General features: G+C 39.0%; 2 protein-coding genes across 2 annotated transcripts; both read left to right on the top strand.

The window, feature by feature from the left end:
- The first annotated feature begins 560 nt into the window (after positions 1–560).
- Positions 561–29,027, top strand: LOC138906108 (uncharacterized). The gene is made up of 3 exons (XM_070194629.1): positions 561–630; positions 1,052–1,527; positions 28,908–29,027. The coding sequence occupies exons 1-3, from the start codon at positions 561–563 to the stop codon at positions 29,025–29,027; spliced, it is 666 nt and encodes a 221-aa protein (XP_070050730.1).
- Positions 29,028–29,382: 355 nt separating this feature from the next.
- LOC138906109 (uncharacterized) lies at positions 29,383–29,691 on the top strand. Its single transcript, XM_070194630.1, has one exon. It carries the CDS (start codon positions 29,383–29,385, stop codon positions 29,689–29,691), a length of 309 nt encoding a protein of 102 aa, XP_070050731.1.
- The last annotated feature ends 42,398 nt before the right edge of the window (positions 29,692–72,089 follow it).

The following is a 72,089-nucleotide window of genomic DNA, read 5'->3' on the forward strand; positions in this document are numbered from 1 at the left end:
TCACATTGAGAGAGGATTACCGCAAGCAATTTGAGCGTCTACAGCAGAGCAGTATGACTATTACTCAGTATGAGTCCCGTTTTGTGGATTTAGCTCGTCATGCTCTCCTTTTACTACCTACTGAGGGAGAGAGAGTGAGGAGGTTTATTGAGGGACTCACTCACCCTATCAGGCTTCAGATGGCCAAGGAGACCGGAAGTGAGATTTCCTTTCAGGTGGCTGCTAATGTTGCGATGAGGATCGAGATGGTTCTTGCACAGAAGAGAGGGCAGGGGTCTGATAAGAGGCCTCATCAGTTCGGTGGGTTCAGTGGTACCTCGTCTGGAGGCAGGGGAAATTTTGGTAGGGGTCATCCTCCCAGGGCATTTCATTCAGCGCTCCAGGCATCCTACAGTGCACCACCATCTCCTATCAGTGCACCTCCGATCCAGAGTTTTTAGGGTGGTTACTCAAGTCGACAGGGATAATTTCAAGGTTAGCAGTCACAGCAGCTGAGGTCCTGTTATACTTGTGGTGATCCGAGGTACATTGCTAGATTCTGCCCCAATTCTCAGGGCAGCATGCAGCAGCAGGGTTCTCGTGCTATGATTCCAGCACCGGTTGCTTCAACGCCTGCTCAGCCAGCTAGAGGTAGGGGTTAGGCAGCTAGAGATGGAGGTTAGACCATTAGAGGTAAATGTGATGCCGTTAGAGGTGGAGGCCAGTCAGTTAGAGGCCGTCCCAGGGATGTAGTTCAGAGTGATAGGGCCCAACCCCGATTTTATGCTTTTCCAGCTAGGCCTGAGGCCGAGTTATCAGATGCCATGATTACAGGTATTGTTCTAGATTTCCATAGAGATGCTTCAGTTCTATTTGATTCGGGATCTACTTATTCCTATGTGTCATCTTAATTTTCTTCATATCTGGTGGTGCCTCGTGATTCTTTGAGTGCTCCTATGTGTGTCCACTCCGATGGGAGATTCTATCATGGTATATCATGTCTATCGTTTGTGTGTGGTTACAATTGGGAGTCTTGAGACTATTGTGGATCTTATACTTCTTTATATGGTAGATTTTGATGTCATCTTGGGTATGGATTGGTTGTCACCTTATCGTGCTATATTGGATTGTCATGCCAAGATGGTGAACCTAGCCATACCGGGGTTACCTCGATTAGAGTGGAAAGGAACTCCTGATTATTCTACCAACAGGGTTATTTCTTATATGAAGGATCGACGTATGGTCGAGAAAGGGCATCTAGCCTATTTGGCTTATATTCGCCATCCCAGTGCGAATGTTCCTTCTATGGACTCAGTACCAGTTGTTCATGAATTTCAAGAAGTATTTCCTGCAGATTTGCCGGGGATGCCACCCGACAGAGATATAGACTTCTGTATTGATTTGTCTTCGGGCACTCAGCTAGTTTCTATTCCACCGTACCGTATGGCCCTGCCGGAACTAAAAGAACTGAAGGACCAGTTACAAGACTTGCTTGATCAGGGATTTATTAGGCCTAGTGTCTCACCTTGGCGTGCACCAGTGTTATTTGTAAAGAAGAAGGATGGTTCAATACGAGTGTATAGATTATCGGCAGTTGAACAAGGCTACTATCAAGAATAAGTATCCAATACCAAGAATTGATGACTTATTCGATCATCTTCAGGGTGCCAAGGTATTTTCAAAGATCGACTTGAGGTCTGGTTATCATCAGTTGAATATTAGGGCATCTGATGTCCCTAAGACAGCTTTTCGGTCTCGGTATGGGCATTACAAATTCCTAGTGATGTCATTTGGGCTAACAAATGCCCCAGCAACATTTATGGATTTGATGAATCGGGTGTTCAAGCCCTATTTGGATTCTTTTGTGGTTGTATTCGTTGATGATATATTGATTTACTCCAGCAGTCGAGAGGAGCATGTGCATCATCTTCGGAGTGTCATTCAGACTTTGAAGAATAATCAGTTATATGCCAAATTTTCAAAATATAAATTTTGGTTAGACTCAGTTGCCTTTTTGGGGCATGTTGTATCGACAGAAGGCATAAAAGTGGATCCTAAGAAGATTGAGGTTGTTCAGAATTGGCCTAGACCTACTTCAATTACAGAGATCCTGAGTTTCCTGGGTTTGGCAGGTTATTATCGTCGGTTCGTGGACGGATTTCATCTATAGCAAGCCCATTGACCAGACTGACCCAGAAAAGTGCTATATTTGGATGGTCAGACGAGTGTGAGTTGAGATTTCAGAAGCTCAAGGCTGCTTTGACTACGACACCAGTGTTGGTATTACCCACAGGTTCAGGATCTTATACATTGTATTGTGATACATCTCGCGTTGGGCTTGGTACAGTATTGATGCAAGATGGCAGGGTGATTGCATATGCGTCGTGGCAATTGAAAGTTCATGAGATTAATTATCCTGTTCATGACTTAGAATTGGCAGCCATTGTCCATGCTTTGAAGATTTGGAGGCATTACTTTACGGTGTCTCGTGTGAGGTATTTACTTATCATCGTAGCCTGCATTATCTATTCAGGAAAAAAGATCTCAATTTAAGGCTGAGAAGATGGTTGGAGTTGTTTAGAGATTATGACATCACTATTTTGTATCACCCAGGAAAGGCCAATGTGGTGGGTGATGCTTTGAGTAGAAAGTTTGTGAGTATGGGCAGTCTTACGTATATACCGGTTGGTGAGGGACTGTTAGCTGCAAATGTTCAGACTTTGGCTAATCAGTTCGTGAGGTTAGATGTTTCAGAACCCAGTCGGGTTCTAGCTTGTACAGTCGCTCGGTCTTCTTTATATGAGCTCATCAGAGAGCGGTAGTATGATGATCCTCATTTGCTTGTCCTTAAGGACACGGTGCGGCACAGTGATGCCAAACAGATTGATGTGGGGGAAGATGGAGTTCTACGGATGTAGGGTCATATTTGTGTGCCTAATGTGGATGGGCTTCGTGTATTAATTCTGGAAGAGGCCCACAGTTCCAGGTATTCTATTCATCCAGGTGCTGCCAAAATGTATAAAGATTTATGGTGTCTGAATTGTCAGTAAGTTAAGTACGAGCATCAGAGACCTGGTGGTTTGCTACAAAAATTAGAAATTCCTGAGTGGAAATGGGAGCATATCACTATGGATTTTGTTGTTGGGCTTCCATGGACTTAGAGAAAATTCGATGCAGTTTGGGTCATTGTGGACAGGATGACCAAGTTAGCACAATTCATTCCAGTGGCAGTTACCTATTCTTCAGAGCGGTTAGCTGAAATTTACATTCGTGAGATTGTCTGCCTTCATGGTATTCCCGTGTCTATCATTTCCGATCGAGGTACACAGTTCACTTCGTACTTCTGGAGGGATGTACATCATGAGTTAGGCACGCGGGTTGAGTTGAGTACAACATTTCATCCACAGACAGTCGGACAGTCAGAACACCTTATTCAGATATTGGAAGATATGCTTCGCGCTTGTGTTATAGACTTTGGAGGTTGTTGGGATCAATTGTTTCCACTTACGGAGTTTGCCTATAATAATAGCTATTGGTCGAGCATCTAGATGGCTCCGTATGAAGCATTATATGGAAGACGGTGTTGTTCGCCAGTTGGCTGGTTTGAACCGAGAGAGGCTCGGTTATTGGGTACCGATTTGGTACAGGATGCCTTGGATAAAATCAAAATTATTCAGGATCGACTTTGCACTGCTAAGTCTAGGCAAAAGAGTTATGCCGACTGTAAAGTTCGTGATATTGCATTCATGGTTGGAGAGAGAGAGTATTGCTCCGGGTTTCACCTATGATGGGTGTAATGAAATTCGGAAAGAAGGGCAAGTTGAGAGCTAGGTATATTGGACCCTTTAAATTTTTTGAAAGGGTGGGTGAAGTAGCATACAGGCTTACACTACCACCTAATTTATCAGAAGTTCATCCAGTGTTCCATGTATGCTCCGAAAATATCATGGTGATCCGTCCCATTTATTAGATTTCAGCTCAATCCAATTGGACAAAAATTTGACTTATGAAGAGGAGTCGGTAGCTATTCTAGCCCGATAGTTCGAGTGCAATGGAGAGGTCAATCAATTGAGACAACTACCTGGGAATCTAATTCGTACATGCGGAGTAAATATCCATACCTTTTTAATAGCTCAGGTATTTTTCTAATTCCGTTCGAGGGCGAACGTTTATTTTAGAGGTGGAGAATGTGATGACCCAAAAGGTCATCTTTAAATTTAATAATTAATTTTGTGTTCTAAGACCACGAAAAGCACAATTTATCATTCCTCGACTTGCATGCGCAATCTGTATAATTTTCCGAAAAGTTTTTATAAGAAAAATTGATTAAAATGTGAAATATATCCTTAAAACTCAACTGAGTTGACTTTGGTCAACATTTTGAGCAAACGGACCTGGATCAGTATTTTGACAGTTCCGGTAGGTCCGTATCTTGATTTGGGACTAAGGCGTATGCCCGGAATTTAATTTGGAGGTCCCTAGCAAGTTATGGCCATTTAACGGAAAGTAAAAATTTAAAGGCTAAAGATTTTCAAGTTTGACCATAGAGTTGACCTTTTGATATCGGGGCCAGAATCCAATTTTGGAAATTGGAATAGCTCCGTTATGTCATTTATGACTTGTGTGCCAAATTTGAAGTCATTCCGGATTCAATTAACATGTTTCGGCACAAGTTTTGTAAATTGAAAAGTTTGAAACTCAAAAGTTCGAATCGAGGTGTGAATTGTAAATTTGATGTTGTTTGATGTGAATTGAAACCACGAGTAAGTCCGTATTATATTTTTTGACTTGTTGGAATATTCGGACGAGGTCCTGAGTGGCTCGGATGAGTTTCGGACGAGCCACAGAGCAATTGGAACCTGCTGCCCAGTGATGGTTCTGGTGTGTCGCACCTGCGACATTTTGTGTGTAGGCGCGTGGTTGCTTCTGTGGAGAAATGAGCACAGGTGTGCAACCGCATCCGCGATGAAAAACCCGATTCTGCGAGGAAGACCGCTTCTGCGGTCACTAGGGCGCTTCTACGATGTCGCAGGTGCGATATTTCTGGGCGCAGCTGCGGCCACTGGACAAGCTGCCCAGTTCCTCAAATGCGAGCTTTGTCACGCAAATGCGAGGCCGCAGGTGCAAAAATATAGCACGCAGGTGCGAAGATGCTGGGCAGAATACATAAAATCGGGTTTTAGCCATTTTCATTCATTTTTGAGTTTTGAGTCTCGAATTTTGGCGATTCCAAAGGGTTTTTCACGACTTTGAATTGGTTAAGTGTTCTATGACCAAAAGTTATTATATTTCATAAATCCATGTCTATATGCATCCTTTATTTCGGATTTGGATGGAAGAAATTGAAATTTTTGTAAAACATTCCAAAAATAAAAAATTAAGATTTGAAAGTCCATTTGACATCGGAATTTGATAATTTTTATATGGTTGGACTCGTCTCGAAATGGGTGTTCGAATTTTGTAAGTTTTTTCGAGATTCAAGATGTGGGCCCCACTGTTAACTTTTGAGATAAATTTCGGATTTTAATCGGAAAAATTAGCAAATTCATATGTAATTAATTCCTACGATTTGTATTGAGTATATTGAATTGTTTATGACTAGATTTGAGGATTTCGGACACGAATTCGCGAGGCAAAGATTTTTTGGATTCTTGAATTTGGTTACAAAGCTAGGTAAGTGTCGTGGTTAACTTTGACTTGAGGGAGTATGACTTATTTGTCTATTTACTACGTGATTTAATATGCGGGTACAACGTATATGTGAGTTGACAAGTACTTATGCGTTGTGGTTGAGTCAAAGCATGCGGGTGAAATTTGTTTATTGTGGAAAATTGCGTATTTAATTAAGATATTCCTGCTTAAGTTTATTATTGATTATTTGATCATTATTCGAGAAATTATTATTCATTTAATTATTATTGAATATTGTAGAAGGTGAAGTCGGTATTATGTTATTGAATTGATTGATAAGTATATATCCCCGCATTTAAATACTCTTCCAAAATTATATTATTGTTTTCATGGTAAGAAAGAGTGTAAAAGAACGAAGGGTGATGCCGTGCCATTTTTATTATTTATAATATCATTGTCATGGTACGAAAGAGTGTAAAAGCACGAAGGGTGTTGCCGTGCCATTTGTGAGTGTAAAAGCATGAAGGGTGTTGCCATGCCATTTGTGAGTGTAAAAGCACGAAGGTTGATGTCGTGTCATTTTCAGAGAGTGTAAAAGCACGAAGGGTGGTGCCGTGCTATTTTCATATCATCAATTGCTCATTTTATTGTTGAGAAACTATTTGGCTGCTAAGTGATAATTCTCATGCTGAAATTATTATATCAACCCCCTTCGCATGTTCCCTCCCAAATTTATAAAGTGTTATTTATTGTTTTATGGTTGCTTCATATTTGTATAGACTTGTACATGTTGTTTAAGTACGTGTCCTGTCATAGCCTCGTTACTACTTCGATGAGGTTAGGCTCGACACTTATGGAGTACATGGAGTCGGTTGTACTCATACTACACTGCACTTCTTGTGCAGATTTTGGAGTTGATTCCAGTAGCGTACCATAGACGTGCTAGGATTTAGCTACTCAGAGAAAACTTGAGGTATAACTGCACATCCTTCGCAGTTCTGAAGCCCCCTTCTATATTATCTCAGATGTGTATTTTCTTTCAAACAACTTGAATTTTATTCAGACCTTTATATTTATTATTCTAGTAGCTCATCCACTTGTGACGCCAGATTCGGGGATGTATTTTGATAATTCGGTATTTATGATTTTCCGCACTTTATTTCAGTAATTGACTTCTATTTAATTAAATTTACTTAAAAATAGTTAAGATTATTTTAACGTTGGCTTGCCTAGCAAGTGAAATGTTAGGCGCCATCACGATCTTGAAGGTGAAATATTCGGGTCGTAACACCTAGTTTCCCCTTCGCGATCGCGAAGCACAATACAACAGACACGAGAACTAGTTGTTGCACAAGTTTAAAAAGATCTGAAACTCACCCGTGCCCCTCGGGCTCCAAACCAAACATGCACACAAGTGTAATAATATCTTACAAAGTCGCTCGCGCAACCAAAACACCTAGCATCTTGAAACACAAATCGGACATCAAAACAAATGAAATTCAAAAGAAAACTCAAAAACCTCTAAAATCATAACCCAGCGTTTGAATCCTATCAAACCAACTCCGAATTGCACCAAATGTTGAAGACAATTTTTTAATAGCAAAACGGACCTATACTAAGTCCCAAAACCAAAAGCCATGCCCGATAGCCATGAAGTCAACATATGGTCAAACCTAGGAATTTTACATACATTCAAATTGTTAACTTTCAGCCAAACAAGTCAAATTAACCTATGGACCTCCGAATTCAACTACGGGCATACGTCTAGGTCCAAAATTACGATACAGACCTACCGAAATCGTCAAAACACTACCGTAGACAATTTAAGTTATTTTTAAACCCAAAAATAACCTATCGGGTTGTCATAATTATAAGTCATAATAATTTATAATTAAAACTATTTATGAAATTTTGTCATGCCCCAAAATCCAACTAGTCATGATGGCACCTAGCCCAACCCGCTTGGTAATCCTATTAGCAGTAATCCAATTCAAATGAGAATTACAGAGAGAAATAATGATAATATACTGAACTTTTATACAAAGAATTCCCAAGGACCGGTAGTACAAATCATGAGCTTCTAGGATTTAGAGTTTACAAAGATAGTATGAAATAAATACATCATCTGTTCAACATGTACATAAGCCGATTTTCATAAGTCTAAAGTTACCATGAACAAGAGACAGTTATAATCGGAATGCAAGTACGTCTTCAATGCTAGCTCCCGCTATACACAACAACATCAGCATCCAAAATCTACACGCAAGGTGCAGAAGTGTAGTATGAGTACAACCGACCCCATGTACTCAATAAGTAACAAATCTAACCTTAGGTTGAAAGTAGTGACGAGTTGGGACAAAGGCCGGAGTCCAACACCAATACCCAACCACAGTTCATAACAATATAATAAAAGTGATAAAAGAAATAACTCAGATATATGATGCTCAACTCATTCACAGTTACGGAAAATAGTCATGCTTTTCAGGTGTAATAGTAAAACCCAAATCCTTCACTAAAATCACCAAATTATGAGTAAGTCAGAAACCTTTGATTTTCTCCAAAAACTTTCAACAATAAATAAGATGTTTCATTATCAAATAGCATGAGGAAAGTACTTCTCTATGCCTACATATCAGTATACACGTGAAATCATGAATGTCACCAAAATCACGTAACATGAGGAAATGCATCTCTATGCATGTATGTAAAGTATGCATGTCAAATGCAATACATCACGGTGATGAACTCATAAACTCACACTCTCAGAGTACTCAATCTCACGGTCTCACACTTTCCGATCATCACGCTCAATCACTCAACACACTCAGTCACTCAGCACAGACCAAGGAAGATCCAGCCCTCAACACACTCAGTTACTCAGCATTGTACATGGCAGATCCAGCCCAAATGAATCAATAGCAATTGCGCTCACTGTGGGTGTACAGACTCCGGGGGGAGAGGGGGATCCAGCCCAAGCTCCATAATAAGCCAATCATGGTATGAATCAATAAAGCCCGTTGCGGCCCGATCACATCATGAGTCAATAATACCTGCTACGCGTGCAACCCGATCCCATCATGAATTAATAATACCTGATGCGACATGTGGATCGATCCCATTATGAATCAATAATACCTGTTGCGGCATGCAACCCGATCCCATCAATATCACTCATAATCTGGCTCTCAGACCTCAAATCAATCATCAATCTCTCTAGTCTTTTGGGCTCACAATGCTATGAAAATTGGACCAAAAATGATGATATAATGTGTCAATAAATGGCAACAGAGACTGAGATATGATATGCAAATGAATAAGTATGACTGAGTATGAAATTGCAATGTAAGCAAATAACTTAACTGCAGAAATGACCTCAGTGGGTCTCAACAGGATAGACATATAACCTAGACATGATTTCTAACATGGATCACAACTCAATTACTCTAGCACATAGAAATTTCATGAATAGAAACAAGATTAGGCCACTACAAAGTACCACATAATCAATCGAGTCATAATTCATATGGTGCATACCGACATGTCGTCACCTAGCATGTGTGTCCCCTCAACACCAACACATATCACGTAGATTTAGGGGTTCATACCCTCAACACCAAGTTTACAAGTGTTACTTACCTCGAACAATCCAAATCCAATACTGAGCAAGCCAAATGATACTCCAAAAATTCCATCGCGAGCGTACCGACCTCCGAAAGGATCGAAACTAGCCAAAAGAAACTCAAATACATCAAATAATGCCTAAGAAAATAATTCCAAATGATAAAGATCGAATCTTTAATCAAAAGCCCAAAGTCAACCAAAAAGTCAAACGCGGGTCCGCACCTCTGAACCTGACAAAACTTACAAAATCTAATAACACATTCGATTACGAGTCCAACCATATTAGTTTCACTCAAATCCGACTCCACATCGATGCTCAAAACTCAAAAATTCATTCTATGAAACTTTAGACAAAAATCCTGAATTTCTCTCTTGAAATTCGCAATCAAATACCAAAACTGAAGATAGATTCATGAAATAGAATCGAAATCGGGTAGAGAACACTTACCCCAATTCATATGGTGAAAATCGATTCAAAAATCTTCTCAATCCGAACTCCATAACTCCAAATATGCAAAAATGGTCGAAACCCCCAAAATTAGAGTACTTATAATCACTAGGCGAATCAATGAATCGCGATCGTAGAAATACCATCGTGATCGTGAAGAAGAAAAAAGCACTGCTCCTGAAAATGCACAACGCGATCGCAGCAAAAGACTCGCGAATGCGATCTAGTAGATTGACAGAACTTCGGGTTTGTGGAAACAACCACGTGAATGCGAAGAGATAACCAGCATTCTTCCCAACTTAGACCCAAACGCTACGCGAACGTGATGAAGATTATCCCAACTCTACGCGAACGCAACCATCAAATCGCGATCGCGATGAAGAAAATGCCCAACTCTAGATTTCCTCTACGCGATCGCATACCAATCTTCGCGATCGCGAAGGACAGTCAAGGCATCAGAAACTAGCAGCAACCAACAATAAAAACATGAAGAAAAATGGTCCGAAATCAATTTGAAACACGCCCGAACCCCTCGGGACCCCGTCCGAATATACCAACAAGTCCCATAACCTAACACGAACCTACTCGAGGTCTCAAATCACGCATAACAACATCAAAACGATGAGTCGCGCCTCAAATCAAACTTAATGAACTTTTGAACTTTCAAATTCCAAAAACTCGCACCGAAACATATCAAATCAACTCGGAATGAACTCAAATTTTGCACACAAGCCCCAAATGACATAACGAAGTTATTCCAACTCCCGCAACCATAATCCGAACCCGACTTCTTCAAAGTCAACTCCCGGTCAAACATTTGAACTTTCCAAACCTTCGAAGCTTTTGAAATTTAGATGAGATAGTTCAAAACCTTCAAAGTACTTAGAACCTAATACTCCCTCCGTTTCAATTTAGAGGAGATAGTTTGACTCGGCAAGAAATTTAAGAGAAAATAAGAAAACTTTTAAAACTTGTGGTCTTAAAAGTTTAAAAGGTAAAGCTTTATGCAACCATGACATTTGTGTGGTTTTGAAAGCTTCTTATTAAGGATAAAATAAAAAGTTTAAAGTTGAATTATTTTCAATTATAGAAATGTGTCATTATTTTTAGAACTGACTAATAAAAAAAATATGTCATCTAAATTGAAACAGAGGGAGCACGTACAATTGCACTAGTAATATCTCTTAGCATGCCTCAGTTCTGTAGGATTATGCAAAGAAAAAGGAGGCGCTTGGGCTTATCAATTCATAGTTCTGACTGATTTGGAAATAATAATTCTATTAGGCGATGGCGTAGCTACATTATGGGCTATGGCAAGGGTGGTCAAGCAAAACATTTTGCCCAATAATCTTATCGTGTGTATAGATCAAATATTACTTTACATAGTTATATATTATATTTTCAACATTCTTAATATAATTGAACTCGTGAACACCCTAGACTACTCGAATGCCTCACTCAACTATATTGAAGGTGTTTAATATATTGCACGGTATAATTTTTCGGCGAACAATTCTTGCTTGATCACCCTTGCCATAATGTAGCTACGCCACTGTGCTAAACTAGTACACCCTTATGTCCAAATTATCGTTTTTACAAGTCATTTCAGCATTGCTAAAAAAGATATTTAATATTATTAATAATAATACAATTTTCTTATAATACTTTTTAGTTTTCTCTTATTTTTCTAAAACATCAAATATTTTAAAACAAATTTAATTTTAAACAACTAATATTTGGTACCAGGGGAAGTAATACAATTGAAATCCACATAAAACTTAACATTATTTATACATTATTTTGTTCCTAATGTTCTTTTTCGCATAACTAATTCTGTTGAGATGGAATGTGAATAAAATATGGACATTAATAATACATGAATTGAAACAAGTAAAATGACAAGATTAGACCCTATATTGCACGGTATAATTTTTCGGCGAACAATTCTTGCTTGATCACCCTTGCCATAATGTAGCTACGCCACTGTGCTAAACTAGTACACCCTTATGTCCAAATTATCGTTTTTACAAGTCATTTCAGCATTGCTAAAAAAGATATTTAATATTATTAATAATAATACAATTTTCTTATAATACTTTTTAGTTTTCTCTTATTTTTCTAAAACATCAAATATTTTAAAACAAATTTAATTTTAAACAACTAATATTTGGTACCAGGGGAAGTAATACAATTGAAATCCACATAAAACTTAACATTATTTATACATTATTTTGTTCCTAATGTTCTTTTTCGCATAACTAATTCTGTTGAGATGGAATGTGAATAAAATATGGACATTAATAATACATGAATTGAAACAAGTAAAATGACAAGATTAGACCCTATATCGTAAACAATCTTTTATCTTATTTAGAAAGTAAACATCCTATTTAAATTTATATTATATACTACTCCACCCGTTCACGACCCAAAAATAATATTTGTGGTCAAAGCAAATAAAAGAATAATTTGAGTTTTTAATAACTAATTTTAGTTCATTTTTCCTAATATAGATGAATAGAAAATAATAGAAAACAATATTGAGAGTATAAGAAAAAAGAAATTTTATTGATAATCAGAGTTGTTTTCCAATAGGAGAGAATAAAATCTTCTAACAACAGAAAATAGTAAGAATATTGACAATTGATAGTATTACTTTGTAAATTTCTCGATGTTGGTACAGGAATATTCTCGATGTGAATTATGTTGATTTATTTTCATATTCGTGGGTATTAATGAACCTTCCATTTTCGTGGGTTTTAGTATCCTTAATTATCCTCTCCGCACCCATTTCCTCTTTTCCAGTTGATGTTGGGCATATTCTTATATGTTTTAATGTTACTTTACCCATGTTTTAACTATTTTTTGGTGCTATTTGGTTTTTAAAATACCCAACATGCGTTAACTATTGGTTTTATGACTAATTAAGTTGTATGTGATGATTAAGGATGTTTGGAGTGCACAAATATGAAGAAACGATGCTCCAGCTATATAAGAAGAGGGTGGATGCGTCGCATCCAACCTTGCAAAAAAGGCTAGTTGGTTCACCCTTAGCAGTAAAGTCGGGAGAAGACATTCACCTTAGCATCCGCACCTGAGCACAACAAGGTTGAGGGAACAAAGGGTGGACGCGAAGAATCCACCCCAGCATCCGATGCTGAGAAGTTCAAGCTGAAGCGGACGCGAAGCATCCACCGCAGCATCAATCCCCGAAGCTAATTAGGAAAAGGAAAAGGGAAACTTTGGCCCACGACTTTTGTACGCAATATATAAACAAAAGATGCCTCTTTTAGGTCACAAAGCACATTTTTTGAAGGAGATTCGACCTAGGTAGAGCAAGGAGCCGCCGTGGAGGTTGGATATCATCTTCATCTGCCAAATTTTAGTAATTTTTATGTTTCTTTGTATGATTTGTTGTTTGTCTACCATGTCTATGTGGAGATAAACTTCATGTTCTAGGGTTGTGGTTCTTTCATGACTATTGTTATTCAGATATTGATTTTGCTTTCTTGATTTATCATATTAGTTTATTTATTCAATCTTACGCTTAATTATTTGATTGCTTGATCACCAATTGAATACTATCTACGAATCTAGAATTGAACTCGAAAGTGAGAATTCTAGATTGGACATAGGATTGAGTACACCAAGTTGTTGAACTCGGGCATCGGGGAACGGATTTGCAGTTAGGATAGACATATACCTAATTGCCTTGCTTGGTTGATGTACATGAATTATAAATGTGTTCCTATTAGTTCTAATTCCATAGACATATAGGCGTTAGGTTAGCTTGAATAGCGCGAGTAGGAACTCGACAGATTCTTATGAGCAATATTAACCTTGTCAACCAATAAACTAGATAAATTAGTTAGTCACTTCAATTGAAGAATACAATAGGTATGTTAGATAGCCCATAACCCAAGATCGTTTTCATTACATTGATAACATAAAAATTTGCGCTTCCTTTGTTCAAGACTTCCTTATTTATTTCCTTTTTAGTTTAATTACTTTAGCATCACTACTTTTGGATTTAATCCTTATTTAGATAATTAAGATAGTGTGATCTAGTTAATAGTTGGTAACAAGTACTCGTGGGTTTGACACTTTATCTTATCACTTTATTACTTGACGACCGCGTATACTTGCGTGTGCGTTTGGACGCAACGGTATCTTTGTAGGCTATCCCGTGGGTGTTTTACTTATGCCTTCTATGATCTTCATTCTTATTTAATGCTTCAATTTTTATGCCACCTGTCATCATATCATTAGACCACGTGACGAGTCTATTTTTTTCCCAATAAAAAGAATCACAGTTTTCCAAATTTGAAAAAAGTAACTTAAACTTCACATTTATCATTAATGAAAAAAAAACTTATAACCACACATATATATTGGTATATTTAAGACAACAAGTTTCACATATCTTCTTTTTTAATTTCGTAAGCTCTATGTTTAATCAAAATATGTCACATAAATTGAAGCAGGGAAGTTATTTTAAGATAACAAACCAAACATCTAACAGGAAATAATTTTTGAATTGTAATTTATGCATTACAATTTCGAAATTTTCACATAACGTCATTTTGTTTTAACCAAAGTCTACATGTGTGAGCATGTTCATATTGCTGGTTTCAAACTGGAATAAAGAATGGACTTGTTTATATTGCTGGTTTCAAACTCGAATAAAGAATGAGAATTGAGAGATCTAACATAAAATTTTCCATTTCGTGGTAAATATCATATTAGAATCAGAGAGCTCAAGCACAAAGCCACCAATGGACGATACTTGTTATACTCCTTGCATGTTTCCTATAAACCACCCACAACATGAGATGATCGAGAACTAAGTTGTTTTGTCAACTTTATAATTATTGTTTGGTTGGAGCTCCTATTATTACAGGGCTGGAAATAATAGACCTATGAATCTCTAGATGGTCCGAGTCTAATTGACTTTGTAACATAATTTCCTACTAGTTCATGGCGGTCCAAAATCAGTACAATAGGTCGTCCATCCTTTTTTTCTCTTAATGCTAAAGAAGAAGAAAGTGACATTTCTCCTACCTCAAATATATGTTATAGGACAGTTCAGTAGGTAAAGAGTCACAAGTCGAATTATATGAACTTCATGACCACTGCAACGCATTTAGGCTTTTCTTACTCTCCGTTAATAACGTGGAACGAAAAGTTATTACTCCGTCCATTTTAAGGTATTCCCTCGGTTCATTTTTACTTATTCATTTTTTTACTTTACTCTCCCTTATTACCTCAGTTCATTTTTAACTGTCCATTTTTTACTTTACTCTCCCTTTAGGAAACAAATAAATAAAGTATGTATTTGTGACGATCCGATGGGTGGTTTTGAGTAGTAGCCTTTATTTCTGTGTTCCAAGATTTCTCATAGCTTCAATTAAGATTTATCGACTTGCGTGTTTAGTCCGTATCGTTTTTTAGAAAGCTTTAACGTGAATTTTGAAGAAAATATGATTTTTGACTTATAATAAGCCTTAGGTGGACCACGATCAATCGGTATTTTGACGATTCCGCTAGGTTTGCATGATGTTATTGGGCTTGTACGCATGTTCGATTGGGGTGTCGAGTGACCCGAGAGCATTTCGGCGTATTATGTGAAAGTTCGCAAAATTGAGTTTTAAGTTGAAATCTTGAGTTTTGACGATCGATTCTTGTTATTTGATATTATTTTGATGATTTGAGGTAGTGAGCGAGTTTATATGATTTTGTTACACTTGTGTGCATGTTCAATTTGGAACCCGAGGGGCTCAAGTGAGTTTCTGATGTATTGCAGACTAATTCATAACAGCTGATGCATAGCTGTTGCTGGTGTAAAATTGTAGGTCTCGCAATTGCGAAGACCTATTGCAATTGCGAGCCTCGCATTTGCAATGTTAGGCTCGCAAATTAAATGCAAACGTGGGTTAGGGGCAGAGATTTCGCAATTGCGAAGTAAAGTTCACTTTTGCGAAAAGCGTTGGGACCCGTTTGCTATCATATTATCGCATTTTCGACATAGTGCCTAGGGATCACATTTGCTGAGCAATACCGGCATTTGCGATTGGGGGGATATTCGCGAATGCGATGTTTATATTGTAGACACGTAATTTTTTATCCTTCTTGAAATTTTACACCTTTTAGTGCTTAGATGTCGGCTTTAGGTCTAATATTGTTATTGTCGCGACCCAAAATTCACTATAGGTCGTGATGGCGCCTAACTCCGCCGTCAGGCAAGTCAATGGTGATCGATCAACTTGATTACTCATTTTTATTACTTTTGAAACCATAACTTCCATTAACTAAATAGTATAAAATAGAATTTAGAGGGTAAAATAATAATATTTACGTGGACTACATTAATGAACAACCAATAAGAACCCCCAAAACCCGGTGTCACAAGTGCATGAGCATATACTAAGGATTACAATAAAAATACAACATACGTCTAGAATACAAGTTAGAAAGGAGAATATAAATAACTCTGATGGAGACTCTGTATACTGCAGATCGTAACATGGAATACAACTCACCGTGAAATCCCCGCAATAGCCGTGCCTCTGCACCTAGAGGACCACCGAAAACATATATAGACCTACACAATAAGTGCAACAACTGCAGTATGAGTACCTAAATCAATACGTACCCAGTAAGTATCTAGCCTAACCCTAGAGAAGTAGTGACGATGGGTCGACATCGACACTTACTAGTAGTCCAATAAATCAAACACAGTAGGAAGTAAACAGATGTGAGGTAGAGTAAACAAACGAAATAAACAAGTATAAATACGTGGTACAGTACTCCTCTTAACAATAAACTCGAGCTCTCAATTAGTAGTTACCTCCTCAACCGGAGTGTATATACAATGGACCTCACCAGATAAGTCGTCATAATTCAAATTAGAAAAAACTCACAGATACACTGGCTTCTTGTCAAATATTACACACGATTTCATAAGTGTATTTTATAGAAATGTCGAGGCGTACGACCCGATCCCATCATACTGTGTGCATTGTCGATGGTCGAATGGAACGAACCATAGATGCATCTATTATACTGCCAAAACGAATGACCCGCTCCCATTAGAGTGTGGTACATAATCCTGCTGAGGCGAACGGCCAAATCCCATTAGAATAAGAAGTATTAACGGGTTATTGACCCCACTCACAAATGAACGTGTGATTTATGGATTTATAAGGAAAACCTTTCGATGGAAATGCATAGTGCAGGTAAAATTCATAAGAGGAGCACATTTATTCCGCGACAAATCATAAAGCTCCCCAAATCTCTACAATAGCACGTCTATCACTAAACGCAAGTCTAGCATCAAGTCGTAACGTAAAATAAAGGAATTTAATAGTCAAGGGACAACTCAAATAGTACAGTTATAGCATGGCGGGAACCTAAGTCTACCCGTACATAACATGTATCTACCTACGTACGGAGTCTCGCCATAGGACAAAGTTAGCAGGAGACTTATCCCGCTCCGAAGTTTCATAATCGGCTCCAACAACACTTAAACACCTCAAACCGATGCATGTCTATTCAAAACTAGTCAAACAATGTGCAAATCCATAAATATATACTATATTACCCATAATTAATCAATTCATAACAATTCTCAACTCCGCTCAAAAAGTCAATAAAGTCAACCCTTTCCCCCTAATGCCTGGATTCCGAAAATTTTCGAAGATAAATATTACAAACTCAAATCTAATTCCATTTCCAAAAACATGGTCAAAAACAAATATTACCAACTTTTAGGTTTCTTCAAAATTCCCACAATCACTACAATTTTTCATATTTAAATCCACATGTAAATCATGTATTTAACTCACAATGGTAGGAATCACTTACATCATGAGGGATGACAAAAATGACTCTCCAAAATCGCCCCGAAGGTCGGCTCCATTGAGAGAAAAGAGGTGAAATGAGCCAAAACCCGATTTGACTAACATATACATTCTGCCCAGGCGAGATTCGCATCTATGAAGACAATGGCCTCTTCTGCGGCAACAAATTCGCTTATGCGGAAAGCACTGGAGGCCTTCCCTTTGCACATGCGGACAATGTCCCACTCCTACGATATCGCATGTGAGACAATCTTCCTCACTCCTGCACTCCACTACGTTCCTGCGCTCCTGGAAGCCGCATCTGCACCATCGCCGATGCGGAAATTATCTCACACCTGCGGCCACTGCCCAGCTCCTAGAACCACTTATACGACCCTCTTGGCCGCTACTGCGGCTTCGCACCTATGGAAAAATCCTCGCAGGTGCAGTTACACCAGACGTGTTGCCACCAGAAATTGCATAAGGCCAAATTCTCACTCCGATTTCAATCCGAATCAAACCCGAGGCCTCCGGGACCCCATCCAAACATACCAACGAATCCCAAAAAATGACACAAACCTAGTCGAAACCTCAAATCATGCCAAACAACATCAAAACTATGGATCGACGATCGAAACCTTCCTTAAGAATTTCAAATATCCAAACTTCACCGAATGCGTCCGAATTATACTTAAACATCCCGGAACGACACCAATATATTTGTATAGGTAACAAATCATTATACGAACCTATTCCAATGCTCGGAATCCCGAACGGACATCGATAACAGCAAAGTCCACCCCAAACCAACATAAAAAATTCTTAAACTTTCAAAATTGCCAACTTTAAACGACCGGTCGGGTCATTACATTCTTCTCCACTTAAGTATACGCTCCTCCTCGAACGTGCTAAGTACTGCTCTGGAGTTGCCACAAAATCACTGCTGAACACCTCGTGCACCTACTTATGCCACTACAACCCAGGTGAATACGTTAGCTCGAGCCATACTGATGATCCTCCCTTTTATTTAGTCAATAAGCCTTAGAACCAAATCCCAACTTCCAAATTTCTTTACCCGACCCAATTCTAACATACGAACACCGTATCAATCTCTACATGCTGAACCCACACATGATCATGCACCCATGCTGACATCACACAATGCACCGGATAACTCATTTGCATAAGGCAACTTCCTCCAAGAAAAACAGCTGCAAATTCACTGACCCGACGCCCGTAGCATACCTGATAACATATATAAGCCCAATTTCAATCCTCACAATACTACAACGATGAAAAAGATGCGTAGGAACTCATAACTATTGGTCAAATCAATAACTCACAGAGTTTCTCCACTTGACAAAAACTGTTACCTTATTCTGAATCAAATAGTGCCACTCTCTCTTTAATACACTTTTCATAAATCCAATCGTACAGATTTCACGTACAATAACCTCGTCTCACCCAATACAGGTTGCTAAGGCAACAAGACACCTCAAACACTGACCAAGATCTCATATGACGCCATCAATGCGCCAATAAGCTACCACTAGAATATGACACATAAGGAAGAACAAATTCTTTAAAAGAACTACCCAGTCGCGTAACGAATAAAACAACCGAAAAGATGTTATGAACCCTTCTCAGAGAATGAGAAACAACATACTCAAGAATAGATATAGGGTATTGTAATCAACATCTGACTATTGCGGCGTGCAACCCGATCCACACATGATACCGTTGCGCCGTGCAACCTGATCCAAACAACATACCCGTGGTGGTGTGCCACCCGATCCACACATAACAATATATAAGGAAATACCCATCAAGCCAAAATGCTTATACTTATGAAATACCGAATACTGACCACAATCACGCCAAGTGTAAAAATATAACCCTAGGGAGACGGATAGCACCATATGCTACAAAAGTCAAGTACAACTAAGGTGCGATAAATGACATGCATCTCGAGAGCCATCCTGCTTATTTAACAACACAAGATACACGGAACCATAACACATGTGCGAATAATCAAGCCGTCTCACAACCCACATGGCATAATAGAGTATGAACCTCCAATTCCCTACGACTCCTCCGTAAGCAACACTATGCTGAATGAACACATTCGGCCTGATATAGAGCACACATTAACATTAGACCCATCAACGGACCCCAAGCCAATTCCGATCATCCCATACTGTGCCAACAACCTTTCAAGGATCCACAATTTCCCTATTCATGACACACACGCGCAGTCGCCCAATCCGGAACAAACTCCCACATTCCACAACCAAAGGAATAGAGCGCCTTCTAGGCATAAACCCTCATATTAGCAGTAGTACCATCGCCTCCATACTTGGTTTCAATCTTAACAATCAAGTGACTAACATGTCACACTTAAACGATCTTCCCGTGGGTTATACTCCCACAACCTTCCTCACCAGGTATCAAAGTCTGCACATCCACACATCTAACCGTACAAATTTATGTACATCTAAAGTTTTCCCTGCTCATCCAAGCTCGCGACATTCTTACCAACACCGAGCTGTAACCTCAATCCTCAACTTCCAATTGTCGTGCCGCTCACTGTACCTATCATGCCGCTACGCGAGAGTATAAGAATTTTATCATATCTCCTGAACCACCAATAGAATAAACACTTCATCATTTTGAACCCTTTCACTCAACATATTTAAGAGGAACGATGGAAACACGATACCGAATTCTCATAACCACAGAAAATACAAACCTCAAGTTGTGGTCTAAACCACCATAACTCTTCCAGGATCCATCTACACATAACAGACGATTATAATCAAATACCTCCAAATCAATCAAATTACGGCAGCTGTCAAGCCCGCACGTATAACTACAAATCACCTGTATAACTTAACACGCTGAAGGAACTGATCATTGCCACAATCATGCCGATTTAAACCATTACTAATCGACCCCACTTCTTCCACTTTACTCTAGACTTTCCTTATAAATAATAGCAGCTCCATTTGAAACATAAGGAAAACCAACAACGCTCATTCCGCGTGACCCAACCCACGAGACCACATCGCCTCAATGCCCATAAACCATATCATACCCTCCTTATGCACACAATGACATTTCTAATTTGTACACACACTCTGAAAGATCCTCTATGAACCCAAAATTGTTTCTCCCTTTTTCTCTAATACTGTACCGTAGACCCGATGATAACATAAAACACTCCAATCCCCTTTCATAATCCACTGCAAAAAAAACTCGATTCTTAACCACACAACGAACCCGAAATCCTCAGGCAATGTACTTTAATTCTTGAACCCACTTGGACCGTTGTTGAGAGTCACCCACTCTGCCCTGGTCCCAAATATAACAAAATTCCAACGTTCTGCTAGCACATGAATACCCTCTCAAAGAAGCAACCGACTGAATTCCTTTCCTTGTACATCACATCCACAAGAAGCATAAACTCTGAGTCTTCCCAGAACCTGCACATGAATCGATAAGCGAAATATAGCACACATTTATCAAGTTCTTTGCTCGAATTACCCCTGAGGTTTTCATTTCTTATTCATAAATAATCTACCAATGCACCGATAACCAGAAACCGCACAGGCAGACAACCATGCGATCCAATCGTAGATGGTGGGCTCCCCCACTTAGCTATAAGATACCATCACATAATGTAGATTCCACAAAGATTCCTACTTCTCTAATACCATGATCTCGCACCATTAACTCGACAAAATTCTCGTAGTTCCTTGTTAAACTCTTCATGAACATTCCGAATTATCAGTCAAAATCGCATATTCAACCTTCTGTCGGGTAGCAAGCAGATCTCTTCGTAGAAACTTCATCAAAATCAAGCAACCGCTAACCTGCTCATAGGAAATAACCCACATGTGAAATTCCATACCGTCATCTTGCACCAATGCTGCACTGGTACAACTACTATGAAATCAGTAAACCCTCCAAAGCCCACACTCGTCCACTAGCTGTAACAGTCAGTTCATTACCCGTAGTCATCAACTAAAGTTTCGAAAATATATTCCAAACTCAAAGTCATGTTGCATCCAAATCGATAATCAAGTTTTCACACCCCTGTTCATTTCAAGAAATCTCCTCTTTGCCATATTCAATATTCCTCGGTACTGTAGCCACCATCCCAAATAAAATCCATATACCAATTCGCCTTCTATCACGATTCCCAAATTGCCTAAACCTTCTCAAGGAAAGTGACTTTCCTGCCACAGAATTCATATGCTACTCTGCCACTCCCACTTCGGTTAAACCACCTCCTTTAAGCAACTCATCGACCTCTACTCTTCATACTTTGACCTGCTAGTAATTCAACCACGGTAAGTCACCTACCACATGTCCTTCCTCATTCTTCGCTGCCCAATTGTTTCCTCAAATCAAAATCCATACATGTATCCCCTGAACTAATAAGTTGCTACCAAATCTAAGCCTCCTCGCAGATAATCTTTCTCGAGCCATTAGTATTAGAAACACCAATTCGATTTCCAAAACCGCTATACATCGCCATCTCTGACACCCTCTCCTGAGGAACCATTTCACAACACCCTGCCCCGAAGGCAAATTGAAGAAGACCATAACACTGGCGAACCTTAATGCGTTCAAAAAAGGACGACGACACCGCACCACAAATGAGAATTCCACCACGCTCGGAAATATAAAGTCTCATTGCTCCATTACCAAGGCTTGAACATCCATAGTCCGGTTGCCTTTCCTCCGCTGGAATTAAATGCTGAGACTCTAAGTCATGCATTGAGAAATCCTCCTTTCAAGTTATTCCTTGCCTCAACACATAAACAAGTACCCCACCATTACATCAATATTGTGCGATAACAACACATGAACATCATAGCAATATGTGCATAGGCTCAAAACCATCAGAAATACAACTACTGAGCTGAAATGATAGAACACCCTTCCGCAAGGCGATGATAGTAGCCTGACCGAATTCGCAGGGGAAAACATCATGCACCACGTCTGCAGTACCACTACAACTCCTCAATGCCTAGTTGATTACAAGTGCTTCACATCGCATGAGATTGAGTAGGAAGAAAATAAAGGCATAAGCCTCAAAGGAATCAAAACGTACGATGAGGAAATCAAGAAGGGAAGTGCTCCAAATAAACCTATAGCCTATCGAAGATAAGTACGTACGTCTTCGTACCAATCCACAAGAATTTCTCATCACTCGTGAGACCTAAGTGAACCTAACGCTCTGATACCAAGATATCAAGACCCAAAATCCACTATAGGTCATGAGGGCGCCTAACGCCTTTGTCAGGCAAGCCAACAGTTATTGATCAACTTAATTACTTATTTTTATTACTTTTAAAACAATAATTTCCATGAACTAAATAGAATAAAATAGAATTTACAGCGTAAAATGATAATATTTACGTGGACTAATATAATGAACAACCAGTAGGAACACCCAAAACCCGGTGTCACAAGTGCATGAGCATTTACTAAGGAGTACAATAAAAATACAACATTCTTCTAGAATACAAGTTAGATAGGAGATTATAAATAACTCTGATGGAGACTCTATAGTCTGCGGATTGTAACATGGAATGCAGCTCACCGTAAAGTCCTTGCAATAGTCGTGCCTCTGCACCTAGAGGACCACCGGAAACATATATAGACATGCATTATAAGTGCAGCATGAGTACGTAAGTCAACGCGTACTCAGTAAGCATCTAGCCTAAACCTAAAGAAGTAGTGATGATGGGTCGACATCGACACTTACTAGTGGTCCAATAAATCAAATACAGTAGGAAGTAAACAGATGTGAGGAAGAGTAAACAAATGAAATAAAGGAAGTATAAATATGTGGTACAATCCTCCTCTCAATAATAAACTCAACTCTCAATTATCAGTTACCTTCTCAACCGGAGTGTATATATTATGCTAGATACACTGTCTTCTTGCCAGATATTATGCACGATTTTATAAGATTATTTTATAGAAATGTCGAGGCGTACGGCCCGATCTCATCATACTGTGTGCAATATCAAGGGTCGAACGACACGAACCATAGATGCATCTATTATACTACCGAAGAGAACGACTCGCTCCTATGAGAGTGTGGTACGTAATCATGTCGAGGCGAACTGCTCGATCCCATTAGAATAAGAAGCTGTAACGGGTCATTGACCCCACTCACGAATAAACGTGTGAGCTATGGATTTTTAAGGAATACCTTCGATGGAAACACATAGAGCGGGAGAAATTCTTAAGACGAGCATAATTTTTCCGCGGCAAATCATGAAGCTCGCCAAATCTCTAAAATAGCAAGTCTCTCACTCTATGCAAGACTAGTTTCAAGTCGTAACGTAAAATAAAGGAATTTAATAGTCAACGGACAACTCAAACAATACAGTTATAGCATGGCGGGAACTAAAAGCTACCGACACAAAAGATGAATCTACCTACGTACGGACTCTCGTCCTCTCGTGCGTACGTAGTCCCCGCAACAAGTAGCACATATCAAATATGTCACCTAGGGGTTGTTTCCCCCTCATAGAGTTAGTAAGGAGACTTACCTCGCTCCGAAGTTCCATAACCAGCTACAACGACACTCAAACAGCTCATACCGATGCCTGTCTCTCCAAAACTAGTCAAACAATGTGCAATACATAAATATATACTCTATTACACACAGTTTATCAATTCATAAGAATTCCTAACTCCGCTTGAAAAGTCAATAAAGTCAACCCTTGCGCTTGCGTGCCCGAAATCTGAGAATATATGAAGATTAACATTACCCATAACATTACGAACTCAAATATATAATTTATTCATAATTCCATTTCCAAAACCATGGTCAAATAAAAAATTACCAACTTCTAGGTTTATGCAAAAATCTCACAATTACTATAATTTTTCATGCTTAAATCCACATGTAAATCATGTATTTAACTCAAAACGTAGTAATCATTTACCTCATCATGGATGACAAAAATGGCACTCCAAAATCTCCCCCAGGGCCGGCTCTAATGAGAAAAAAGAGGTGAAATGAGCCAAAACCTGATTTGGCTAACATATACATTCTGCACAAGCGAGCTTTGCATCTGCGAAGCCAATGGCCGCTTCTGCAGCGTCGCTTCTGCGAAAAGCACTGGAGGCCTCCACTTCGCACCTGCGAACAAGGTCCTGCTCCTGCGATATCACATGTGCGACAATCTCCCTTGCTCCTATGCTCCAGGAAGCAACATCTGCGCCATTGCAGATGCAGAAATAGTCTCGCACCTGTGGCCAGTGGCCAACTCACCTAGAACCACTTCTGCGACCCTCTTGGCCGCTTCTTCGGCTCCGCTCCCGCGGCCAAAACTTCGCAGGTGCAGTTACACCAGATGTGCTGCCACCAGAAATTGCATAAGGCCAAATTCTCACTCTGATTTCAATCTGAATCGAACCTGAGGCCACCGGGACCCCATCCAAACATACCAACGCATCCTAAAATATGACACAGACCTAGTCGAAGCCTCAAATTATGCCAAACAACATCAAATCTACGGATTGACGATCGAAACCTTCCTTAAGAATTTCAAATATCCAAACTTCACTGAATGCGTCAGAATTATACTTAAACATCCTGGAGCGACACCAAATTGTACGTGTAAGTCACAAATCACGATACGAACCTATTCCAAGACTCGGAATCCCGAATGGACATCGATAACACCAAAGTCCACCCCAAACCAATATAAGAAATTCTTAAGCTTTGAAAAATGCCAACGTTTCATAATAAGCGTCGAAATTCTTTCGGACCACCCGATACTCAACCCGAACATACGGCTAAGTCCGAAATCATCATAAGAACCTATTGGAATCTTCAAATCTTGATTCCGAGGTCGTTTATGCAAAAGTCAAACCTTAGTCAACTCTTCCGACTTAAAGCTTCCGAAATTAGAATTTTCCATCCGAATCAACTCCAAACTTCTCAAAATTCGATTATGACAACGCGTACAAGTGATAAAACATGAAGTAAAGCTACTAAAGGCCTCAAACCACCGAACGACGCGCTAGAGCTCAAAACAACCGGTCGGGTCGTTACAGTTATTTTAATATTTTAAACTTTTTTTACACTATTGTATCTTAAAAATAAAAACTATTAAAGTCTTCCTCTTATTTTTAGATAATTAATCTTTTGTTTATCAATTTAGTTTATCTTACTTTTGTTAAAAATGAAAAGCACAAAAATATTCAAGTTTTAGAATTGATATAGTTTTATTCTACTCTAACATAGTTATTAGGTTCATATCGTTTTACTTTCAATTTATAAAATTAGATAAGTAGTATTTTTACTTTATTAACTTGGTTTTTTATTTAGATTTATTTTTAAAATTAAAAAATGGAAGCAAATATGCACACTCTCACATTACTCATTTGCACATGGCCCTTAGTGACACACGACATACATGGATTACTCCTAGTTTTCTTTCTCTCTTACCGGAGCTTTCTATTCCTTGCCAACAAGTTCACAGTTTTTACGGGGGACGACACGGTTTTTGTAACGACCCGGTCGGTCATTTTCCGTATTACAACCCCGTTCTATATTTATGCTTAATTTATACTTTATAGTTATTATGTGACTTGCCAGGATAATTGGTTCGGGTACGGTGAGGTTTTGAAATGAATTGGAATACTTACTTCCAAGGTTTAAAGCATAAGTTGAAATAGTTGACCGGATATTGACTTATATATAAACGACCCCGGAATAGAGTTTTGATGATTCCAATAGCTCTGTATGGTTATTTTGGACTTAAGAGCGTGTCCGGAAAATTCTTTGGAAGTCCGTAGTTAAATTAGGCTTGAAATGGCTAAAATAAAAATTTAAGTTTGAAAGTTTGACCGGGGAGTTGACTTTTTGATATCGGGGTCAGAATCCAGTTCTGAAAATTTTCATAGGTCTGTTGTGTCATTTATGATATGTGTGCAAATTTGAGGTCAATCGGACTTGATTTGATAGGTTTCAGCATCGAATGTAGAATTTAGAATTTCTTAATTTCATTAGGCTTGAATTGGGGTATGATTCGTGTTTTTAGCATTATTTGATGTGATTTGAGGTTTTGACTAAGTTCGTATGATATTTTAGGACTTTTCGGTATATTTGATTGAGGTCCCGAGGACCTCGGGTGAGTTTCAGATTGTTAACGGATAAGATCTGGACTAAGAACAAAGTTGGAAATATTTGCCCGTCTGATGCAATCGCACTTATGGAAATTGGATCGCATGTGGGAGCTCGCAGAAGTGAGATGGGCATCGCAGAAGCGTACAGTCTACATAAGCGGACAAACCCTCGTAGAAGCGAGTCCGCAGAAGCGACGCTAAAGTCGCAGATGCGGAGGATAGGGAAGATGGGAAAACCGCACAAAAGTGAGAACGACGCAGAAGAGGAAGAAAAACTATAGACACAGTTGAGTAGAAGAGGTTAAAATTTTCGCAGGTGCGGAACCTCTGGACAGTGTAAAAAAATAGAGGGGTTCCGACATTTTGTCATTTTGGACATTTCCAACACGGGTTAAGGCGATATTTGAGCGAGAAGTCACGGGAAAACTTGAGGTAAGTCACTTATGATCATTGTTAGTGAATAACATTAAATTATCATTGAGTATTTCGGCTAGATTATGTGTTTTGAGGTGAAATTAGAGGATTTGGCCCTAGGGATTTGAAAATAAGATTTGAGGATTTGAAGGTCGAGCTGATGTCAGAATTTGGTAAATTTGGTATGGTTGGACTCGTGGTTGAGTCGGCATTCATATTTTGTAACTTTTGTCGGGTTCCGAGCCGTGGGCCCCATGGGCGATTTTTGAGTGCAATTCGAATTTTGTCAGAAGATTAGTATTTTCATATGGAATTAATTCCTATAATTTGTATTAACTGAATCAAATTAATTGTGACCAGATTCGAGGCTTTTGGAGGACCATTCGCGAGGCAAAGGCATAGCAGAATAAGAAATTACATGGTTTGAGGTAAGTAACATTTCTAAATTGGTTCTGAGGGTATGAAACCCCGGATTATGTATTATGTGACTGGTTTTTGAGGTGAAGCACATGCTAGGCAACGGGCGTGTGGGCGTGCACTGTAGGAATTGTGACGAGGTCCATTCCATAGATCTGTGTATTTGAATAATTTGTTGTTATCCGTACATATTTTCACTTATTAGAGAAATCGAATTATAAATCATGTTAAACTATGTGTTGACACCGTAGGGACCCACAAGGGTCATGTACATGCTGAATTATCTGCTAAACTGTTATTTTGTACTCAGTCACAATTTTACTTGTGTATTACATCTCAATCTCTATTGTTCATTATCGATGCATTATATCATTTCTGTTAAGGCTGATTTCATGATTTGTGAGAGCCCGAGAGACTAGAGAGATTTACGACTGAGTGAGGCCGATGGTCTGGTTGTGAGATATTGATACTATAGCACGTGAGTTGTCCGTGCGGATCTAGAAATTACTGTGAGATATTGATACTATAGCACGTGATATTGTTACTTGTTGAGTTGGTTGTACTCATACTACACCCTACACCTCGTGTGTAGATCTAGATATTTACGGACATGGCGGTTGCTAGTTTTTCGAAGCTTTATCTGTTGGAGATTATCGAGGTAGCTGCTTGACGTCCGCAAACCTTGACTCTCTTTCCATTCAGTTTTTGTACTGTTCTATATTTTCAAACGGTGTTTTTATCAGTCAGACTCTGTTCTCATTTTGATGCTCATATACCCAGTGAGACGGGGTTTTGGGAATGTTTTATGTCGGTATTGGTGAGATTTTTGGTATTGAATTTAAATATTATGCTTTCAAACTTAAAAGAAATTGTGATTTATTGAGATTACCGGCTTGCCTAGTATTGATATAGGGGCCATTAAGACAGGCGTGATTTTGGGTTGTTACAAGTTGGTATCAGAGCCTAGGTGACATGGGTCTCACGAGTCATGAGCAGGTTTAGTAGAGTCTTGCGGATCAGTACGTAGATGTCTGTACTTATCTTCGAGAGGCTGCCGAACCCTTAGGAAAAATTTCACTTTCTTGCATTCTATCGTGCGAATTTGTTGATTTCGGAAACTAAATATCTGTTATTCTATTTTCTCACATATGGTGAGGACATGTAATACCGGATCAGACGCTCAGCTACGAGTGCCACTTGTTAGGGCCACAAGAGGCCGGGGCCGTGGTAGAGGTCGGGACCGAGGTAGAGGTCAAGGTGTAGCTCGTATAGTAGTTAGAGCAGCACCTGTAGCACCACCAGTTGCTCCAGCTCAGGCACCAACTGTGCCTATTGTGATTCCAGGCCTTCAGGAGGCTATAGCACATATATTAATTGTTTGCATTTTCCTTGCATAGGTGGTTTCGACTCAGGCCGGGGGAGGTACTCAAACCTCTGTTGCCCGTACTCCAGAGCAAGCAGTGAAGGAACTTCAGATACCGTGGGCACTGCCATCCCAGTCGGTTGCAGCTACTTAAGCCTCGGTAGTCCCTGTTATGGTTGATGATGAGCAGAGGAGACTTGAGAGATTTGGGACGCTTCGGCCTCCATCATTTAGCGGTGCTGAGTCAGAGAATGGTCAAGGGTTTCCTAGATAAGTGCCAGCGGATGCTTCGGACATCGGGTATTCTAGACACTAGTGGGCTATCATTTACCACTTTTTAGTTTTCTGGGGCTGCTTTCAGATGGTGGCAAGGTTTTGAGAGGCACAGGCCGGTCGGTGCAACACCACTTACATGGCAGGAGATTTTCGCTCTCTTTTTGGAGAAATTCGTGCCGCAGTCTCGTAGAGAGGAGCTGCGTAGACGATTTGAGCAGTTATGACAAGATGGCATGTCTGTGACTGAGTACCAGATGAGGTTTTCAGAGTTGGATCATCAGGAAGTTTGGTTGGTTCCCACTGATAGGGTGAGGTTTAGGAGGTTCGTTGATGGTCTCATATATCAGTTGCGATTACTTATGACTCGGGAGAGGGTATCTGGTGCTACTTTTGATGAGATGGTTGACATTTCTTGGAAGATAGTTGTGGTACGTAGCCAGGAGCTTGTAGAGAGGGAGGCCAAGAGGCCTCGTGGATCGGGTGGTTTCAGCGGTGTTCCTTTTGGGGGCTCAGTCCTACCACAGCAGGGGTCTCCCTTATAGTCTCGCTCAGATGACTCGTGCAGCTCATCGTGGTGCATCAGCTAGCCACGGTTCTTACAGTGCTCACTCAGGACAGTGTTCATTCAGTGCACTTCTAGCACAGAGTTCTCACCATGCCTCGTCTACTCAGGTTTCTACAAGCAGTGCCTCTGGTTATCAGGATCGTCAGTTTTGTCAGAGGAGGGTTTGTTTTGAGTGCGGAGACTTTGGTCATATCAAGAGAGATTCCCATAGGTTGTTGAGTGGGTCTCCACAACAGAGTTCTCAGTCGATGGCACCAGCACCAGCAATTACACCACCCGCCCAGCTAGCTAGGGGTAGGGCTCAGTCAGCTAGGGGTCGCCCAAGAGGGGGAGGCCGATCAGGAGGCGGTCATGCCCGATTCTATGCTTTTCCTACAAGGCCAGATGTCGTTGCTTCGGATGCAGTGTTTTCAGGTATTGTCTCAGTGTGTCATAGTGAAGCTTGTATATTATTTGAACCTGGCTCCACTTATTCATATATATCATTGTACTTTACTCATTATCTGGATATGCCCCGTGTATCTACGCCGGTTGGCGATACTATTATTGTAGACCGTGTGTATCGGTCGTGTGTGGTAACTATTGGGGGACTGGAGACTAGAGTTGATCTCTTATTTCATAGCATGGTTGATTTTGATGTAATCTCTGGTATGGATTGGTTTTCTCCATATCATGCTATTCTGGACTGTCACGCAAAATCCGTGACGTTGACGATGTCGGGGTTGCCGAAGGTTGAATTGAGGGGTTCTCTAGATAATGTTCGTAGCAGGGTAATTTCTTATTTGTAGGCCCAACATATGGTTGGGAAGGGGTTGTTTGTCATACTTGGCCTTTGTGAGACATGTTGATGCAGATACTCATACTATTTATTCAGTACCGGTAGTGCGAGACTCTCCTGATGTATTTCCTGCAAACCTTCCGGGTATGCCACCAACAAGGATATTGATTTCGGCATTGACTTGGTGCCGGGCACTAAGCCCATTTCTATTCATCTGTATCGTATGGCACCAACTGAATTGAAAGAGCAACTTCAAGAACTTCTTTATAAGGGGTTTATTAGGCCTAGTTTGTCGCCTTGGGGTGCACCGGTTCTGTTTGTGAAAAAGAAAGATGGTACTGTGCAGATGTGCATCGACCACAGGCAGTTTAACAAAGTTGCATGCAAGAATAAGTATCTTTTTCCGCATATTGATGATTTATTTGACCAACTTCAGGAAGCGAGGGTATTCTCCAAAATTGATTTGAGATCCGGGTATCACCAGTTGAAAATTCGGGATTCGAATATTCTAAAGACGACATCCAGGACCCGTTATGGACACTGTGAATTCCTCGTGATGTCTTTTGGGCTGACCAACGCCCCAACAACATTTATGCACTTGATGAATAGTGTATTTCAGCCATATCTTGATTCATTTGTCGTAGTATTTATTGATGATATCCTGGTGTACTCACGTAGCCAGGAGGAGCATGCACAATACTTGGCTATTCTATAATAAAGGATGAGAGATGAGAGACTTTTTTCCAAATTCTCTAAATGTCAGTTATGGCTTAGTTCGATGGCATTCTTGGGACACATAGTGTCCAGTGAAGGAATTAAGGTGGATCCGAAGAAGATAGAAGAAGTTCATAGTTGGCCCAGGCCATCTTCAGCTACTGAGATTCGGATTTTTCTCGGCTTGGCCGGTTATTATCATCTCTTCATGGAGGGTTTCTCGTCTATTGCATCTTCTTTGACTAAATTGACTCAAAAATGTGCTCCATTTAGGTGGTCGGATGAGTGTGAAGAGATCATTCAGAAGCTCAAGACTGCCTTGACCACAACTCTAGTTCTAGTTTTGCCTTCAGCTTCAGGCTCTTATACAGTGTACTGTGATGTTTCTCGGATCGGTATTGGGTGTGTCTTAATGCAGGAGGGTAGAGTGATTACTTATGCTTCAAGCCAGTTGAATCCACATGAAAAGAACTACCATGTTCTTGATTTAGAATTGGCAGCTATTGTTCATGCATTAAATATTTGGAGGCATTATCTCTATGGTGTATCTTGTGAGGTATTTACAGATCATCCGAAGTCTTCAGCACTTATTCAAACATAAGGATCTAAATTTGAGGCAGCGGATATGGTTCAAGCTGCTAAAAGACTACGATATCACTATTTTATATCATCTCGGGAAGGATAATATGGTAGCCGATGCCTTGAGTAGGAAGACGGTGAGTATGGGTAGCCTTGCATTCATTCCTATTGTTGAAAGGCCTTTTGTAGTTGATGTTCAGGCTTTGGCCAATTAGTTCGTGATATTAGATATTTTTGAGCCTAGTCGGGTTCTAGCTTGTGTGGTTTCTCGGTCTTCCTTATATGAATGCATCAGAGAGCTCCAGTATGATGATCCCCATTTACTTGTCCTGAGGCACGGTGATGCCAAATATGTTACTATTGGAGATGCTGGGTGTTGAGGATGCAGGGTCGTATTTGTATGCCAAATGTAGATAGGCTGCGTGAATTGATTCTTGAAGAAGCCCACAGTTTGCGGTATTCCATTCATCCTGGTTCCACTAATATGTACTAGGAGTTGAGGCAGCACTAATGGTGGAGATAAATGAAGAAAGATATAGTTGGGTTTGTATCTCGGTGTTCAAATTGTCAACAGGTGAAGTACGAGCATCACAAACTAGGCGGATTTCTTCGGAGTCCCATGGACTTCCTAGTTGGACTCCCATGGATTTGAGGAAGTTTGATGCTACTTGGGTGATTGTAGATCGGTTGACCAAGTCCGCGCGTTTTATTCCAATCGGTACTACTTATTCTTCAGAGTGGTTGGCTGAGATTTATATATGCGAGGTCTTCGCCTACACAATATGCCAGTGTCCATCATTTCAGATCGGAGAACGCAGTTTACATCATAAGTTTGGAGAGCAGTACAGTGAGAATTAGGTACACAAGTTCAGCTAAGTATAACATTTCACCCTCAGAAGGACGGACAGTCCAAGCGCACTATTCGGATATTGAAAGATATGCTACGCGCTTGTGTCATATATTTTGGAGGTTCTTAAGATCAGTTTCTGCCACTTGTAGAGTTTGCCAAACAACAACAGTTACCAGTCGAGCATTCAGATGGCTCCGTTTGAGGATTTATATGGGAGACGGTGTCGGTCTCCGGTGGGTTGGTTTTAGCCGGGTGAGGCTAGGCTATTGGGTACTGATTTAGTTCAGGATGCTTTGGAGAAGGTTAAACTGATTCAAGAGCGGCTCCACGCGGCGCAGTCCAGATAGAAGAGTTATGTCGACATGAAGGTCCGTGCAATTGCTTGGGGAGAATGGCAAGTTGAGCGTGTTGAGGTTCTGGAAGAATGGCAAGTTGAGCCCTCAGTATATTGGGCCTTTTGAAGTACTTAGGATGATTGGACAGGTGGCTTATGAACTTGCATTGCCGCATAGTTTATCGCGTGTTCATCATGCATTTTATATATCTATGCTCCGGAAGTATGTCAGGGATACGTCTCATGTTTTGTATTTCAGCAAAGTTCGGTTGGATAGTGATTTGACTTATGATGGGAGCCGATGGCCATTTTGGATCTGCAGGTTCGAAAGTTGAGATCATAGAACATAGCTTCAGTGAAAGTGCAGTGGATAGGTCATCCAGCCGGAGAACCTACCTGGGAGAATGCGCGGGAGATGCAGAGCAAATATCCATACCTATTTTAGGCTCCAGGTATGATTCTAAACACGTTCGAGGACGAACGTTTATTTAAGAGGTGGAGAATGTAACGACCCGAATGGTGATTTTGAGTATTACAACCCCATTCCCCCATTTACTGCTAAATTTATGATATTATAATTGTTATGTGACTTTCCAGGGTAATTGATTCTGGTCCGGTGAAGTTTTAGAATGAATTGGAACAATTAGTTCAAGGTTTAAAGCTTAAGTTGAAATAGTTGACCGAATATTAACTTATGTGTAAACGACCCCGGAATAGAGTTTTGATGATTCCAATAGCTCCGTATGGTAATTTTGGACTTAGGAGCGTGTCCGAAAAATTATTTGGAAGTCCGTAGTTAAATCAGGCTTGAAATGGCTAAAATAGAAATTTAACTTTGGAAGTTTGACCGGGGAGTTGAATTTTAGATATCGATGTCAGAATACAGTTCTGAAAACTTTCATAGGTCCGTTATGTGATTTATGACCTGTGTGCAAAATTTGAGGTTAATCGGATTTGATTTGATATGTTTCGGCATCGAATATAGAAGTTGTAATTTCTTAATTTTATTAGGCTTGAATTGGAGTATGATTCGTGTTTTTAGCGTGCAGTCTACAGAAATGAGATGGGCATCACAGAAGCGTGCAGTAAGTAGAAGCGGACAGATTCTCGCAGAAGCGAGTCCGCAGAAGCGATATCAAGGTCGCAGATGCGGAGGAAGGGGAAGTTGGGCAAAACCGCATAAGCGGACAGCTTCTTCGTAGCAGCGAGTCCGCAGAACCAGACTCTTGTCCGCAAAAGCGAGAAGGACACAGAAGACGAAGAAAAATTGCATAAGCGGTTGCGCAGAAATGGTTGAAAATGCCGCAGGTACGGAACCTCTGGGCAGTGTATAAAAACATAGGGGTTCTGACATTTTTGTCATTTTGGACATTTCCAACACGGTTTGACGTGATTTTTGAGCTAGAATTCATGGGAAAACTTGAGGTAAGTCATTTATGATCATTGTTAGTCAATAACATTGAATTATCATTGAGTATTTCAACTAGATTACGTGTTGAAATTAGAGGATTTGGGCCGAATGATTTGAAAATACCATTTGAGGATTTGAAGGTCGAGTTGATGTCGGAATTTGGTAAATTTGGTATGGTTGGACTCGTGGTTGAATGGGCGTTCATATTTTGTAACTTTTGTCGGGTTCCGAGACGTGGGCCCCACGGGTGATATTTTAGTGCAATTTCAGATGTTGTTTGAAAATTAGTATTTTCATATGGAATTAGTTCCTATAATTTGTATTAACTTAATCAAATTAATTGTTACTAGATTCGAGGCGTTTGGAGGCCGATTCGCGAGGCAAAGGCATAGCAGAATAAACAATTGCACAGTTTGAGGTAAGTAACAGTTCTAAATTGGTTCTAAGGGTATGAAACCCCAGATTATGTGTTATGTACTGGTTCTGAGGTGACGCACATGCTAGGCGATGGGTGTGTGGGTGTGCACCATAGGAATTATGACTAGGTCCATTCCATGGATATGTGTAGTTGAATAATTTGTTGTTATCCGTACATCTTCCCACTTATTAGAGAAATTGAACTATAAATCATGTTTAAACTATGTGTTGACACTATTGAGATCCACATAGGTCGTGTACATGCTGAATTATCTGCTAAATTATTGTTTTGTACTCAGTTACAGTTTTACTTGTGTATTACATCTCAGTCTTTATTGTTCATTATTGATGTATTTTTGTCACGCCCCGAACTCGAGGAGTGCGACCGGCGCTCAATCGAGTAAACCCAGAGGAGCAAGCCTAATTTACATTAGCCTCTCCTCATTACTCATGCACGATTTAACATAACATAATTAGGTCTTAACTTTCATATTGAATACATGTGTCTCAATGGCCTAAAATTCTCCACATGATGGATACATAACTTTATAAATATCTGTAAATACTGTGAACATAGATACATGACAAATCTCAAAACTTTAAGTACATAACCCACAGTGTACATGGAGCTTCTATGACAATAGATACCTAAATACATAAAATGAACTAGACCCAAACAACTACTAGAACTGTAGCGGGCTCACCATAAGTTGAGTAGTGAAAAAGATACCTATCAAAGCTGAGTAGACATATACCTGCATCCATTAAAAGATGCAGCGCCCCCAGCAAAAGGGACATGAGTACATGTAAAATAGTAGTCGTATGCAAGGCAGTCAAAGCAACATATGAAAATACTGTAACTCAAATAAGAGGCAAATAAAGTACATCAAAAAACTACGAAACATCCCATAGGATCACATTTCAATTCTTATTATACTTACATCATTCTAAACTTCTTTTAGGGCCAACTAAGCCATATGAACTATACATGGAATACATAATATAGTTTAATTGTAACAACATGTACAAACAAGGCCAATGTATGTGGCACCTTCCTTTCTTATTTCTCACATATACATTTCATAGGCCGTCCTCAGTGTTCACATATCATATTATATACCTATGCGTCTCATAGACCGTTCATAGTATCACCTATACAATACACCTATTCATGGGCTTGGAAATACAACATGAATATGATGAATCATGGTAACAATAAAAGGGCGTAGATAGCCATCAACGTCTATCCAATTTACTAAGAGCTTCCATTAATCAATTATAGATATTAAGTCGGGGATCCTCTATAACCACCTTCATACAAAGCGACCATGCAGCCTTACCCCAACATATGCGGGTAAAGGTGTATCACGATACCACAATCTCTACATAAAGGGCCCCTGCTGCCTCACCCCAATATTTGCAGGTAGAGGTGTATCACAATACCACAATCCCTACACAAAGTGGCCATGCCGCCTCACCATGCGGGTGGAGGTGTATCACAATACCATAATAACCACACAAAACGGCCCTGACGCCTCACCCCAATATATACGGGTGGAGGTGTATCACAATACCATAATCCCCACACAAAGCGGTCCTGCCACCTCACCCCAATATATGTCGGTGGCGGTGTATCACAATAACACAATCCCCACACAAAGCGGTCTTGCCTCCTCACCATAATATATGCGGGTGGAGGTGTATCGCAATACCATAATCCGTACACAAAGCGGCCCTGGCGTCTCACCCCAATATATGCGATTGGAGGTGTATCACAATACCACAATCCCCACACAAAGAGGTCCTGGCACCTCACACCAATATGTATGGGTGGAGATATATCGCAATACCACAATATCTACACAAAGCGGCCCTGCCACCTTACCCCAATATACGCAGGTGGAGGTGTATCCCAATACCACAATCAACACACAAAGTGGTCCTGCCGCCTCACCTCAATATGTGCGGGTAGAGGTGTATCGCAATACCACAATCTCTACACAGAGAGGCCCTGCCACCTCACCCCAATATATGCGGGTGGAGGTGTATCACAATACCACAATCCATGCACAAAGCGATCCTGCCGCCTCACCCCAATATGTGCGGGTAAAGGTGTATGGCAATACCACAATCCTCACACAAAGTAGTCTTGCCGCCTCACCCCAATATATGCGGGTGGAGGTGTAATCCTAATCACAATACCATATATAAACTGAAAGCGACATATTTTGTCATTACATTTAAGGTCGTAATATCGCATATCATTGGAATATTTCATATGCATGCTCATCATGGAGAAACATAACTCATTACATTATCACATGCAGGGTAAGTCAATAAGTCGATATCAATGGCACATGGGCCCAATTTCCTTTCTTAAAATTCATCATCATTTAGCATAGGACATCTCCCTTCCATCTCATTATTCACTCACTTGACATCTTGAGGACATTAGCTAAGTTTATGGCTCTTAGGGACTTAATGTCGAAGTCATTTACATTAATTACTTTAGTAGCATGCATACTATGACTGAAACCATAGGTACATACAATATCTCGTAATTCTCATTTTGGCAAACGACCACATTTAAAATATACCATCACTTACTTGTACTTGCCATGGGTGATCATAGGACATCAAGAATATTTAAAATATTTAGTAACACCATAAACTTTCCTAAATAGCTTGTAGGAGCTTATAAAAAATTGGAAACATAAGTACAAAGACGTTCATCTCATAACCTTTCACACCATATATCATTGCAATAGAATACTCTTGAAATACCTTTCCCCAAAAAGGGCAATACACAATTTCAACTCATGAATATGTAAGAACTCAAAACATATTGGAAATACCTACCAAGCATAGCATTAGTTAGAACAACCATATTTGGACATGACTTGAGTACATAAGCTTTTGGATAATTCTATTTTCGGAGTCAATTTGGAATATTTGAATGAAGGCTCATTTCATGATATTTCACACATCATTTTATTTCATTGGCGCTATTGGCCACAAGTATAACTTTCATTCTTGGCACGGTGTCCACACTTTATATCCCTAACTCACTACATTCATTTTAAAGCAACTTTATAGATTATTGACAACAAAGGATCTCTAATCACGAGTTTTAGTACACCTATGAGCAATTAAGAGTCTTAAGCACATTGAGACTTCTTACACAATTTGGCATAATAGCCTTCACTTGAAACACTACTTAGAGTCATAACATTTTTATACCCAACTCATACTTTGAACGCATTCCCGAGGGATAACATCATATGATAAGAGCATCTGGAACACATTTTGAACATATACCTTTCAACACAAAGCTTATTCGGAATAGTTGATTTATAAAGAATAACTCGGGACTTACAAGAACATCATGGGATTCAATTCTAGGAAAGAAGTTTAGCCAACATACCTCAATTGAGCTTCCGTAAACTCTAAAATGTTCAAAAATTCTTAGCAACTTCAATATATTTTATAAATATAACAAATTGAACCAAAAGTAGGTGGATGATCATGGTTCTAGCCTATTTGAGCATTTTATCAAACACTAGGTGTGCATTAAGGTTTCAATATCCTCCTATGGTGGATTCCATCATCCCAAACCCATTATCTACCATTCTTAGCTCAACAATCTTCTTACACCCTTTGATAATACATGCATGCAAGATGAACAACTCTCATGCCCAAATATTATCTTACGAATTACCCAATTTTTGATAAAATTCGAGATTGATGGTTAGGGTAGAGAATCTTACCTTTAGGATAAAGACTTTGTGGTTTTTTCTTGTTAATCTTCCAAGATATGCGCAAGAATTGAAGAACAAATTGTTAAGGAATACTTTCCCACTCTAGGGCACTCTCTCACTCTAAAAACATCAGGTTTTAGCTCAAGAAATGGTCATTGCGTCCATTTAACGAAATGGGGCCGCGTTATAAAAAAACCACAATTTGCACAGCCACGCCGAATGGGGCACCGCGGGGCACAACGTGGCAGTGAAAAATATGCCTAGAAACAAAATTTTGAAATGTGTCACATTCTGCTAGCTTTTGGTAATTTGGTCATAACTTCTTGTAGGAGTGTTCAAATGACGAATGGTTTGATGCGTTAGAAACTAGACTCGAAGATCATACATTTTATAGGTTTTTCATCACATAACTCCATATATATATGTAGATATGTTCGTCAAAAGTTTGATCTTGTGCGCACTTGTTTGGAACTTTAGTCTATCATGTAATTTATCAACTTGACTTAGACTTAGGCATATATTTAGTCCCCACATCGCTTATAATATGCCTCGTACACTTATTATCATATCCATCATATTAATAGTACTCATCTGCACACAAAATAATATAATTAGCACACATCAACTTTCTTAATAACGCTTAAGTACTTCAAAATTTTCTAGGATGTTACAATTATATCATTTCTATTGGGGCTGATTTTCATGCTTTTTGAGAGCCTGAGAGACTGGAGTGATTTATGACTGAGAAAGGCTGAGGGGATGATTGTGAGATCCAGATATTATACTAGCACATGAGTTGTCCGTGCAGATTATAGCACTTGGGCTAAAGGAGCCCCTCTGGAGTCTGTACACACCCCAGTGAGCGCAGGTACCTACTGAGTGCGAGTGCCGAGTGTAGAGTGATTGTGAGGTTGGAGTGACTGTTGATCTGAGAGGATGCATTGATTTCATTATTGTTGTACTTCAGTTGTCATATATCACTGTTTTGGAACTTTCTGAGAGATATTATCTTATGTTTCAGTTGAACTTGACATGAAATTACTGTTTTAGCCTTAATTGTCGATCATTAAAGCATGCCTACCTTTTTATGTTTGAATTTACTGTAATTGGACTTAGCTGTGACTTTGTCACTACTTTCAGTTCTTTATTTAGTATTGTTACTTGGTGAGTTGGTTGTACTCATACTATACCATGCACCTCGTGTGCAGATCCAGGTATTTCCGGACATGGCGGTTGCTAGTTTTTAGGAGATTTATCTATTGGAGATTATCGAGGTAGATGCTTGATGTCCGCAGACCTTGACTCTCTTTCTATTCAGTTTTTGTACTATCCTATATTTTCAGACAGTATTTTTATCAGTCAGACTCTGTTATCATTTCGATGCTCATGTACTCAATGACACGGGGTTTTGGGAGTGTTTTATATCGGTATTGGTGATATTTTTGGTATTTAAATTAAATATTATATTTTCAAACTTAAAAGAAATTATGGTTTATTGAGATTGTCGGCATGCCTAGTATTGATAAAGGTGACATCACGACATGTATGATTTTGGGTCGTGACAGTTTTCTTTGATAAATTAACTTTATCTCCAAGAAATGTAAGGTTCCCTCACTCTAATATTCCTCACGTCACCACACACAAAATCACACACTTGTACATACATGATCCATAACACTGCACCTACATAGAAAGAGGACGGATAAGACGAACCCTAGCAGCTTAGGATTAAAAGCGGCGTCGCCTTCTTCCTCATATACCCATTACCCTAGCTTTCATCCATTAACGCTGCAGCAGTTTCACCACAAGTGTGTAACAACCCGACAGGTCATTCTGAGCTTTAGCAATCCATTCAGTGGTTCAGGGTCTTGAGTGGCTTCATATTGTGTAATATGACTTGCGTGCATGGTCGTATTCAATTTCCGAATGTTAATCTTGAGTTGGTAGAATTTTGTTATGTTTGACCGTAGATTGACTTCATAGCTATCGTATTTGTATTTGTTTTTTTTTTTGGGACTTGAAATAGGTTCGTTTTGCTATTTGGTACTTGTCAGCAAAGTTTGGCGTCATTTCGAGTTGATTTGATAGGAATCAAACGCGCGGTTGTGTTTTTAGAAGTTCTTGAGTTTCATGTTGGATTTCATGAGGTCCGATTTATTATTTCGGATGTTATTTTGGTATTTTGATCATGCGAGCGAGTTTGTATTGTATTAGACTTATGTTGATGTTTGGTTTGGAGCACCGAGGGCTCGGATGAGTTTCAGACTCATTTCAGAACATTCGAAATAGTTTTAGTATTGTTGGTTTTGAACAGGTGCTACAGATCTCGCATTTGCGAGATTTTGTTCACATTTGTGTGATCACAATTGCGAGATGGGAGTTCTCATTTGCAAGAAATATTGGAGTTTGTCAGATCCACAATTGCAAACAGATGTTCGCTTCTGCGATATGGGAGGGCCTAGGTAAGCTTGTTCGCATTTGCGGTCAGGAAGGTCACTTTTGCAAAGTGTACTTAGTTCGCATTTGCGAACTTAATGTCGCATGTGCGACGTTAGCAGGACTGTGATGGATGTCTATTTTGCTATCATACTTCGCATTTGTGACACCTGCGCCTAGACATAAAAGCTGGGAGTAGGGATTTTAGCCTTATTTTCATATATGTTAACCCTAGAATCGATAGGAGGCGATTGTGAAGAGGGATTTTCATCAATAGTCTTTGGGTAAGTGATTTTGATCAATTTTCAACTATTTTACATGATATATATGAGGTTTAACATCAACATTATGAGAATCAAAGTGAAATTTTGAGAAATTTTGTCAGAGTTTTGGAAAATGAGAATTTGAGTTTTTAGAGTCGATTTGGACTGCGATTTTGAAACAAAATACATATATGGGCTCGTGGGATTATGTGTTGTCGGAATCTACCCTTGGACTCGAGTTTGGACCGTGCATGCCTGGGATTGACTTTTGTTGAATTTTGAGGAATTATGCAAAGATCATAGCTTTATCTATTGGAATTGATTTCTCTTGCATTATTTGATGTTATCAAGTCGATTTCGATTAGATTTATGCTGAGTGGAGGTGAATTATAAAGGAAAAGTTATTTTTTAGTATTGATTGAGGGCCTTTTAGGTAAGTATCATGCCTAAGATTATGTGGGGGAAATTACCCCGTAGGGATTGGTTTGTTTGAACTATTTGAACTACGTGAAAAATGTGTACTCGAGCTGACGAGTGTGTATGCCGCCTTATATGTGGTATTTTGACTGGTTTAGACTCTCAGGTTTCTTATGTACATTAAATTGAAGTTGTTCCATCATGTTATATCCTCCATTGTTAACTTTACTCTTTTATGCCTTATATAAAGTTGTCGGTTCATGTTCTATCTTTTATAGCCAAATATACTAAAACATGCTTTAATTATAATTGTTGCCTATTTATTGTCATGTTATCTCTTTCGTAATTGATTTATTCTTATTTGAAATAATTGTTACATGTTATATCTTTCATAGTTAATTTATTCTTATTCGAAGTTATTTTTACATGTTATTTCTTTCGTAGTTGATTATCCTTATTTGAAGTCAATAATACATGTTATCTCTCTTATTATTGAACTACTCTTACTTCAAGTAATTATTACTTGTTATTTATTTCATTGTTGAGCTTATTCTTCCATTTTATTGTATTATTGTAATTCTTGTGTTGATTTACTTGTCGTGCCCTCGTGTTATTGTTGTTCTTGTTGTACTCGGTGTTGTTGAGCAGTGGGATATGTGTGGTTGTGGTATTAGAAATGTTGTTATGGAAATATTGTGGCATATGGGCATATGTGGTGCATGTTGTTATATTGTGCTGTTATGTTTTTGGTACATGTGGGATTGTTGAGAGAATTGTCGGGGTATTTGCATGTGACTGTTCCGTGCTATTGTTACTATTGATATTTGCACATTCGATGTGGCAATACGGGATATATATGTTGGGGCTTGCGTATGTGGCGAGACAATGTTGGATAATTATTATGTGCGTGTGTCAAGACAAGACATACATTTATTTTATTATTGCACATGCGGCAAGACAGTGGGGGATATGTCGGGGATGATTTGTGATGGTCTAGGGGCATTGTTATTGATGATAATTGTGTGGTGGTGTGACCTTGTGTGTCTCATGCATATTACAAGTTTTTTTGTGTTGTTTCCAATGTGCCATTTTGGTGTCTCTGGTCTTACATGTTGATTTGAGCTTTGATAGTACACTTGCATAATCATACACCATAGCATGTCACCTATATCTATCCAGGAGCATGAATCTCGTTATTTATTGATCTTGTATACGTATCTTTGTATACCTGCCTTCTGTGCGTGAATTGGAGTGTTGGAACATGAGTTGTCCATGCAGATATGAGGAATTGTTACTATTGGCATGTGAGTTGTCCGTGCATATACGAGGTATTGATGGTATTGACACATGAGTCGTTCATGCAGCATGTGAGTTGCCCATGCGATTGTGATTGGTAATGTGGGAACGAAATGACAAGTTATTAGTGTTCATGATTTGGGACCTGTGATTTGTGATTATGAGGTGTTGTACCTCAGGGTAATTCTTGTATAAACCTTATGTAAGAATGGTTGATTAGTTGGTTGTCATTGATTTTTTTACTTGGTTTCACTGGTACCTTAACTCTGTTCTGATTACTTGCGGTGTTATCACCAATTCGCTCCTTGTTGTTAATTGTTGCTTCTACTTTCTGCTTTCTAGTATTGTTTTTTGACTCCTCCAATGTTTAGACTTATATTGATATTGTTCCTCTATTAGCTTTATATTCATACATGCACAGGTTATTATGTCTAGTAGGTGTCTCGACTGTACCTCGACACTACGCTATCGAGGTTAGTCTTGATACTTACTGGGTACCGTTGTGGTATACTCATGCTATGCTTGCTTCATATTTTGTGCATATCTAGGTACCTTGGAGCACGCTGGTCAATAGTTAGCTAATTGTGAGTTGCGGTAGAGAATTCAAAGTATACCTGCCATTGCGTTTGCAGGCCTTAGAGTCATTTTCTCGAGTTTTATATTATCATTGTTTACTTCTATTCTGGTAGTGATGTATTTGATATTCCGAGTTATTCTTAGAAAGGCTCATAACTTGTACTACCGGTTTTGGGATGATGTATATCTATTTTGACTAGGTGCCATCACGACTGATAAGGAGGGATTTTGGGTAGTGACAAGTTGGTATCAGAGCTCTAGGTTTATAGATGTTGCGAGTCATAAGCAACTTTAGTAGAGTCTTACGAATCTGTACGGAGACGTCTGTACTTATCTTCACGAGGCTACAGAGCTATTAGGAATTTTCACTTCTTTCATTCCTATCATGCGAGTTGATTGATTTCGGAGTTTGAGACTTTGTCATTCTATTGTCTCACAAATGGTGAGAACGCGAGCTGCCACTAGAGTCGGTGTTGCTAGGTGACGGGGTAGAGGCAGAGGCCAAGGACGAGCACGTGCCATAGCTAGAGCATCTGCCAGAGAAGCATCTGAGGAGCCACCAGTAGCTCCAGTTAGGGGATAAGCGCTGAAGGCGCCTGTTATTACCCCTACACTTCAGGAGACTTTAGCGCATTTCCTGAGCATGTTTGATACATTGGCTCGGGCGGGATTAATTCCAGCTACACCAATAAACTTCACAGACTAGGGAAGGATCTCAAACTCCCGCCACCCATACTCTAGAGAAGCGAGCCCATATTGATCAGGTTTTGGGTGTCATGCCGGTACAGCCTGTTATTCCGATTCAGGCTGAGGTCATGCCAGAGGCATCTGAGAGTTGAGAGGTTTAAGAAGTATCACCCTTCTACTTACAGTGGCACGGTTACTGAGTGCGTATAGGGTTTTCTGGACAAGTGCCACTATATCCTCTGTACCATGGGCATTGTGGAGGTAATAAGAGTTTCTTTTAATGCATTTCAGTTGTTTGGAGCAGCATATTAGTGGTGGCAGGCGTATGAGGAGGGTAGACCAATGGATGCAGCGCCACTCACTTGGACTCAGTTCTCAGAGATGTTTTTGGGGGAGTTTGTTCCCTAGACCCTTCGGGATCTGTGGCACATATAGTTCAAGCAGTTGTGTCAGTGCACTATGATAGTGTCAGAGTACGCCATTAGATTCAGTGAGTTATCTTGTCATGCACCTTCTTTGGTTTCTACAGTTAGAGAGCGAGTTCGTAGGTTCATCGAGGGGCTGAGTTATGGTATCTGATTCAGCATGTCTCGAGAGTTTGAGATGGATAGTCCATTTTAGCAGGTTGTGGATATTGCCACCAAGTTGGAGGGTATGCATGCCCAAAAGTGAGTGGATAGTGAGGCTAAGAGGCCTCGCGGACCGAAAGGTTCTACTGATCCCTACTTTGGAGGTAGGACGTGTTATGGTATAGACTTCGTAGGTGAGTCAGTTCGGTTTGCACTTTAGGCTTCATGTGGTGTTTCAGATATCTAGGGGTCCTAGAGTACACATATCGGACAACTTCCACAGCCACGTAAGCGGAGAGGCTGCTTTGAGTGTAGGGATACTAGCCACATAGTGAGAGATCTTCCAGGCTTTGGACAGATGTGGCAAAGAAGAGTAGTCAGGCTATGGGTTCCGCTCAAGTTCCTGCGATACATGCACCGCCATCTAGGGGTGGAGGTCAAACGTGTAGAGGTCATCCTGAAGGGGAAAACCAGGCCCATTGTTATGCTTTTTCTGGTTGGGGAGAGGCTGATGAACCAGATGATTTCATTATAGGTATGGTTTTGATTGATTATAGAGATGCATTTGTGTTATTTCAATACGGTCCCATTTATTAGTAAAATTCATCCTACCTTGCTTTAGATATGGTTGTGTTTTGTGATTCTTGTACTCTATTCATGTGTTCGCGGCAATTGGTTTGGTTTCAACTGAGGGTCATGAGGATTGGCTGGACTTTCTGTCAGTTAATACCGTTGGTTTTGATGCGACTTCTGAGCGTTAGGCCATGACTTTGAATAGCTACCCATTGACTTTGAACAAATACCCATTGACTTTGAACAACAACTCTGAAAGAGTGGACAGAAACTACCAATAGCTAGAATACCTTATTGAGGAGGGACGTCACCAGGTCTATTTGCACATGTGGGCATGAGCACAACACCCAGAAGAAGGCGTCAATGCGAAAAATGTACTGAGTATGTAAAGATGATAATATACTTGTATACCGAAAAACATAACATAGAATATATGAGTACACAACTTGAAACTGAGTACCAAAAGAGATATACTGAGGAACGTACATTGTGGTAACCTCGAATCATGAAAGAATGCAAATTTTTTATAAAAAATAATAAAGTCACTCTTCAGGCACATATCATCTCGTATCAAGTTATATTCAACTGCTCTTTGGGGCATATCATATCACATCGTAATCTGCCACGCACGGGCTTGGTAACACCGCATAACCCATCTAATATCACGTGATTCCATACCCGGCCACACATGTGCTCGGTAGAATATCATGTTACGTCATTCCATACTTGGCCTCACATGTGCTCGGTAATATACGTTTGCAGGTCTCTCCAAACCCGGCCACACATGGGCTCGGTAACATCTCATGTTCGCCATTTTGTCCCCGGCTTCACAAGGGCTCCATGATACCTCATGTTATATCATTTCATACCCTGTCCGACCTCGTATGGGCTCGGGAATTCGCAATACGTATGAACGTATATATATATATATATATATATATATATATTAATATAAATGCAACACAACTTTAACTTACTTAGTCTCCTAAAATTAAAATTAGAGTAAACTGCACCTTATAGTTGTACGGTGCCATTGGGAAACATCCTTTACTTCAAAGAAAGTGCTACCAGTAAAAATGAACATAAACAAGAAAAACTTTACCACGGAAGGCTCGAGAAAGTGAAATTTTACATTATATGGATCATTTAGAAATAAACACTTATATCAAGTCATGCCAAGAAGGAAAGACTGCCTTACATACCTTTTTGAAGAACCAGTTACACCTTCTGGGTTCTTACCTTTTATAACGGAAAGTCTCACTTCTAATGCGTCTTCCAAATTAACATGATAGGAGACGTTTGACACAGGTATGAACGCAAGCGCTTTATTCTAACTGTTTCACTAAGTTTGCCTTTGATTCTAACCCTGAATTGTTTAGGGAAATTCTTAAGAGACTTGAGAGCTTTTTAGGTGAGTTAAAATAGGTGATACTTTCTAGAATGGAAGGGAAGGAGATGCACTGCATTTTTATACCCTACCAAGCATAGGAAATTCCACAGACTTACATGCAAAATGGGTCGCCCCGCCTCGATTACAACATTCGATAAGCCAGCTAGTGTTAGCCTACTGAAATATTTCATCCCTATTCCACCCTCTATCTCCACATGTATTGCCAGACGATTGGCCATGTCAGGGGTCAAACTTATCAAGCTTTATTATATATGTGTTTGTTTTTGTGTGGGGTGTAACATCATCTCCCCTTCGGAATATTCATCCTTGAATATTGAGTTGCAGCCAATGTTTGGGCTTTCCTCAATCATTCATTATGGTACTGAGTCAAAGTTTATGAGAACATGCATATTAATGGAAGAAACTGATTACCTACAGCCATATTTAATGATAATTCTAGGTTCTTCTGTCCCGACACTGCATGGATACGATTTTGTGAACCATGCGAACTAGATGCTTCACCTCTACCTCTACTCCTTCTAACTGATAGATGTATACCTTGGTCATAAGGGCGTACTGACGGTAGGGAAGCCTCTTTAGATCCCGTTGGTTGTATGGAATTATTCCTACTCTTTACCGAGAAAAAACACATGATATGGGCAGGTTGCTTACACAGATAACATAAGTCCGTACGTTGGTGACATGGTACGAAATAATTTTACCAAACATGTCACAGTTCCGCATCCAGGGCCTTGCTTTACCCGAATTCCCGATATACTGTGAGCTCTGTCCCTTAAACCATTGGCACTATCCGAAATATATGGTCCAATCGCGATGCTGGCCTTGGGACTGTAGTGGTATGGTAGACAATGAATAAGAAGGATGCTGAGAAGTTGGATGTTCAATTCACCCCGATACTCTCTCATATCATTTGTGAATCCAGTTCTCTTACGGTGGCCCCGATCAGGATCTCGGACAATCTGCTGTTGCCTCTTACAATTCTCTAGGTTCTATGTATAGGCTTGAATGCGAGAAATGTCCATATTTGGGTCCAAAGGAGCAATAATACATTCATTAATCAGATATGGTCCTAAACCGCCCATAAATTGATGTACCTGGTCACTCATCTTAGCCACTACCAAAGGGGCATATCTGGCCAAGGAGTTAAATTGCATGTTGTACTCCCGGACACTCATATTACCTTGCTCTAACCGCAGAAATCAATCTTTCCTGGCTCGACAGAGCTTGACAGGAAAATACTACTGCATAAATGCCTCTGAAAACTCCTTCCATCATGCTGGTGGTGAAAGAGGTCCCCTAGACAGTTCCTAAATTTCATACCATATCACAACAACATCTCGTAACATATAAGAAGCAAGCTCCACACACGTGATATCAGTGTCATGCATAACTCGTAGAGTACACTGCATCTGATCTAAAAAATATCTAGGGGTCTTTATTTGGATCTATTTCAGTAAATACTGAGGAATATATTTGGCCTCAAGGAGACCAAATCAAAAACCAAAAAAAAGGTGAAACCACTGAAAACTAATTTCGAGCCAGATATGAAAATGAAGATCCTTCAAATTAATGAAGTCTCGAACCCTTGTATTGCACTACTCATATCCAAATCAAGCTCAGGAGCAACCGCGGGAGGAATAGGAGGTACATTAGTTTCTCTAGGCCCTTTTGGAGATAATGGTGTTGTTCTCGACACCTGAATATCTGCATCATGTTGGGGTTCACATTGATCTATTGGGGCAGGGGGCACCCGACTGGTACCTTCTCCTTTTTCTTCATTCAATCCCTAAACAACTACCTGACAGTTTGCGACAAGCATCGCTATAAATATGAACATGATGATAAATAGTAGCAAATACTTACAGCTCAACTCTATAACACGATCTAGATAATTAAGAAGGGTATTCATCATAGATATCTCATAGCCTCATGGTTATAAGTATGGTGTACAATATACCCATAAACAAGACTCTACTAGATACGACTTACAGACTTTATAGGACATGACCTAATTTTATACCAAGTTTGTCACACCCCAACCTCGGGAGGTGCGACCGACACACGACACCCTGAAGCCCATGCAAACCGACATCCATACTTATACCTTACAATATAAACTCTGGCCAACAAGTCCTCCAAATAAATATTCAAGCAAACAATACATATTATGGGAGAACCGTAGCAATATATATCTATATATATACACATACACACACATGTACATAGACAACTGTTTGCCAATGCGGTTGGTACAATATTTACATACTTCCAAAAACTGGTCTGCAAACCTCTAAGTGTACCTTAACACATAACTTGGTCGGGATAGGGACCCACCGTACCCAAAATGATTAGAACTTATGTTTCAGTACCCCTTGAACACCTTACTGAGGAGCGATGTCACCGGGTTTATCTGCACATGTGGGCATGAGCACATCACCCAAAAGAAGGCATCAATATGAAAATTTACTGAGTATGTAAAGTCAATAATATACTTATAGACCGAAAAACAAAATATAGAAGATACGAGTACACAACTTCAACTTAAGTATCGAAGGAAAGCTACCGGAGAACATACATTCTGGTAACCTGTAATCATGAATGCATGCAAATTTTCATAAAACAATAATAAAGTCACTCTTCGGGAACATATCATCTCCTATCGGGTGATACTCAACCACTCTTTGGGGCATATCATATCACATCACATCGTACTCGTCCATGCACGGGCTTGGTAACACCACATAACCCATAATGTCATACCCAACCACACATGGACTCTGTAATTACTTATATCACATCATTTCATACCCTTCCACACAAAGGATCGGTAATATCTAATATCACGTGTTTCTATACCCGGCCACACATGGGCTCGGTAGCATCTCATGTTACGCCGTTCCATTCTTGGCCTCACATAGGTTCGGTAATATCCGTTTCTAGGTCGTTCCATACCGGGACACACATGGGCTTGGTAATATTTCATGTTTGCCATTTCGTCCACAGCTTCACAAGGGCTCGGTGATACCTCATGTTTTATCCTTTTATACCCTACCTGGCCTCGCATGAGCTCGAGAATTCACAATAAGTATAAAAAAAATAAATATATATATATATATATATATATATATATATATATATATATATATATATATGCAACACAATTTTAAATTAATTAGTCTCCCAATATTAAACTTAGAGTAAACTGCACCTTATAGCCTTACGGTGCCATCCAAAACATCCTTATATCCAAAGAAAGAACTACCGGTAACAATGAACAAGAACATGAACAACTTTTCCACATAAGGATCAAGATAATGAAGCTTTACATTATATGGATCATTTATAAATAAATGCATAGATCAAGTCACGCCAAGAAGGAAAGACTACCTTACATACCTTTTTGAAGAACCAGTTGCACCTTCTGGGTTCTTACCCTCTCATACATGAAAGCTCACTTCTAAGGAATCTTCAAAATTAAGATGATAGGAGAATGTTTGACACAAGGATGAACATAAGAGCTTTATTCTAATCGTTTCACTAAGTTTTCCATTGACTCTAACATCAAATTGTTTAGGAAACTTTCTTAGGAGACATGAGAGTTTTTTAGGTGAATTAAAGTGGGTGATACGTTCTAGAATAGAAGGGCAGTTGCACTGCCTTTTTATAACCTACCAAGCAAAGGAAACTCCACTGCATTTACATGTATAATGGGTCGCCTCGCCTCGATTACAGCATCCGATAAGCCAGTTGGCGTTAGCCTACTAAAATGTGTCATCCACATTCTTCCTCTCTATTCCCATATGTGTCGCCAACCGATTGTCCGCATCAGGGGTCACTTACCAAGCTTTATTATATTTTGTTTGTGTCATGTGTAACATATGGTGGGTGAGAAGGTTCAACTAAGAGTTTCACCCTTGAAGGGTGGGATGAGGTTCAGGAAGAAGGACAAGTTGAGCCCTTGGTACATTGGTCCAATTGAGGTCTTGGTGATGGTTGGTGAGGTGACTTACTGATTGGCCTTGTCGCCTAGTTTATTGGGAGTTCGTCCAGTGATTCATGTTTCCATGCATCAGAAGTATGATGAGGAGCGAGTGGCCATTATGGATAGGAAAGTTTGCAAGCTAAGGTCAAAAAATATTGCTTTGGTGAAGGTTAAACGGAGGGGTCAAATGGTCAAGGAGGTGACTGGGTGACCGAACTTGATATGAAGAGCAACTATCCTCACATTTGCGGCACTTCAGGTGTGATTCTAGACTCGTTCGAGGATGAACATTTATTTAAGAAGGGGAGAATGTAATGACCCAGCTGGTTGTTTTGTGTATTTTAGGCTTGTTTTCCCTATTTGATGCTTTTCATATGTTTAGTTTTGATTATGTGACTTGGGGGAAAAGTTAGTTTGGTTTTGGGCAGGTTTTGGATTGAATGGGGATATTTAGTCTAAAGATTAGAAGCTTAAGTTGTAAAGTTTGATCGGAGTTTGATTTTTGTATAAAACACCCCGAAATAGTATTTTGATGGTTCAAATAGTTTCATATGGTGATTTTGGACATAGGTTTATGTCCGGATTTGGATTTAGAGGTTCTTAGGTTGATTTGTTTCGATTTGGCAAAAGTTGAAAAGTTGAAGGTTTGGAAGGTTCATAGGTTTGAGCGAGAGTGGACTTTGATGACATCAGGTTCGAATTGTGGTTCTGGGAGTTGGAATAGGTATGTCATGTCATTTGAGACATGTGTGCAAAATGTGAGGTCATTCCAAGTTGATTAGGTATGGTTCGGCATGAGTTTTGGAAGTTAAAAGTTGGAAGTTTAATAGTTTCTTAGCTTGAATTGAGGAGCGATTTGTGATTTTGATGTTATGTTGAGTGATTTGAGGCCTCGAGTAAGTTCGTTTTATATTTGGGATTGGTTGGTGTGTTTGGGCAGTGTTTTGAGGGGCTTGGGTTTTCTGCGATGGATTTTCTGCAGATGTTGTACCGCAGATGGGTTATTTGGGTCCGCAAATGAGGAATCGCCGGGCATGATTTATCATTCAAGGGTTTTGGTTATTTTTCATTATTTGAAGTTGTGGAGCTCAGCTAGCGGCTATGTTTGGGGACTTTTCACTACAATTGAAGGGTAAGTAATATCTATTCAAAATTTGATATTAGAAATTGATTTCTCATAGATTATTACACCTAGTTATGTCATTTAAAAGTTGCTTTTGGGGGGTTTGGGGCCACTGATTTTGGAGAGTGATAATTGGTGATTTGGGGGTCGATTTGAGGTTGAATTTGGATGAAACACACACATTTGGACTTGTATTGGAATGAGTGTTTGGGATTTATGAGTTTTGTCGGGTTCAAGAGTGCGGGCCCGGGATTGACTTTTTAGGTTAACATTGCATAATTGTATCAAGATCATAGCTTAATTGTTTGGGGTCGTGTCCTATAACTTTTATTGATATTATTAAGTTGGTTTGGCTAGATTCGAGCTGTCCGGAGGGTGATTCACGCGGGAAGGTTTTCTTAGAGTATTGATTTGGCTTGCTTTAGGTAAGTATATTACTTAAACGTGGTTGAGGCAATAGTTCCCTGAATTATTAATGTTAGCTACGCGATATGGGTGGTGTACAAATGATGGGATTGTGCCCATGTGCGTGCACCGGAGTATTATCCATGCTCGGGGTAGTGATTAGGCTATTTTATGCCTTGAATTGATTTCTAAGCTTCATGTTATCATGTTTCTTATGTTCTACTTCCTTTGTGAGCTAATTGAATCATATTAGCGATTATTCATTGGTTGTTATCGTGCTCAAACATGTTAATGGCTATTCTTGTGGTGTAATCGCCTGATTTGAACTATGGTTGTACACTCCACACATGCCTACACCTTAGCATGTCAATTCTCTCAGTCCATAAGTATGTAATTTGATATCTATTGTTCATGTACATGTATTATTGTATATGCTTTTGTATGTAATATGGATTGGGTTGATAACATATGAGTGGTCCGTGCGGATTTGAGCTATGTTAGCACATGTGTTGTCCATGCGATGGTTATATTTGGCACGTGAATTGTACGTGTCGCGTGGGGATAAGGAACCATCCCCTAGGGTCACCCTCTCATATTTCTCTATTGATGGTGTACATGAGGTATGTGGAAAACTGACCGGTGTGTGTTTTGGTTACTGCATTTATTCTCTACTTGCAATTTCCTTGGATATATATATGTTTTATTCGCATATCGCCTCTATATGCTAGATCAAGAATGTATACATGCCTTGTTTTGCATATCTTCTCTATATGCTGGATTGTTAACTGAATCAGCGCATGCTACATTATCTTTATGCACCGAGGAGGCTTTATTCATGATTTATGAGTTGATAATAATATTATTGTGTACTTGTGAGATTTATGGACTTAACAGGTTATTAGCTAGTATCATTAGTAGTTATTTCCTCTATTACCTTGTCGAGGTTAGTTATGATACTTGTGAGTACATAGGTCGGTTATACTCATACCACACTATGCACTTAATTGTGCAGATCCAGGTGTTGGACCGAGATGTGAGTAGTTGTAATTTGTTGCTATGATTATCTTCGAGAGATGAGCTAGAGCTGAATCTCGACAGTAGTCTTTGGTGTCTATTTTCATTTCTGTACTATTGCTTTCATCTAGACAGTCTTTTCATTTTGTATTCTAGACTTGTTCTTCTATTTTAAAGCTCATAATTTTATATTACTAGTTCATGGGGATTCCGTTAATTATATTATTATGATCTGCTCGTGTTATGTTTTGCTTGCCTAGAAAGTGAGTTAGGTGCCATCACGATCGATTGGTGATTTTGGGTCGTGACACTTATATCTTTGACAAAACATTGGCATATTGCTTTGTGACGAGTATGGCACATGAGGACATATTGAGAGGATTTATTGGGTATTGGCACGAGGACTTTGCCGTGTGATTGTGATTATTGTTGCGCATGGGACAAAATAAGGCTGGTGTGTTTTTGGGCTTGCCCATATGGTGAAATAAGGGTGGTGACGTACGGTGAAATGGGCGAGCGGTCGAGCGTGCAAGTCGAGCAAGGTATCTGAAATAAAATGTGAAAAGGAGTGCAAAAGAAAAGGTTAGACTTTCTCTCTCTGATTATCTCCTACAATAATATAAGAGGTAAGACGCAAAGAAGACTGTTTATGAACAACCCTTTTCAGTTCCAATGCACGAAATCAAAACGCGTGTGGCAAAATAAGGGTGGCATTTGTTGATATTGTGCATACTACGAAATAAGCGTGTCATTGTTGATGATGTTATGTGATGTTTTGAGGTGATTATATTGATGATGTTTATGTGGTGGTACGAAGGTGACATTCTTGAATGTGCATGTGAATTCTTTATGTTTTTCATATATTTTTACATAATATTTTCGTTACATCTAACATGCTAATCTATGCCTTTGTTATTACTTGATGACTTGGTTGTCAAGATGGATTTACCTATGCATTGATATATTTGATTCTTGAAATGTTATCCTAAACGTGTTATTTGGCAATTGGTACGTAATCAGATCATGTTGGGCAAATGTTTATAGTCATATATGATTGTTGAACACACATATTACATGGTGCACACCTCTGTGTGAGCGGGGATGGTGAAAGTTGTATTTGGTGAACATGTCTAATTGGTGGAGTTTGCTTATTACCCTATCCTAATTTTGCACCTTTACTATTAATATTCTATATTTTGTAATTGTCATTCTAGAATATTTTCTTTGTATTATACATGTTATAGACCTGCACACGTTCTGCAAAGTGAGTTTCTTTTGACTTAAAAATCTTGCCACTACTTTACTAATGTTAGTCAAGATACTTACTAAGTACATGAGGTCGGTTATACTCATACTATACTTTTAAACCTCGCATGCAGATTCTCGAGTTGAGTAGATGTGCAAGATGAAACCTTATATTGGAGATGCACTCACGTACCAGATTTATGCAACCTATTATTCATGGTAGTTCAAGATTTCATTTCTGTTTATGTAAATTTTAAACAAATATTGTAAACATTCTTCATAACCACTTTGTAAATCTAAATCTTAGTGGTCCATGACTTGTACTACCAGTCTATGGGATAGTTGTATTGAATTCTTTTGCAGTTTTATTAATAATATTGATGCTTTCTCATTATAGTAGTGAGTTTTACTACTTGTCTTACCTAGCGAGTAGGGCTAGGCGCCACCACGATTATGTGGTATTTGGGTCGTGACAAGTTGGTATTAGAGCTCTAGGTCCATAGGTTCTACGAGTCATGAACAGTTCCCAAGTAGAGTCTTGCAGATCGATATGATGATATCCATACCTATATTCAAGAGGCTACCGGGCATCTAGGAAACTACCCTTCTTTCTTTCCTTATCGTGCGACCTTGTTTCAGCTTGAAGCCTAAATCTCTAGATTTTTCCTTTTAGATTTGTGTGCGAATTTGAGTACTTAGTATCATTTGTGAACCGATGGTTTGTTATTTTGTAGATGGGATGTGAATGGCATTGAATGCTTGATCATCATCTTGATGTGTTATACAGTTTAGGGATGTGGATGTGTTGGTGGATCATTTAGTTGTTCATTTGAGAAATACAGTTGATTCTTATATCTTGTTGACGAGTTTATACTTGGAACCATTAATTAGTTGCCTAGTTATTGTAACCTTGGTAGGGTCACAGGAAGATGTTGATTTAAGGCTAGTAGGTGGGTTATCTTCTGCAAGACGGCGCGAGGATGTGTGATTCTTGTGAGGTTTCTATGAAGAGTTTTCCTTCTATTCAATGGAATGGATATACTACCATTTTGGAGCACTCAAGGAAGTTAGCTTGATATTCATGAGGATGAATATGCACTCGAAAGATGATTGGAGTGTTTTGACTAGTGCTATGTGAGGTTATGAGGAGCTTACCATCGACGTTTAGGTCATATGGGCCTATGTTGTTATAGTTCCTATAGTAGAATGTGCTTGATGATTAGCTATGATTTGAGAAAGGTATCATCGAGGATGATTTAGAGCAAGGGTTGTGTTAGGTACATGATGTAATATGATTTAGGGGTATATGGAGATCTTGGAATGATTCATGTTTGATATTTATTAAGGATGTGGTATGTAAGGAAAAGGAATCGCTTGGTTGCTTCTTTTTGGGTATTCATGAACTGGTGTAGCACAATTCGTTTGGTGCGTATTGTCTGTGCATCATAGATTGGAGTGGGGTGGATGACTCTCGAAAAGGGTCTAATGGGCTCAAAATTTATATGTGGTATCCAAGGATTACTCGATTATTGTGGGGTTAATATTTAAGCTTTTTCTTGGATGGTATTGGGACTTGAAGTATTTCTATATCATTATTGATTCTACATGGAATTATTAGAGAGATGAAAGAAATAGCTTTGAATTCGCTGAAGGTCTCTTCAGAGCGGGCTTTTCAATTTAAGGTGCTATTGGGTACCTGAGAGGGAACAAAGTAGTTATGAGTCTTAAAAAGATGTTGTTTCATATTGGAGTCACTTGGGGTGAGTTCTGATTGAGGTTCATAGAATACTAGGAAGGATAATTGTTATCTTGCGGGAATATAAGAGGAATTTGAAGAAGTTGTGTGAGCTTAGCAGTGGTTTGGATTAGTATAGTCGCAGAAATGATTGGTTCCTCTTGTATGATAGAGCTTTACTAGTATTTTGCAGCAATACTTTTGGGTTTGACAGTATGCAAAAATTGGTTGAGTTAGAGAGAATTAGTCTTGATGATTGGACAATGTGCAAATGGGTACCGAAGAGTTTGCGATGGTTTGGCCATGACTTGTGGTTGATGTACTCTACAGGCATGAGAAGTTTGCTACGTGTTATGATTTTGTTCTCTAGGATCGAGTTAAGTGGAAGGTTTTCGGTTGATAGGATGTCTACCCTATTCTTGATTCAGAGTTGATAATTGGATTATTGTATTTTCATATGATAGCATGATAGATGCAGTGTGCTGTATAGAATTAAGAGTTGCAAGTACAAGGTTGTGAATTAGCTCGAAGGGAAGGTCGTGAGTTCTAGACAACATAGATGCTTTCAGATATCTTAGAGAATGCTGGTACTATTTGGTATCGCTTGAGAAAGGTGTGCGGGTTAGGAGACACATTGTGTTTGACCTACGGATGTTTGACTAGTATTATGGTAATTGCCTGATTATTGGCTGCTGAGATTAAGGATTTTGCTACGTGGCACATAAGTTATTTGTGGGTAATCTCCGCGAGATGATTGTGTATGAGTGATGTGTTAGTCATTTCAGTGGTGGAGTTGGATTGGATAAGGAGATTCCTGTATTCTTAAGGTTTAGAGACTAGATGTTCTCAGACACAGACTATTCCTTTGTTGCGGATTGTGAAGGCATGTTAAGAGTTAGAAAAAAGATAGCATGTGCTATGGGTAGGTTATTATGGCTGCTTGGAAGGTTATTTACTTATTTTAGGATGATTGGAATTGATTAGATGGCCCATTGGTAGGCTTGATGACAATATGTATTCCACATCGTATCAGGCTTGTTTACGCAAGGCATCAATTGCGAGGGTGTGTTATCAGCTAGAGTTGATATTATGCATCTCCTAATATGTTTTATATGTTACTCTCTCATGCTACGATGGCTTGTGAGACTGCTGGCTATTCACATATATGGTGTGGTTCTATTTAGGCTTGGTGGTACGATTTGAATCTAGATGGCTCTTGGGAAGTTGAGTTTCTTATTGCACCTTAGTCATGATTTTCCTGTCTATGGTATATTGTGCTATCTGTTTCTCTATAGTTATGGTCATGCACTTCACGTGTTTGCTATTAATATGCATGTAGTTGTTGATTATGAGGATTATGGATCGATGGGTATTCCATGTGGATCGGTATATTTTGATCGGGTTACGTGCTGCAGTAGGATTATGGTAGGACGTGATTCTTTGTGGTTATTTCATGTTTTTTGCTTCTCCCTTGTGGGATGGATTCATAGCACGGAGCCGTTGGGGTTATTCCCGTTGGACTTGTTGGGTAGTTCTCTTATTTGGTTCTCATTCCATATTTTGTTATACTCGAGTTGTTGCTTATTGGGTGCAAATTGCATCATATGTATCTCTAGGTGCCATTTGGTGTGGCCTGACAATCGAGCAGCTTGTACTGGGTGAGATGAGGTTATTGGACTTGGAGTTAGTTCAATCGGATTTGTGACAAGGTATGTTTGGAGGAGAAGTTTATAATGGTTTTTGTAGGGCGAGAGAACTCCACGACTTATGGATTTGGTGAGTGGTTATGAGCTTCTACAATTTTCTTCCATCATTAGCAACATTCTGAAGGTTTGGAATAAGGTTTTATCTTATTTGGAGTATATTAGCTATATCAAGTTTAGTAAAGAGCAACTACTATTGTCGAAAGTTATTTCTATGAGTACATAAGTTATGTGGTACATCGTGTGGTTAGATCTTGGCAGTATATTGATGGCTTGATATAGCTTGTTGAGGTTGATACAATGTATTTATGCGAGAATCAAATTCAGATGTTGAAAATTGGTTATATCTTTTTTGGGTTATGGTTGAAGAAAGAATCTTCAGTCGGGGTTGTGCTAATAGCCTTATATGGATTTTGGTGACATGGGATCACCTATGGATATGTGTGTGATGATTTTATACAGTAACTTGGTTACTTAGGAATGACTCTTGGCATGTTTGAGGACGAATGTATGTTTATGTGGGGGAGAATGTAATGACTCGACTGGTTGTATTGAGCATTAGCATTCCATCTGATTATTAAAGCTCTTGAGTAGCTTCATATTATGCATTATGACTTATGTGTATGGTCTGTTTTGATTTTTGAGTAGTTCAAGATCGATTCAGAAGAGTAATTCTCAATTTAGAAGCTTTAAGTTAGTAGAGTTGACCAAGGTTTGACTTATGAGTAAACGACTTTGGAATCGTGTTTTAATTTTCCAATAGGTTTGTATGGAGTTTTTGGACTTAAGAAAGTCCGGATTTGTATTTGGATATTCCTAGGATGATTTAGCTCTTTTTATCGAAAGCTGGCAAGTTGAAGGTTTAGAAATTTTACAAGTTTGACCATGAGTTAACTTTGTGGCTATCTGGTTGGATTGTTACTTCGGTATTGGAATGGGTCCGTTTTGTTATTTCAGAGTTGATTTGGTAGGATTCGGACTTGTTCGGCGAAGTTTGAAAGTTTGAAAGTTAAGAGAATTATTGTGATCTTCGATTATTGGTTTGGATGTTCTTTATGTTGTTTCGAGCTTTTGCATAAGTTTGGCTAATGTATTTAGACTTGTTGGTATGATAGGGCGGGTCCCTGGTGTGATTCGGGGAGGTTTCGGTTCATTTCATATGCTTTTTGTATTGCTGATATTTTGGTGTTCTAATGAGCATCACGATCGCGGACTGTTCATCGCGATCACATAGAGTATTTAATTACTGAGAACTCGTTCAACGCATTCGCGTCACATGGATCGCGTTCGCGAGGGTCTAGCGTGGGAGGGATCGCGTTCGCGCATAGGATACCGCATTTGCGCAGTGGGATTGGCGATTGGATCCTTGTTGGTTGCATTTGTGGGGTGCTTTTGTGTTCTTGTAGCTTTTGGAAACTGGGTCATCGCGTTTGCAGCTGAAGCATCGCATTCGTGAAGTAGGGTTGTTGGGCAGGTAGTATTTTGTGCTTGACTCAGATTTGATTTTTATCCATGATTCTATCTTTGATTTTGACTTTTGATTGGTGAATCTAAGAGAAAAATTGAGGGTTTTCGAAAAACATTTTTTAAAGTGAAAAAAATAGAGATTTGAACCCTGAATTGGGGTTAGTTTTGGATGAAACTTGTATATTTGGACTCATATTCAAATGGATGTTCGGAATTTGTGAGTTTTTTTGGGTTCCGGCGTGTGGGTCCGGGTTGGCCTTTTGGTTGATTTTAAGTATTTGATTAAAGATTCGACCTTTATTGTCCGAGTTTGATTCCTATGGCATTATTTGATGATATCGAGTTGTTTTTTGTTAGGTTCGAGCCTTTCAAAGGTCGATTCGCGCAAGAATGCAGTTTTGGAGTTTTGATATGGCTTGTTTGATGTAAGTGTTTTTCCTAGATTTGGTTGAGAGAATTTTTCCTTATATCTGCTATTGTTGCTACATGTGGGGGTGATGTATATATGAGGTGACAAGCATATATACATGTGCCATGGGTATTCTTGTTCATGGTAGATTCTAGATTATTTTATACATTGTTTGGTTGTGTGTTCTACTTGAATCTATGTGTTATTCAATTAATTGACTACGTGGGCACAATAAACTATATTAGATTAATGTTGAGGCTATTTTACCCTATCGTGAACGTGATGATCAAATCTTGAGATTTATGTTATGCTTACCACGGATGTATATATATATATGCATATTATGGATACACATTCGTACTTGTTCTTATGTTGTTCCTTGATTGGGACATGTGCACTCTGTGACACATATGTGACCCTTTATATGACTACTTGAACTCGGTTACTACAATTTATTTAGCCATAGTCATGCCTTATATGTTGAACACCTATCCACATTTTATTATTGTCTTGTCCTTGTGCTTTTTGTTAATAAAATTGCAGGCTTATATCTTTGATGAAAATGTTTGCATATTGCTTTATGATGAGTATGGCACATGTTAAGCGGATTAACTGGGTAATGTTAAAAGGTCTTTACCGTGCGATTGTGATTATTGTTGTGCATGGGAAAAAATAAGGGTGGCGTGTTTTTGGGCCTGCCTATGTGGTGAAATAAGGATGGTGATAAATGTATGTGGCAAAATAACGGTAGAATTTGTTGATATTGCGCATGAGGCGAAATAACATTGGCATTGTTGATGATGATATGTGATAGTTTCGGGGTGATTTTATTGATGATGTATATGTGGTGGTATAAAGGTGATATTTTTGAATATGCATGTGAATTCTTTATGTTTTTCATGCATTTTTACATGATTTTCACGTTGCATCCAACATGCTAATCTATGCCTTTGTTATTATTTGATGACTTGGTGACAAGATGGATTTACCTATGTGGAGTTGATATCTCATAATTTGTTGAGTTGTTGTAGCATATCAGATTGACGTGTTGAGAAAGTTGTCATCATGCATTAATATAATTGATTATCTCTTGACCGTATTATTAGGCAATTGGTACAGAATCAGATCATGTTGGGCACATGTTTACAGTTATGTATGAGTAATGAACACAAATATTATATGGTTCACACCTCTATGTGAGTGGGGCAAGTGCAAGTTGTATTTGTTGAACATGTCTAACTGGTGGAGTTTGTTTATTACCCTATCCCAGATGTGCACCTTTACTGTCGATAATAGAAATAACAAAGAAATAGTACAAGTCTAATACCCATAACATGAATAACTGCATCAAAATACAGTAACTCCCCAAATTTTGTAATATAGTGTCATGAGCTCTAATCAAAAGTACAAGTCTAGAATACAAATTAATGATACTGTATTAATAGAAATAACAATATAAAAAGGAGAATATGCGCCAAGACTGTGGTCGAGATGCAGCTCTACCTCGTCTCTCCAAAAATGCTCACAGCAACACCTCACGTCTAGCCACAACTCAGTCTGACACCTGGATCTGCACAATTCGGTGTAGAGTGTAGTATGAGTATGGCCGATCCCATGTACTCAACAAGTATCATAACTAACCTCGGTAAGGTAATAGAAGAAAAAACTACAAATGATACCTGTTAATTACCTGTACAGTTCATGAATTCGACAAGTACAAAAAAATAATACGAGCAAGTCATAAGCCTCAGAAGGAACTACCTTGGTGCATATAATTTCTTAACATAGTCTGCTCAGTCAACAATTCAGCATATAAAGTTGATATGCAATTAAATGAGGTATAAAACCAAGGCAATTGCAAGTAAAGATGAAATGCAATAACCAAATCAAACACTGGCTAGCTTTTCCTTAGAATTTCCATAGCCGTACCAAAACACTGATCAGGTTTCCTCAATAACCGTGTGTACACCGTCAAGAAGGAACATGAGAGAGTGATGCTAAGGGGATTGATCCATATCCATACACTTCACAGACAAATCACGTGTTGCACGGACAACTCACATGCCAATAATATCAATATCGTGATCCACACGGATAGCTCACATGCTGCACGGATAACTCACATGCCAATAATATCAACCGCATGGACAATTCATGTGTTGCACGGACAACTCACATCCCAATAATCATAATCCGTGTGGCATGGTCACAGGCTCAATCTCACAATCTGTCCGGCATGGTCACATGCTCAACATCACAATATGCCCGGCGTGGTCACATGCTTCTGGTCCAGATCATATTACATAGAAGGAAAATATACAATAATATATTCACATAATCAATGAATATCAAGTTTCATACTCCTGGACTAGTATAATGACATACTAATGCATATTCACGTGTAAGGTGTGCTATCATAGCTCAATCTGGTAATTACATCATGAAAGTAGAAATTATCTAGTTCAATCAAGAGAGTAACCTCAACATATCCTCAAATATGATACATATAGGTCACAAAGGGGTACAAATAGAAGGAACATCACAACATGAAGCTTAGCAATCAAAGCAAGTCATATAAGAGCCTAACCACTACCCCGAACATGAATAATACCCGGTTTAGAACATTGACTCAATCCCCACACATGAGCGCTACCCATAGCATGTAGCTATAAAACATAACTCTGGTAGCTAGTGCCTCAACCAAGTTTACATAAGATACTTACCTCAAGCAAGCCAAGTCAATCCTCTAATAATCCCTTCTCCGCGTGAATCAACCTCTGAATGGCATGAATCCAACCAAAATAACTTAGTATCATCAATACAAACCATAGGAAATGATGCCAAATGACAAAGCCAAGATCTTTAACCAAAATCAAAAGGTCAACCCAAAATTTTAACCCCGGACCCACACCCCAAAACCTAATCAAAGTCACAAATTCTGAATACCAATTCCGATACGAGTCCAAATATATATTTTTCATCCAATTCCAACCTTAAATCGACCCTCAAATCACCAAACCTCACTCTCCAAAATCATAGTAAAAAATCACAAAATATTACCTTAAATTCTCACTTACCCCTTCAATTGTGATGATAAGCGCTCCAAAAATCATCCCTAGTCGAGCTCTACAACTCCAACTATGAGAAAAATACCAATACCATTCAAATATAAAACTGCCTAGCAAAACCGCACCTGCGGTCCACATAGTTGCACCTGCGATAGTGCATCTGCGGAGAAACCTTTGGAGATGCATAAATGACTTAGCCTCCCAACCAGACACTTTCGGGAACTCCAAGACGCATCTATGGCTCCGCTTATGCGGAAGCTCATGCGCACTTATGCACCATGGTCCGCCTTTGCAGATTTCCTATGCCAGCCTCCTCCTTTGCACCTGCGCTCAAATGGTTTCACCTGCGGCTCCCCATCTGTGGCCAAGCCTCCGCAGATACGAAAACACTAGAAGCTCACAGTCTTCAGCAATGCTAATCGATCCAACAATGGTCTGTACTCAATTCGAATAAACCCTGGGGCCCTTGGGATCCCATCCAATCATACCAACTAATCCCAAAACATAATACGGACCTATTCGAGGCCTCCAATCACACCAAACAACATCAAAACCATGAATCGTACCGTAATTCAAGTATAAGGAAACTAATGAACTTTTCAAATTCAAAACTTATGCCGAACAAGCCTTAATAACTCGGAATAACCTAAAATTTTGCATAAAAGTCCCAAATTACACGACGAACCTATTCCAAATGTCGGAACCAAATTCCGAACTCGATACTATCAAAGTCAACACCCGGTCAAACCTATCAACCTTCCAAACCTTCAATTTCCAAATATCTCGAAAAAGCACCAAAACACCCCAATATGACTTAACTATGTATTCAAATTCCCTAGTCTCATATTTTACTAACTCCTCGAATATTCCAAAAATTTTGACTGAGTTTCCCTTTTAATTAGGCATATCTACCTGTTAGAGAATCTAAGAAATAAATCCAAACAACATATAGATAATACCACATTACACCATATACATGAAAACAACAACAACCATAACTGTCAAGGCCAACTCTATGACCTTGCTTACCTTTGCTGCATCCTTGATCTTTCCTTCCTACATTATGAGGACAATTGGGCACCTCACACATTATGCATGTTATGTGTGTCATTCTTTTAATCCTTAGGCCTTTCTCATTTTGTAGCATGACGTGCAAATATTCCTTGATATTTACAAAGGAAATCCTAGACTAACTCGAAACCTTAACGCACGATCTAGGGTAGAAGATGTGAAACATTTCTTAATTGTCATTATAGCCTCCCTATTATAAGTGTGGATGACAACACACCGATAAGAATGACTCTACTGACACAGCTCCATGACACCTTAGGACTCTTAAACTGTGCTCTTATACCAAGTTTGTCATGCCCCGAGCATGACCAACGCTCAACCGAGTAAACCTAGTCGAGCAAGCCTACTTTACATTAAGCTCTCATCTTTACTCATGCATGATTTACCATAACATAATTAGGTCTTGACTTTTAAATTCAATACATTTGGCTTAATGGCCTAAAATTCTTTCTCATAATTGGTACATAACTTTATAAATAGTTATAAATAATGCGAACATAAATACATGACAAAACTCAAAACGTTAATTACATGGCTCACAGTGTAAATGGAGCTTCTATGACAATATCTACCTAAATACATATAATGAACTAGACCCAAACACCCACTAGAACTGTAGCGGGCTCACCATAAGCTGAGTAGTGAAGAAGATCCCTATCAAAAATCCATATCATCCCGTAGAACTATACCTGCATCCATTAAAAGATGCCCTGGCAAAAGGGAAGTGAGTACATGTGGAATAGTACTCGTATGTAATGCAGACAAAACAACATATGAAAATATGTTAACTCAAATAAGAGGCAAATAAAGTACATCAAGAAACTACGAAATATCCCATAGAATCAAATTTCAAGTCTTATTATACTTACATCATTCTGAACTTCTTTTGGGATCAATTGAGCCATATAAACTTTGCGTGGTATACAAAATATAATGTAAATGTAACAATATGTGCAAACAAGGGCAATGAAAGTGGTACCTATATTTTGTCTTCGCTATACGTCCTACTAGACCGTCCATATCCCTCTCTTATTATGCACATTATACACCTATGCATTTCACATACTGTCCATAGTGTTCATGCATATTATACACCTATGTGTTTCATACACCATCCATAATGTTTATTCATACCGTACACATATGCATTTCATAGACCGTCCATAATGTTTATTCATACCGTACACTTATGCGTTTCATATACCGTTCATATTGTTTATTCATAACATACACATATGCGTTTCATTAACTGTCCATAGTGTTTATTCATACCGTACATCTATGCGTTTCATAGACTGTCCATAAGATTCATTCATATTATACACTTATGTATTTCATAGACCGTCCATAGGGTTCACATATTATACAACTATGTGTTTCATAGACCGTCCATAGGATTCATTCATATTATACACCTATGTGTTTCATAGACCGTCCATAGAGTTTACATATTATACAAATGTGCGTTTCATAGACTATCCATAGGGTTCATAACACATCATTATGCACATAACCATATATAAACTCAAAGCGACATGATTTACATTACATTTAAGGTCGTAAGTTCCCAGATCATTGGAATATTCCATGTTCATGCTCATCATGGTGAAACACATCTCATTACATTAGCACATGCATGGTAAATCAATAAGTTGATTTCAATGGCTAATGGGCCCAATTACTTTTCTTAAGATTCATTATCACTTAGCATAGGACATCTCCCTTTCATCTCATTATTCAGTCGCTTGTCATCTTAAGGTCATTACCTTAGTTCATGATTCTTGGGGACTTAACATAAAAGTCATTTGCATTTATTATTTTAAAATCATACATACAACAATTGAAACATTGGAATATACAATGCCTCATAATTCTCATTTTGGCAATGCGGCCACATTTCATGTTCATACTATCACTTACTTGTACTTGCCATGAATGATCATGGGACATTAATAACCATTATCATATAAAGGATTCAAAGATCATTTCATAATCTTTCATACATTCTTTCATTTCGTTGACACTATTGGACATAAATGTAATTCTCATTCTTGGCACGATGGCCACATTTATCATATCTCATACTTGCGTCTTTCACTTTCAAGCCTCATCATAGGTTATCAACAATAAGAGCATTGAGTTTCCTTTCCAAAATTAAGCATAATAACCTTTAACACATTTAGGAAACCATATCCTCCAATCATGAGGACGTAAGAGCTTACAACACATTGGAAAGAAAAGTACAAATACGATCATCTCATAACCTTTCACACCATGTCTCACTTCATTAGTACTTTCAACTACTTACACATCATTATTTCATTGGCTCTCTTGGCCATACATATGATTCTTCTTCCATGGAACAATGGTCGTATTTCATATTCCACACTCTCATTTCTTTACTTCCAAGGATCATCATCATCATCATAAATAGCAACATATAGAATTTTCTGGAAATCACAACTTAAGTACCACATATGAACAGTTAAAAGTCTTAAGCACATTGAGATTTCTTACACAATTTGGTGTAATAGCTGTCATTTCAAACACGACTAGAAGTCATAATATTTTAATATGCAACCCATAGTTTGAAGACATTCCCGAAGGATAACATAACATGATAAGAGCATCCGGAACACATTGAATATATCTCTTTCGGAATAAAACTTATTCGGAATAGTCAATTTATAATGAATAACTCGGGACTTACAAGAACATCGTAGGATTCAATTCTAAGAGAGAAGTTTTATCAACATACCTTTCTTGGGTTTTCCTTACATTACTACAATGTTCCGGAAAGCCTATCAACTTCAATATATTTGGAACCATAACAAAAGTGAACCATAATTAGGAAGATATTTGTGGGTTCAACTCATTTAAGCATTTCATCAAACTCTAGGTGTGAAATTTGACAACATGGTACTTCTACAAGATTTTCTTCACCCCACAACCAATTTCATACCAAGAGTTTACTCATTTTAGTTCAATAACCTCCCTATCACCCTTATGGTTACATTCATGTATAAATATCAACTCCCACACCTAAGAATCATACTTCTTATGATCTACTTTCATTCTAAATTCCAAAATTTAAGGCTAGGGAGTACAACCTTACCTATTAGATGATAATCTTGTGGATTTCTCCCATGAATCTCCAAAGTTTGAGCAAGAATTTGAGGTATGAAGATGTTGGTACCCTTCATTCTCTCTATAGAATATCTCTCTCATCTCTCTAAAATATCATATTTTATCTAATAAAATGACCCCTAAGGCCTTATATCAAAATAAGGTTGGATAAGAAAATTTCCAGAAATGACCCCGAAGTCAATTATGTAGTGCAATTTTGTGGTAGCAGAATCATTACGTGGGCAGCAGAATTAGTATGTAGCTAGCAGAATGGCCACAAAATGGAATGTCAATTCCGCAATGTAATTCTGCGATAGCAGAATGATTATGAGGCCAGCAGAATGGCCACAAAATTATTTTCAAATTCTAGGTTGGGTCTTGTCCATTTCGCGAACCAATTTCGCGATATCATAATCATCATGCGGCTAGCAGAATCATTATGTGGCCAACAAAATAGTTTTAAAAATTTGAGTTGCTTCTTGTTCATTATGTGGTCATTTCGTGGTCAGCAGAACAGATCCACTATAGCATAATGGACCACAGAATCGTCATTTTCTGCAATTTCTTCAATCCACTCCACTGTGCATTGTACAACCCGAGAAGTTTGTACCACGACTCATTTGTAAAATCTTCAAACATATTTGCCTACCTCGTCACCATAAAACACTGGGTTCTAGGTAACATTTTACGGGCCTTACACGTGTGTCATTAGGGGATAGAGTAAGAACTTCACAGGCTAAGGGGCATCATTAGGCTATCAAAAAAAGAAGGCAAACATGTCAGTAGGCACAAAGGGGTTATCTAGGGATAATTTACAATTGTGGGTAGGTCAATTAAGGCACGTGTATCTAGACAAAGATGTCCTACAATCATTTCCTAACTTGAAAAAATCCTAGGATTTCCCCTCAAACAACAAACCGGGCAAGTTATAGACTGACATGTGAACATGGAAATCTTAATTAGAAGTCACCACTCTATGTACATGGAATTCAGAGTTCACTCAATTTCAACCCTCAATATGCAAGCATGAGATGAAAAAGAATATTCAAGCATACTTGGTGACTCTCAGAGAAAGCTTTATATCAAGGTTCCGAACTTACTTTAAAATAATTATTTTTACATTTTTTTTCATATTCTAAAAATGCCCTGTTTAAAAAAATAGCTCCCTGGGAAAGAACCATGGTAAAGAAACCCCAAGAAGAATAAAATAAAAATATAGAAGTATTCACAAGCAAGACTACTCCCACCCCACACTTATGATCGTTCATTGTCCCCAATGCACACAAATAAAACAAGTAGGGTGTAGAGGCACTTCCCTAAACTGTCACATCAGGAGTGGCTCCATCCTCTGGCCTTGAGCCAATAGCAATGTCGCCAAGAGAAGCAGTAGCAGCAAAGTGGTAGCATCGATCACATCTCAACATGGAATAACGAGGGAGATAGGATATGGAGTGTTAATTTGCAGTAGAGGAGTGAAACACTACGCTGCGAGGTCAACGAGGGCTCTTACTCTACTATTCCTGCAACTTTCACTAAACTTTTCTCTCAACTTGGAGGATATGAATTGGGAGCCTAACTTTGACTCAAGTTTGTGACCACGAGCGGCGGGGGTTGATAAGTAGATGAAAAAGATGAATGCCTTTTGCTTCATTTTGCATTTCTTGGCTTCCATATGAGGAATGTCATTTTGTCGTTTTCCTCCTTGAAACCTCAAAATGTACGACTACTGCTTTTCATCTTCGCAATCCCTCATTGATTCATGTGGTTAAATTCCCATATCACCACACAACTCCAATATCGAAAAGTGTTTGGAATGAGACATCAAGCCTCCAAATTGCAACTTTACCCGAATCATGACATCCTTTTTTTTCACCGAACAAGAGTCAATTTCAACCATATTTTCAATTATGCCGGTTGACTCTAATTCCTTTTTTTGGCATCACCAACAAGCATGGAGTCGGCTGGCGGATGTTCAATTCTTAATTCAAGATCCAAACCATTTTGGAGATTAGTTTCCAAGATCTCATCTAAGGCTTTTTGCTATTGTTTTCCTTCTTCACATAGGCATTTCATCATGAGTTTAACTCTCCATTTTTCCCATGCTCATTTTCTTCCACATCCAAAGCCCTATATATGTCAAAACCAAAAGTAGAATTATCATAGTGGGGGTTCGGGGAAGGGAAGGACAAACAAGCACAATTACCTAAATGACCATTTTGACCATCACACCTATCGCATATACTCCACCCATGTTTGAGATTGTGTGCAAAATCCACCAGTAGTAGAATTTGAAAAGCTTTTCCATGAGTGCGGTCCTTTACAATAAGGACAAGGGTCATCAAAGTATGAACAACTACTATCCGACCAATTTTCATTATGTGATGCCATTTTCAAAAACTAAGAAAATAAACAAGAAAACAAACACGAAAATTAACAAAAATAGGAAAATGACTATATAAATATTCACAAGTTTGGACCAATACACGTACGCTTACTTCCCAAATAACCTAAACACTTGGCAATTTAAAATAATAAAGTTCAACGTTAAACACTTAGCAATTTTATTTTATCAACTAAAACTTGAATTGTTAGCTCCCCGGCAACGGTGCCAAAATTGATGACGTCTAAAACACACCTGAATAAGATATATGCTATGGTCGTATGATATATAATTTACTCAACTATGAGTCTGGGTCGAATATCATAGAGAGCTATGAAGCGTTCTAGTTGACTCAATCACTAAATACTCCAAGTTGAAAAAAAAAGACAAAAATACTTGAATTTTATTGATATTAACTAATGAATTAGATTCAACTAACTAACAACAAACTAAAATAGAAGTCGACAATAAGTTAAGAAGTTTGTAGATGTTAAAAAGGCCTAAGGTAGAAAATCCTTCAATTGTCGGGCTAGCTCTAAGTGAAATCCTGAAACTTTGATCGTCGATTCATGTTTTTGATGTTGTATGGCTTGATTTGAGGCCTCGAATAGGTTCTTGTTATGTTTTGGGACTGGTTTATGTAATTGGACGGGGTCTTGGGTGTTTTTCGGATGTGTTTGAGTTGTATCGCGCTTTTATTTTATGTTTCAACGTCTTTTCTTTGGACATAAAGGGTAACATATTGATAAAATGACATTTTATTTGTGATTTGATTGATCCATTAGTTCCGTATTGTAATTATGAAACCATAGCAACAAGAATCATCGAATTCTGAGGTTGTATGTGATAGTTATGCCGATTTCCTTGCGAGGAAAGAATGCTCCTTTGCGAGGGAGGTCCTGAGAACGCGAAGAAGAAAATTTTGGTTAACCGGTCTATGCGAAAAATTGCTCTTCGCGAATGCGAATGTGTCGTGCGAAGGCAAAGAACAAAAATTGCCCGGATAGTGTTGTCAATGGACAAACCTAATATTTTAGTATTTTGACCATATCTTGAATTATAGAGCTCCGTTTGAGGTGATCTTCATGGCGTTGTTCTCATATCAACAAGGGGGTAAATATCTGACCTTTATTTGGATGTTTTTACATTATTATTTTTGTTGGTTATCATTTTTATCCGTGTTTGGATATTAGAAATTGGGGTTTTGAGCCCCAAAGTTATGAGATGATAAATCCTTGATTTGAGGGTCAATTCATGGACGAAACTGGATGATTTTTGTAATATAAACTATATAAGTTATTGGTAATAATTAATTTTGAAATTCGGACGCGTGTGCCTAGGAGTTGACTTTGTTGACTTTTCTTGAGGAGTTCGGAATTTATTTATAATTGTTAAATTACAAGTATTGGAGTATATTTTGATTGGTTTACACGTTGTTTGATTAGTTTCGGATCGTTTGGCATGTGTTTGAGGTGTTAGAAAGGTGTTGAAGCCGGTTATTGGATTTCAGAGTTAGGTAAGTCTCCTATCTAACCTTGTAAGGGGGAAATTACCATGTATGTGTTATATGTTGTGGGAGCTACGTACGTGTGAGGTGACGAGTGTCTGTGAGTATGCTAGAATTCCTAATTATGTCCGGATAGACATAGACTCACACCATACTTTAATTTGATTATTTTCATTATTCTTACCTATTCAATTGCTTTAATTCGCATTATGACATGAGACTAGACTCGTGTAAAGTAATGGACTTGCTATTTTAGATACTTGACAAGCTACTTGTTCGGCCGTAGAAATTGTACTTCCCTTTATGATTTCTTTCGCGTTGTGAGTATCGATCATAAAATTTTCTTGAATCTCATAACTCACACATATATTTGTGAGTGGAGTCAAAGATCCGTAAAAGCTTCATATTCTAATGGGATCGGTTTGTTCGCCTCGGCAACTTCATAAAATACTCTTATGGGATCGGGTCGTTCGCCTCGATAATATCATGTAACACACTCTTATGGGATCGGGCCGTTCGCCTCGGTAGTATCATATTCTTATGAGATCGGGTCGTTCGCCTCGGCAGTACCATACTCTTATGGGATTAGACCATTTGCCTGGATAGTATCTTATTCTTATGGGATCGGGCCATTCATTTCGGCAATACTACACTCTTATGGGATCGGGCCGTTCACCTCGGCAGTATCATATTCTTATGGGATCGGGTCATTCGCCTTGGCATTACCACACTCTTATGGGATCAGGTCGTTCACCTTAGTAGTAGTATACTCTTATGGGATCGGGTCGTTGGCCTTGGCAGTATCATGTACCATATTCTTATGGGATCGGGTCGTTAGCCTCGACATTTCTATAAAACCACTCTTATGGGATCGAGGCTCTCGCCTCAGCAAAATCATACAAAATACTTGATAAGAAGTCCGCGTATTCATGAGTTTTCAAAACTTGAGATATGACCGTTGATTTTGTGTTGACCATTACGTACTCCATTTGAGAGCTATCTAGTGTTTGAGTACTTTGTGTTCACTGTTCAGCTGTAGACCATATTATGTGCCTTTACTTGTACTCATTG

This window comes from Nicotiana tomentosiformis, chromosome 2 (assembly GCF_000390325.3).
Source record: "Nicotiana tomentosiformis chromosome 2, ASM39032v3, whole genome shotgun sequence".
In the NCBI taxonomy this organism is placed as follows: Eukaryota; Viridiplantae; Streptophyta; class Magnoliopsida; order Solanales; family Solanaceae; genus Nicotiana; species Nicotiana tomentosiformis.

Coding starts and splice junctions, on each gene's coding strand:
- LOC138906108 (XM_070194629.1), top strand. CDS start 561: ATGCAGCAGCAGGGTTCTCGTGCTATGATTCCAGCACCGGTTGCTTCA. Junction 631..1,051: donor GCCTGCTCAGCCAGCTAGAG/GTAGGGGTTAGG, acceptor TTTATATGGTAG/ATTTTGATGTCATCTTGGGT. Junction 1,528..28,907: donor GGCGTGCACCAGTGTTATTT/GTAAAGAAGAAG, acceptor TTCCTTGCATAG/GTGGTTTCGACTCAGGCCGG.
- LOC138906109 (XM_070194630.1), top strand. CDS start 29,383: ATGTCTGTGACTGAGTACCAGATGAGGTTTTCAGAGTTGGATCATCAG.